This window comes from Nelumbo nucifera, chromosome 7, assembly GCF_055504915.1.
Source record: "Nelumbo nucifera cultivar China Antique chromosome 7, China Antique-T2T, whole genome shotgun sequence".
Lineage (NCBI taxonomy): Eukaryota > Viridiplantae > Streptophyta > Magnoliopsida > Proteales > Nelumbonaceae > Nelumbo > Nelumbo nucifera.
In genome coordinates, this window is record NC_142655.1 from 4,578,814 (window position 1) to 4,641,852 (window position 63,039).

The window sequence follows — 63,039 nt, forward strand, 5'->3', positions numbered from 1 at the left end:
AGATACTCCTTGGCCACAGTGAGAAACTAGCATTGGCATTTGGGTTGATTGGTATTCCTCATGGACTACCAATTCGGGTTGTGAAAAACCTCCGTATTTGTGTAGATTGCCACAATTTTGCCAAGTTCTTATCAAAAGCTTATAGGAGAGAAGTATCTCTAAGAGACAGTAATCGTTTCCATCACATTTTAGGAGGAATCTGCTCTTGTGGTGATTACTGGTGAATGATGATTCTGTTATCAATAGTAACCTTGCTGTGACTATGATATGGGATGGGGTAGGGATCTTACTACTTTTAGATCTGAAAGTGGGCTATGGAAGGTGAGACTAATGGGTCCATGTTATATTATTCTGGTTTAAGTCCACAGGTAAAGTATTGATACTGTGCAATGATGAGATTGAGTGGGATCATCTCTCAAATAGGGAAAATGAATAAAAAAGTACCCCTTTTTTCTGTTTGATATTTGTTCATTTATCTTCGGGGTGATCCAAAACAGAAATACTTGCATGCCTTGGTTACTGTGTAGAGCGGAGGTGTAATGTCACAGAAGGAAATACATGCAAAGCTGAAGTATTTAGAAGTTGAAGAGTTTATATTTCCCTTATTCGGTTGTGAAAAGGATATTTCTTGAAGATTCATAAAAAAAAGGATATTTCGTGAAGAATATGGAAATGTAATAAAACAATACACAGTAAAAGGTTTGGCTATGCTTGGAGCCTTGGAGTGACTGAAAACAGATATAATTGTAAACCTTGTTGCATGGACCCAAGGTTACTGGATTACTATGGGAAGTAGTGTGATGTCGAAAGGGAGGATACATAAATATTGGGGTACAGAATACCAGAATTTTTTGAAAGCTGAAGGCATATATGTCTTTTCAGTTTGCATGGGGATTTCCCAAAAATGCCGGAATTATATGAAGACAGAAAAATAGTTTGCTGGGTATATATTTCCTTTGAATGCTGTTTAATTGAAATTCTTGGTGACCGCTTAATTGAAAATTCAAGATTGGGTGAAATTTTCTGGAGAAAGTTCTTGATCCCAAGGAAATGTTGATTGAGCTCCAAGGGAGGCTACACTTCCATATGGATAATTTTGGCTGCATAGCCTGCATGGTTGAGCCTAAGAAATTTGGGATCTTTTAATCGGTCCATCTTTGGACCATTAAGTAACAGATTAACATGTTGAAACTGAGATTACTCTAAGCAATCGTGCAATTTGACCAACCTTGTTGCTGTGGTATGAGGATTGCTCAGGAAATGGTTGGTAATTCTACAACATGGCAACTGCTACAGTATGGCCTGTACCCATGTTGAATTAACAAATGAAATGAAAAACAAGTTCCAACAGCAAATATGACAGAATCATCAGCTTGTCTGTTTTATTTTGTAATTGAAGCCTGGTTGAGTCCATGAATTAGTAACTATATTTTAAAATACTGATTGTGTAAAGAACAGGATTGGTAATTCTGTGGCGGTGGAATCCCTTTTATCCGTAACATTAAATTACATCATTTCCTTTGAACTTTGAGCTTTTGAATGCTCCCATTAATTCAAAGGAATTGCATCAATGAAGGCATGACATCTATGATTCTCATGTTATGGTTTAGGGAGTTCAGATTGGGTATCACATGCGAACCTTACCAATTCAAAGTGAAGCCAAGAATCATGGACTTTACTTGACTCTCACTCTAAAGATGATAGGGTTTCAGTGTGTCCAGTTGTTGCATGTTTCCTACCAAACACTGCCCAATTAAGCCTTAACTGGGATAGTCCTTGATTTGGTGGGCTTCTAATCATCATTAGCCATAGACATATTTCCTGCGTGAGTGTTTTTACATGTAAAAAAGTTCAAGAATTTTCCTTTTAAGTTTGCCTTGGTTCAAGATGAAGAGAACCATGAGGCTCATGTAGTGTTTAAACAAGACAACTAGCAAGGAAAGGAACGCTAACATCTTGGTTAAGACAAGCTGTCATCAATTCACAGAAGGTAACCAGGTTGGAGGCCTCGCTAACTGTTATCAAGAAATCCAGGGATATAACTAGTTCAACGAGGAAAATATTCCAGGGATTAATCTGACTATTTCAAATTTGGATTTCTGAAACTTATCAGTGCAAGGCGCAAAAAAGGCGTAGGGGTCAATTTGCACCTGAGGCGCAAGGCGAGGTGCGTGCCTTTTTGAAGCAAGGCGCAAAAAAAAAAAGTCAGAAAATTAAAAAATATTAAACGTAATATTAATAAAAATATAAACTTAAATTTTAAAATAATGTTTTAAAAAATCTATTATCTAAAATTAAAATACATAAACATAAGATGTAAAGCATATTCAAATGAGAATTTAAAAATAAAATCAAACATATAAAACATTTTCAAACATGTAAAACCTCTATTCTCTTTTTTCACTCAATTGCATTACTTCAAGTAGCTTATGTAATGTAAAACATATTACATTCCTGATTCTACGAACTGCCTTTGTGCCACGCCCCTTGAGGCAAAGGGGTCTAGGGACAAAGCCCTCGGCTCAGCCGCTATGTTCAGAAAAAGCAAAAAAACATCAAATTTTCAAAAGGCAAACGCCTGGGCTGAGGTGCAAGGCGCATCAGGTGCATGCCTAGGAGCACCAAGTATGCGCCTTTTGAAAGGGCTGCGCCTAGGACGTAGGCGAGGCACATACCTTGAAATGCGCCTCGCCTATGCGCCTAGGCATGCCTTTTAAATCACTGAAACATACATGTATTTAATAATTATATCGGATGTGTATTTAACTCTGTCTAACCTGATTAAGATCGAAGTCTGATATATACATTGAATAGAATTTATAATTAAAAAAGTTAATATATATTATATTCAGTATAAATTTATTCTATGTGTTAGTTAAAAAGTGATTGTTTTTGTTAATATTATATCTTTAGTTTTTTCTTTATTCTAAATATAATGTGATGGACTTGTATTAAATCCAAAACCTGATAGGATCTAAATCCAATCCAGTTCTTGTTAAAAGAAATTAAATCAACTCATGGTTTTAAATTATAGTGTAAGTACCCAATTGGGTGTTTTTTTCTAGCAGTAAAATTCATCAAGGAGAAAAACCCACTGCTCATGAAAAGGCAGGCTTAAATAAACAGCAGTAAAATGTCAAAACTTCATCGGCAGCTTTAGACTTTCAAGCTTTTTATTTCACTTGAAATTTTGTACATGTTATTAGAATAATAAAAATCAATACTATAAATACAAAACACTATAAAATACTACAAATATTAATAAAATAACAAACTTTCAAAATGAATCTGCTTTTAAAACCTTGCATAGACATTCCTGCTTATGCATTTTTATACCAATAGATTGAAGCCTGAAAAAGCATGTACTAAGCTTTTAGGGTCTTGTCTTTAAAGAAAAACACCATTTTGTAAGTATCCTAGTCTACCGTGGTTTATTGAGCTGTTAAACAAAAGATTTTAGGCATAGAAAGACATGATCTTCATTTGAAGCTTCTTGATTTTCAGTCATTTTCGGGCTTCCATGAATTTTCTACAATGTCAGTCTTTTCTGACTTCTTGTTTTTCATTGCCAAAAGGAAAAAAAAATATCGTTTTTTGGTCTAGTGGTCTTTGAAAAGCCTAAAAGATCTTCCAAAAAAGATTTGCCAAACAGGTCCCATATCCTATGTTTCTTTGAAAGCATGGAAAATAATGATTTTTCCTCATGAGGCACACAAAGGGAGTGGCTCATAACCCCCCCCCCCCCCCCCAAACCCTAGTATAGGTGGGATTTAACATGGGTCGGTTTGGTTCAATTCAAAGGTAGAACCTTGAAATGACCCCTATGAAGTTGGAACTTTGAACCTACCTTGTCAATATCAATTATAGCCTTGGTAGTTCCAAGGTCGGTTCAGTTCTAAGGTATACTCGTATACTCGTGGAACCTGTTCTCCCCCCCCCCCCCCCCCCCCAAAACAAAAAAAGCAATGGAACAGCCCCCACCATTCAAATACGTGGCTTTTTCAAATTTAGACACATGGCATTTTTTTTTTGAGAAGTTAAAACCCACTACCACCATTCAGACACATGGCCTTCTCGTTTTTCTAGAAAATTAGACACGTGGCATTTTCTGGAAAGTTGCTGCTAAAACTCACAACCCACTACCACCATAATCCATTCCTAAAAAATGCAGAAAATGCAAAAGTGGTTATCCACAACCACTTCTGTCTACATTCTATCTGTCTCAGTTAATCATTAACCCTCTATGTATCATAACAAAAGAAAATTGTTCATATTCTAGTAATTATTGAAAAGCTATTTGTTAAAATAAATCTTTCTTGAATTTTTAATAATTATTTAAAATATTAATAAATATAAATTTAACATTATTGATTCCATAATGTAAATTTAACATTACTGATTCCCCGTACTTGGTATGGGGTCATTCACCAGTTCAAATATAAAATTGAAGAAAAAATGATCAAATCACTTTAAGTGACTCAATAGTCAAGTGAGACCATAGTCTTTGTAATCATGAGTTATTGGGTCCATGTCTTCACACCCTTAAAGTGTTTTGGGATTTATTACAAGGCAAGTCTAGTTCCAAGGTTGGTTCCACCAAGACCAACCAAGGTTGGTTGTTCGAGTTGGTTTGGATAGGGTAAACCATTAGACCTTGGAATTGGCTTGGGATCAAGAATTTGGAATTAAGCCCTACCTTGTAATAGAACTCCAAAGTCTTCACTACAATTAGCCAAAGACCTTACCAAATAAGCAATTGGTACTTTCAATCACATGGTTAAAATTCATCTGGTCATGATGATTTTGGTGCAGGCCCTCTCTTAGGTTGGGCCCAATCAGCAAATTATGATGCTCATTCATATTCTAAAGTTTATTGAAATGAATGACTCAGGGTCAGTTTGTTTCATAGTTGGAATTGGAAAAGAAATTGAAATTGAAATCAAAATGGACTATTCCTCCCACCTATTTGGTTCAAATGGGAATCAAAATTGGAATTGGAATTGGAACCACCTGGAACTGATTCTCATTCCCAAGGAAGGGGTAGGGAATGGTCATTCCCTCAAATGGGGAATGCCATTCCACAAAGAATGGGAATGGAATTCCTGTCTTGCCTAACCAAATAGTTGGAAGACCATTCCAATTATGATTCTAGGCCCTTGTTCTCACGAACCAAACAAAACCTTATTGTTTTTGTCTTTTAATGAATAAAATAATTAAATAATAAAATATTGGGTCATTTACTAAAATAGCCCCATTGTTTAATGGATTTACTAAAACCTACCCATAGTTTATGTTTTACTAAAAGGCTCCAATAGTTTGCAACCAATATACTTAAAATATATAAATGGATATGTTATTCTTGCCCCTAGTTAAAACATGGGCAATAATTATTGTTGATCCACTGTTCTATTTTCCTCTTCAGTTTCCTGAAACCAAACACTTTGCGGTAGATCTGAAAATCAAACATTGGTTGATTTTAAAAACTTGATATCAAATGCTAAGAGTACTTTTGAAACAAAATACCATAGGCCCATGCTCTTGAACATTTTCCACGGAGTATAGTTAGTCAAATTACCATTTTTAGACAATAATATACAAGTTAGAAGATTATTGATAAAAGGTCAATTAAGTAAATTAGTTGTAAAGTACTGGGACAATTTTAGTAAAACATAAATATAGGGTAGGTTTCAATAAATGCATGAAACTATAGGGCTAGTTTAGTAAAATTGTCCACTTCACTTCAGCTTAAGCCATTAAAAAAAGGAACCCACGACTTCCTTAAAAACCTATTCACCAAAAGAAAAAGCAATAAGCTTTTTAGTTCAGCCATTTCAGCTGAAATCAAAAGACCCCTAAATCTGAATATTTGCGGCTATCAGCCTGTTACCAAACACCATCTGGGGTAAATATGGAATTTGGAAAAAACACCCTGCAATGGCCAAAACAACTTTCATCTCCTAACTGAACACAGCGAAAGCAGCTTTCTCCCCCTTTTCGATCTCTCGTTTGTTCGTGTGGTCTGGGTGCAAGTGGAACATGTCTTCGTCTAGGGGCTTCATGGCTGCTTCAGGTATGCTAAGAAGCCGTCTCAAACCGTCGCTCCGTACAAGAGGCGGAGGAGAAGGGCCGAGCCGGTGGACAAGCCCCGGGCACCAAGAACGACCAAACGGTTACCTCTTCAACCAAACCCCGCCACCACCCGGTCAGTCTAGAAAATGGGAGGACTGGGAGCTACCTTACTACATCACCGGCTTCCTCACCGTCGTCATCCTCGGCGTCGGTCTCAATGCTAAGCCCGATTTCACCATCGAGACTTGGGCGCACAAGAAAGCCCTCGAACGCCTCGAGCAACAGAAGATCGCGCTCTCCGCAGAAGAATCCGAGTAATTCGTGTTTTGGGTATGGCTAATTGGCTCTACCCTTCTCTTGTTAGTATGGTTCTTTTAATGGGTCCTAAGCTGTTGGGTCGATCTTGGTCTGGGAAGGGAAGAATTCGTGTTGATAAATGAAGCTCATGTAGTTCAATAAGGTCTTAACTTTTGGAATCGATCACTTGGGAACCTTTTATTTTGTTTTATTTGTAGTGGGTGATAAAGATAATGAACATGATAATGTTTTTGAGAGTTTTATACATAATTTTTTTACTGAATTGAAGTTTAAACTGCTTCTATCCTTCAATGCTTGCTGTTATGTGGGCGATGTTTGAATTCTCAAATTGGTGGCAACTTTAATTTTGTGACCATTGATGTGCTTCGTTCGAGGAGAAGCAAAGAAATATAGAGCTTAGTAAGGTATAGTTGCCTGTGTACTACAGTTCATCATTTTTCACCTTCACCGATCATTTGTCTTTTAAGCCAAACCTATTCATATCATATTACTTTCCAGTGAAGTGGTAAACTGTTTGCTTTATGCGCATATATGGTAGATATGGATTAAAATGGAGCAAAATTATGATTCACAACGGATGATTTGAAAAGAATAGAACTGATCTTATGAATTATTTATAATTACATTTTGATTTATTTCAACCTTCTTTTTGTTTATGATTTTCAGAACATTCACTGACTCACTGTGTAGAAAAAAAATTCTTCATCATGTCTCTACCAGTAAAAATGAAAAAAAAAAAAGAGGTCTTGATCATGCCTCACCTACCATTAAACAGTTTTCTTATGAGTAGCACGTTCGATATGCAAGGTATGACAGATGCTTCTGGTTAAACTCTGCTAAAGATCATTTGCTTGGGTTACAATTGGAAGTATGCTAATGTCTCACATTTTCTCTGGGTAGAAAGGATATGATATCCTTGCAATCTTGGGTTGGAATTCACCCTAATTGATCTTTGTAGGGTGTTAAGTTTTTCATTCACCTACAAAGAACCCTCTATAACTGGAAACCAAATACCACAAAAATGTTGATTCAGTGGTCAAGTTCAGTTTTGTTAATGCTCAAATGCATTACAAGCAAAATATAGAAAAAGAGTTGATATCTAGGACTCCTAGAAAGTAGTTCAAAACAACTTAGGTGTGTCACCATCTACAAACCAATGCCAAAGAGAAACTTCCCTTTAAAGGCCATTGACATGAAGCCTTAGGAGTCTAGGACATGAAAACGGATCTTAATGCCAGAAGTCGGGGGTAAGGGCTGGATTAATTTAGTTAAATTTCTCAATGGTTCACATTCAATGTAGATAGTCATAGGTAAGGGGTTCACACTTAAGAGTTGAGGGTTGAAGCAACTAGGTAACATACTATCAGTTTACTATGGAATAATTGTAACAAAAATGGAAGCAATCTTTTTTTATTAGTAAAATTGAAGAAGATATTATTAATCTAAACAAGGATTTCTTTCAGTTTGAGGTCAGGATGTTTTCCACTTTGACATGGGGAAAAGCATTACTTCAAAGTTATTTGTTCAATACATCCTTAAGCCTCAAAATTATTGCAGAGTGATTTTTGTCAGAGAAACTCTGGAGATGAGATGATGGGTGTTGGCAATGTTTCGGGAGACTAATGTTTTAAAAAGTACAGGCATGAGATTTAAGCCACAGGAGATTATTGTCTTTTAGGCACATGAGCTAAGATGAGATACAAAAAAGAAATAGTTTTTATAAGAAGAATGCATTGATGAATTAATGATCATATAAACAAGATGTATAAAGTATAATGAGCTCAAAAAACTGCATTTTTACAAATCCTTCAAGACTATAACAGGGCTCCTAATGTAAAACAAAACCTTAAATTAGTATTATAAATCATAAATGTTTAAATGGATTGCATACTAATATACACAAAAAACTTGGAATCAGCCTTTAACTTGATAATTTGATGAGAATCCTACTACAATTAATATATGATAGACTTGTTCTTGATAAGTTGATATATAGATTTTTAATACTAAGAAGAAAGATATATGGTATTTTTTTTGATAAATGAATAATAATTTAATTAATAATAAGAAAGGAAGTGTACATTCACCCTAAGAGGAGGCACGAGATGTTACCTCCCCTTAGAGGTGAGAGCATAAACAAACTCTTAAACAGAATACAATCATAGAGTACCACAAAATAATTCAACCCTTGAGACCCCTTCTTTTGCCAATGAATCAGCCATGGCATTTGCTGATTTGTTGGCCCACCGTTAGGTGACTGACATATTCCTTGTAAGCCAATTAACTTTCTTAAGAAGATCCCTATAGCCCCATAGGACTGCTTCTTAACTCGACAGCCAACCCACTACCACCATAGAATCTCCCTCAACTATCAGATTTTCCACTCTTAGTTGGCTTGCAACCTATATTCCTTGCACCGCAGCCCGTATCTCAGCCCTTGTAGAATCGCCAACTCCCACTGTCCTGAAAATAGGGATAGGATATTGCTATCCTTATCTCTTAGGATCCCTCCTATACCTGAAGGCCCTAGATTGCCTAGACTGCTGCCATCTAAGTTCAGCTTTACCACACCCTCTGTAGGAGGTCTCCACTCTATCTGTAGTCTATTCTTTTTGGGGGCTGTGGAGGCCACCTCTGTCCAACTTTTCTAGAGATCATCAAAGGAATAACCTCTAAATAGATTTGAAGTTTTCAACCAATGAATTGTTCTTGTCAAAATACACTTTTTTACTTCATCGATGCTTCTTTCCTTTTCTTGGAGTATTCTAACATTCCTCTCCTCCCAAATAGTTCACAAAATGGCTGCTCTACTGCACTTCCACATTAGTTTCCCTCTCTTAGTTGGATGCCCAAAAGTAGACGGATCAAAAAACAAGTTTACTTCAGAGGGCAAGATCCACCTGCACCCAAACAACACAAAGACCCAATTCCAAATATTAGCAGCAAAAACACAAGAAAACAGCAAGTGGTGGCAGTTCTCATTATGCACTTTACACAAAATACACCAGTTTGGGGATATACAAAGAAAATGTCTCTTCTTTTGTAGGTTATCCATAGTATTGATCTTACCATAAAAGGCTTCCCAACAGAAAACAACTACTTTAGGGGGAATTGGCCTTGGTCAGATTTCTTTGATAGGGAACTCCAAAGAGAGAGGGGCGGAACAGAGGAACTTGAGATAAGAATCACAAGTAAAGGAACCATTAGGAATTAAAGTTCAAATTCTTCTATCAGGTTTAGAGAGGTCCAAACAAACAAAGTCCAAAAGAAGCAAGAGCTTAGAGACACAAGCAGATTCATCATCCCTTAATCCTCTACGAAACCCAAAATTCCAATTCAAAGACAAGGGGAGAACTGGGGGAGAAAGAAATCTTGAAATATGCTCCTTTTTAAAGAGGGAGATAGAGAATAGGGAGGGGAAGCAATCTTTTAGAAGTTGAGAGCACCCAAATATCTTCCCAAAAAAGAACAGAATTACTACATACCTAAGGAAATTAGGGAGGGTACCGGAAATGGCCTTCCAAGGTGTTGTGAGCGAAGCCCGTCGAGAAAGAAATCTTAATGCATGAATATGTTCCTACTTATTAAAAAAAATGTTCCTTACACCTTGAGGCTTGAATCAAGGTTGAGCTTCAGGGCATTTTCTTAAGCCTTGCATCAAGGCAAACCTTGTTATCTCTTTTCAGAAAACTGTTCTCGAGTTGAGCTCTTGACCTTTCAAGGGCTTGGATTTTTGTACCCTTTGTGTTCTGAAAGGGTTGTGGTTAAGGTGATACTTAAGATCATTATTGGACGGATGAACGATGACTCTTGTGGGTCTTAGTTTTAGAGATTAAGTCAAGTTATCATACTAGAGTCTCAAACCTTGGCCTTCTTTATTGGTAAAATCCTTGGCATGGACATGTTTCTTGATGTTTTAACTTGATGGTTGGTGGGCTTGTCAGTGGAGGGATTTTTACTTTATTGGTGGATTTTACCAAGGGTGATCTTATGCTGTAGTGTCAAAAATCAAAAGATGAAAATAAATACCAATCACAGATAACACAGCTTTATGTTGTATGGCATTGCCTACCATCCACGGAAACAATCCACCAAGGCAGTTTTCAGCAATGTTGAGTTCATTTTCACAATTCCTGAAGATGGATTTGAGCACAAAAGGGGGAGAAACTCATGTTAAATTCTCTGTTTTTGGTTTTTGAAGTGAAAACGTCCTGATTGGATATTGAGAGCGTTTCTTGTTTTCAGAAGTAACTTTTAGATCCTTTTTTTTTTTGGAGAAGTGAAGTAACTTTTAGATCTTTTTGAACTCAAGCTGTCTGTTTTCGTTCTCTATGGATCCAGTTTCACTCTCATTGGTTGACCTTTTATCTGGATTTATGTGTGGAACATGGTTGAAAAAAATGAAAAATAGTTCATGTTACAGACTGTATTGACGACTTTTAAGGGCCAATGCCCAGTATTGGTCCTGGATCTTAGATAAGGTGTGCTGTATATGGACTTGACCTTATTTTTGGCATGAAGTGGTCGCTCTTGAACCCACATTTTGATAAATGACAGCCTGAGATTTTATAATGCACCAAAGCATGGATGGCCTTTTGCAATTTCTCAAAAAGTATTGATAAAAAAAAGCTTTTCAAAAATATTTTCATGCCCTAGCAAATGTGAGAAGGAGAAAAAATTTTGTTTCCAAGTTAGAGGTGGAGGGTGTCACTTTAGTTCATCAAAATGAAATAGCAAAGGCTTTTGCAAATCATTTCAGGTCGATCTTTAGGAAGCCTCTAAATCCGAGAGTGTGGATTGAAGGTGTGGAATGGCCTACATTGAATTCTAAGCTGAGAGACTGGTTAGAAAGAAAATTTGAAGTGGAAGAAATCCAAGAGGCAGTGTTCTCTATGGATCGTTCAAAAGTTCCAGGTCCAGATGGGTTCACTCTAGCTTTCTACCAAGATTGTTGGGATATAATAAAGGAGGACATTGTGGGAGTATTTGAGGAATTCTATAGAAGGGGAGTAATTAATATTGGCTTGAACTCCACATTTGTGGCCTTAATTCCCAAGAAGAATGAAGCCATTCAGCTAAGAGATTTTAGGCTAATCAGTTTGGTGAATAGTCATGGTTCAAAGTATCGATACGATACGCCCGGGGCGTATCGATACGATACGCCCGGGGCGTATCGTATCGTATCTTTTGAAAAAGATACGGTCCAAAACGCCTCCCCAATTTTTTTTAATAATAAAAAACATGCTAAAAGATTCCCAAAAAACCAAAATGTGAAAAAAAAACTAAAAAAAATACAGTTTCGGTCGTTTCTAAGTACCAATACGATACGACCGAAACTCGTATCGTATCGATACTTTGAACCTTGTGAATAGTCTTTATAAGATCATAACAAAGGTGATGGCCTGCAGGATCGGGAAAGTCCTCCCAAATATCATTGAACCTAACCAAGGAGCCTTTGTCGAGGGGAGACAGATTATTGATCAAATTCTAGTAGCAAATGAAAGTGTGTCGGACTTTAAAAGATCCGGGAAGAAAGGTGTGGTATGTAAACTGGATCTGGAAAAGGCATATGATTTAGTGGATTGTTCATTTTTGCTTCAGGTAATGCTAAACTATGGGTTCAGAGAGAGGTGGTGTAAATGGGTTTTGGGGTGTGTTAGGACTTGCCATTATTCCATTTTGGTGAATGGGTCAGTGGTGGATTTTTCCCAGCTTTAAGAGGATTAAGGCAAGGAGATCCCCCTATCTCCATTTTTTGTTTACTTTGGTAGCAAATGTTTTGGGAAGATTGGTTTCTAGAGCAGACTCGAGGAATCTAATAAAAGGTTGGAGAGTCGGGAAGGATGGGGTTCCCCTAATTCACTTGCAATTTGCGGATGATACAATTCTTTTTTGTGAAGCAGGTGATTGCAGTTGGTTTAGGACTTTGAAACTTAGCATACAACTATTTGAGCAAATGTCTAATTTAAAAGTGAATCTTGACAAAAGTTGCATAGTAGGGATATATCTTGAGGAGAGAGAGTTGGAAGAGTGCTGATCCGTTAGGGTGTGCGGTGTCCATGTGGCCAATGAAGTACTTGGGGCTACCTCTTGGGGATAACCCAATGAGACAATTTTTGGGATTCAGTGGTAGAGAGGTTTGAGAAGCGCCTCCTGGAAGAGGAATTACTTATCCCTGGGAGGGAGAGCTACTCTAATTAAATCTACCCTTGCCAACTTTCCAATATATTTCTTGTCAGTTTTTAAAATGCCTGGGAGGATGTCCAAAAGGTTGGAAAAGTTAATGAGGGATTTTCTATGAGACCCGGGGGAGGAGAAGAAGGATCATAGGGTTAGGTGGGATCTAGTGAGCAGAAGCAAAGAATGTGGAGGTCTAGGGTTAGGAAATATTCAAAAGAGGAACGTGGCCTTGTTGGGTAAATGGCTTTGGAGGTTTCCCCTAGAGAAAGAGAGGTGGGTGAAGATAGTTGAGAGTATTCATGGGCTCGCAAGCAATGGATGGGATGCTGGAATCTCGGCTAGGTCTACAAGAGCTTCTCCTTGGAAAGCCATTCAAGCTGCCTTGCCTCTTTTCATTCCATGGACAAGGTACAATTTGCACTCTGGTAACCTCATAAAATTTTGGGAAGATGTCTGGATTGGGGATTCTCCTTTGAAGGATCAGTTCCCTTCTCTGTTTGCCTTGTCTAATCTGAAAAATATGCCTATTTCCAATTTCTTGGTGCCCTCACAAGCTTCCTCAGGTTTCGGGTGGAACTTGGGTCTTAGAAGAGCAGTTAGGGAGTCAGAACTGAATAGCACATTGTCTCTTCTCAATACTTTAGAAGGTGTCTTCCTAGATCCCTCAAAATCAGATAGAAGGGTCTGGTCTTTAACAACCTCTAGAACTTTTTCTTGTACATCTTATTTCAAAGCCTTAGTTCATCCAATGGGTCCGTTAGGGCAGCCTTTTCTGGTTAAGGAAGTCTAGTGCAAACCGATTCCTCCGAAGGTTGGGAGCTTTTGTTGGGAAGCAATCCTGGATAGAGTTAACACTTGCGGTCTCCTTCAGAAAAAGAGGCCTTCGAGTTGTTTATCTCCCCACTGGTGTGTTCCATGCAAGGCTGAAGGTGAGACTAGTTGCCATTTACTGATATCTTGCTCTTTACGAATAATATTTGGGAATGGTGTTCATTTTTGTTTGGTCGCAATTGGTCTCCTCCACCAGATGTACAAAGTCTCTTTGCTCCTTGTTTAGTTGGTCGAAAAAAAGAGAAAAAGTTAGGTGGAGATGTCTCAGGGCTGCTGTTTGCTGGACCATATGGGAAGAGAGAAACAGGAGAATTTTCTCAGATAGGGAAAGAAGACTGTCAGAAATTCTGGAGCTGATTCAGATCAGAATGGTTCACTGGCTGAAGTCTCTGCATCTCTTTAAAGATTTTTCAGTGGAAGATCTGCTCAGGAAATTACAAATTCAGATCTGGTCAAAGACACTTCCTTCCCCGCTTGGACTCCTCCTCCTAGAGGGGTTTTTAAACTTAATTTTGATGGAAGCAGCATGGGTAATCCGGGTCCTTAAGGTATTGGGGGTGTTTTAAGGAATGAGGAGGGAGTTATAATTGCTCTGTTTTCGGGACCAACCGGTTTGGGTGATTCTCTGAAAGCTGATATTTCAGCCATTATTGAAGGTACTAAAAGGGCAATCGACCTGAATATCACTCATTTAGTCATAGAGGACGATTCTAAATTGGTAGTGGACTGGCTAAGAAATGAGTCCACTAACTTTTGGAACCACAACAATGAGAAGAGGAAATTCAAATGGTTAACAAAAAACATTGAGGTGAAGGTAAATTGGGTTAAGAGAAGTGCTAACTCCTTTGCCTGATGGGTTAGCTAAACAAGGGGTTTATAGGGACTCTTTGTTTTGGACTATTTTGTAACTGTCTTTTTGTTTTGTTTTGTTGTTCTGTATGGTAAGATAAGAGTGTTTATCTCCCTACTCATGTACCCGAGTTTTTTTTATCTATTTTAATAAAATCTGCAAGTTATTGATTAAAAAAAAAAAGCTTCTCAAAAATTCTAAAACTGAATCCACTCCTTGGGGCCATTTTCCTGGTAACATGCCTTCAGGAAAAATTGCCCTATTGCTGAGCACATCCTAAATAAACCTATCCAGAACTTAGAAAAATACCCAAATTCAAATCTAGGACATACCAGAAAAGACAGTTACAAAATAGTCCAAAACAAGATGACAATGGTATATAATTGGAGGATCCTATTTTTGGTATATAATTTGAGACACAAGATGACAATGATTCTCCTAGGTTTATTTGTGTATTACATTTTTAGAATTTTACGTAGTCACATTTTTGTGAATCCCCAAGACCACAGATAAATGAAACCACAATTGACTAACTTTTGGCCTTGTGTTGGACGTGTGGTTGCTCATATTTCCTTTTCTGTGTAAAATTTTGAGTAAGAATGTCTTGTGCATCCTTAACAAATAGTTCCCATTGTAGACCTTGAAGGCATACTTTTTCATTGCAAAGTAACTCTCCCCTTTTTTCCATTATGTACAAGAGATGCCCGGTGGGGGCTTCAGGATGTATTTGGCATGGCTCATCCATGACTTGCTCTATATGGATAAGGAGGTTTTGCATCTTATGTATCTTGGTCATTTAAAGTTTTAAAAAGCTAGGCCATGTGTTTTATAATAATTTGAGTGAAATGCTTATACAAAGTTATTTTGTTTTGTGTTTGAAGAGTAGTATGGGCATTTTCTGAATTTGGTTTTAGTTTGAATTAGTACACATGTGCTTTTGAGACTCCAATCCACAAAAAGGAGCTTTTGATGAGACAAGGAAAAGGATCTTTAGATTTTTTTTTTTTTTTTTTAACTTACCTAGTGAAAATAACTTTTACCTATTGAGTAAGAACTTTACCAAGTAACTAGAAATTCCTCTTGATGAGCCCTGGGATAGGAGCTACTGTTTTCATTCCTTCCGGTTGCAACTTTGCATTGGGAATATCTCCCACATAAGTACGGAAATATTCTCAATGCAAGGCCGTAAAGGTCACAGGGAAATATTCCCCATGTGCTAAATACCGAGTGTCCTTAGGTGTCAAGCACATACCATGGCACAGGCCACAGGGACATGAAGATATGACCATATTTTACTAGCTAGGAGTGTCAGTGCTGGGATTACTTCTACTACCTAGAAGCATTCTCAATGTCATTTGCACTGCGTGCTAATGGAAATCAGATTTGTTCCTCACAGAGTGCACCTCACAGCCCATCACAGCTGTGCATTGGGAACATCTTCCGTTTTTGTATGTTGTCATTCATTGGAAGATGTTTCCATTGCACAGATGAAAGCCCTGTGAGGTTGGTGTGAGGCACATTCCATAAGGAGCAAATCCGGATTTGTGTAGAAACTGAATTTGCTCCTCAACAAGTGCACTTCACACCAATCTCAGAGTCACAGCCCATTGCAGCCTTGCATTGGGAATGTCTTCTATTCTTGCATTTTGTCATTCATGGGAAGATGTTTCTAATGCACAGCTGAAAACCCCGTGAGGATGGTATCAGACACACTTTGGGGAGCAAATCCGGATTCATGCAGAAATCGGATTTCCTCCTCATAGAGCGTGCCTCACACCAATAATGCCTAGTATCTATGGCAACATCCCGACTCCTATACATGTTGGACAATGTACCAGAATAGGAATGGCAACGGGGTGGGGCGGGGATGGGGGGCCTCTCCCTATCTGTCCCCGCAAAAATCTCCATCCCCGCGGGATCCCCACTCCCCGTGATTTTTTATAATGTCAATCATTTTGTTTTTATTTTTTATTTTATTTAAAAAATAAAAATAAAATAATTAAAAATTACAACCATATTAGAAAAGGTTCGATCATATTATTTTTAAAAATATTAATATATAGATGCATGTATAGATATATACATATATAAATGTATGTGTATATATATATATACATATATTAGTAGGGATCCCATAGGGCGGGGATTGGGGTCCCCACGGGGTGGGAAGTGCTCTTCCCGTCCCCATCCCATCCTTGCAAATGGGAATGAAAATTTTCCCATCCCCATCTTTGCAGGGGAAAATCATCCCCATCCTTGCCCCCGAATCCCCACGAGGATCGGGGAAATGGGGAAAATTGTGATCCCTATACCAAAAGAAAAGGTTTGATAGGAAATTCTGCTATAGCACAATTTGGTGATGGTTATCTTTGTTATAAGATTGATGGATTAGCATCCGGATATGCTCCCTTAGTTGTCGCAAAGCGCTCCTCACGCCAACTTCATAACTCATCCCAGTTTCACATAGCAAATATCTCCGGTACTTGTATGTTTGAGATGTTTTCAATATGCAGTTAGGGCTGCAAATGAGTTGGATCAGATTCAATTCTAGAGGTGGATTCGGATATTCTAATCCTAATAAATTGGATTGGATCTAAAAATGTTGATATGTTAATAATAATTGATGGAGGGTGATTTGGCTCGACCTCATAATAAAGGAACACGTGGACATGATTCGACATAGGTGCCAACTCGGCATGGCCAGCTCGCTACAAAGTGATGCTCCACTACCCCGAACTAAAATTCTTCGAGCTAAGATCACCCCGAGCTAAGGGCACCTCGGTACCAAGTCGCGACACCAGCACCTAGTTCAGTTCGAGGTGTACGAACCTTAGCTCAAGAACATCAGTTCGAGGGGAAACCAGCTCGGGCATGCCGACCTGCCCTCGATACAATCCCGAAAGTCATTCCAACGGTCCCCGAATTCTGAGGGATCACGCCTTGTAACAGCTAAGCATTATCTCCCCGTCCGATCCGGGCGGAAGTGATTAGCCTTATCAATTGATAATGTTATCTCCAGATAACGCGGAAACAAATTCTATCATGGCAAAGATCTCGGAACTACTCCATAAAGCCCGCAAGGACTCCATTATATAAAGGCCTCCTTCCCGGGGCCCAAGGTACACACAATTACTGCTTACTAGCTCTCTTTCTCTCTAATTACTCTTAGCTCGCATATACTGACTTAAGCATCGGAACGACCTCGCCGGGTAAACATCCCCGGGTTTTCTGTTTTTCTGTGCATATTCTCCATATCCATCGTCTACGGGAAACTAAACCACCGCCAGCTAGGAGCAGCCAAATTACGTAACATCAATAATAATAATAATAATAAATTTTTTATTACATTTCTAGAATCGGATGTTTGATAATATATTCGAATCATGCTCTTAAAAATCCGGCAGATTTTTATTGGATTTAGAGGAGTGCCCAAAATCCTTATCCTTCACATGTTTCAATGTCGGAGGGAATCCTTATTCCTTATTTCATTTGTGATTGTTTTAAAACAGAAACCTATGACTATTATATAAGCCAAGTTACCATCGGGAACTTTTTTTTTTTTTAACAAAGAGATATTTTTGTAATTGGACAATTCTATAACTGTGTTTTGACATTGATGCGTTCTGTTTTTCCAACATCAGAAAGACAAAAACGGAAATGCTATTTATATTTAATTGATTTGGCAAACCGTTTTATAGAAAAGCATTGCTTCCACAATTATGTGCTTTAGGCTTCATTGGAAATGGAGGGGTCTCTTGAATCATCAAAATATCACCACTGTGAGTGATGTGGCACATTAAATTTTTGAAAAGCTTAAAGCATTTCTGTCATAAATTTGTTATAATGAAAATATTTTAATAATAAGGCTGAATTAATTCAGACGCCCAATCAGCATACATCTCTACCAAATGGATATCTATTTATCTATCTATCTATCTATCTCTATATATCTATATATCTATATATCTATATATATATGAGGAATCTATAGACTGTTTCTAACAATAGAATATATACAAATATGAGGAATCTACAGATATGTCATTATGAAGGGAAAAAACAAGAAAATCAGCACCAAGGTTCAAAGTATCGGAAACACTAAGTGTATCGGAAAGGCAATTTTAAGAAACATATCGGGACATGCCTTAAATACGTATGCGTATCAGAGAAAAACTAAGGTATACATAAATACACTTAGAAACACTATAAATACTTTAATAAATCATAAAAATACATTAATAACACTAAATATAAGGCCTTAATGAAGTGTATATACATTAAATTAATACATTTTAATGGTTTTATGAAGAAATATATTGTAGTTAATTACAATTTCATTAAAAATCATATGCTTAACTATAATTCGTAAGTTTTAAAGTTTTATGGGACGGGAAAAAATCCAACTCTCCTATCCAACCATAAAACATGCACTGACACAACTTCTAAGTGAAAATAGAATTAATAATTATTTATTATTTATTTCCTAAAATTATAAAAAATAAATAAACATTATATAATATATTCAAAAAATAATTATTAAAGAAAATTTTCAATTGCTTTGTGGATATAATAGATCATCCATAGAATTATAATATATTCAGTCATTATGATCAAATGATAAAATATAATTAATTAATTAATTATTTTTTAATTCTAAAAATAAAAAAATAATAATTATTAAATAAGAAATTTCAATTGGTCTGTGGATATGATAGATCATCCATAGAATTATAATATATTCAATTGTTGTGATCAAATGATAAAATATAATTAATTATTATTTATTTTTTATTCTAAGAATATAAAAAAATCAAAAAAAATACTAAAGAAGAAATTCCAATTGCTCTATGGATATGATAGATAAATCCATAGATCTAAAACATATTTAGTCTTTATAGGTAGAGAAAAATTATATTTTCAAATTTTTTACTAATTTATATTATTTCCAAATATCTTCATGAAATTTTCATAAATTTATTAATAACATAAAAAATTATGATTTTGAATGTAAGAAATGTAGATCAACATAAATTTAAACATTCAAGAAAAAAAGAAATCACAATATATTGTAAAAAATTTGAAAAAACTTACCTATTTTTGTCATATTTTTTCAAAAATTGAAAATTTAAAAAAAAATTAACAATTCACACTTATTTCTTGCAAATTTTTGTAAATGTAGCACTCTAGGAATGAGGTTTGAAATTTTAGAGTCACTTGGGGGTGACAGAAGGCTTATTTCAGGGAAAAGAACCTTACTTTTTCCCTTTTTTTTCAGTTTTTGGTTGTATCTTTTTCATCGATATGCTACCGATACACCCCCGATATGCCCCAATATGCCCCCGATATGGTTCAATACGGGTCCGATACGCATGAAAAAAAGACGAGATGCCTGATTTCCATGTGTATCCCGTATCTGTTTTCCAAAGATACGATACGATACGCCCCATATCGGGTGTATCGTTTCGAAATTTTAAACCTTGATCAGCACATGACAAGGTTAACAGAGATTTATATTATATATATGTTGTGAAGGGAACAAGAAAAAGAGCAAAATAGCATAGTGACTGGTCCATAAATTTGCCTGAAGTTTCAAGTTTCACATGATGAAGAAGAAAACAGGGAAAACTTTCCTTTCGCCATCTTTTGGATACTTTGGCAAAGCAATCTCTCATTTCACCGTTTTCTCTCAACAAAGGAAATATCTTGGAAAACACAAGGTGAGCTTGCATTTATTACTACCATTTTGGTTTTTGGATATATCTTTTCTTCTATAATGTTGCAGCGACAAGTCTTCTGTAGAAATTCTTCTTCTTCTTTTTTGATTCATCTGAGAGATGAGTGATAAAGGTTGTTCTTGAACAACATTAAGGTTATGAGAAATCTCATTCCAAATATTTGTTCTAAACTCACAACTTCTGAACAGGTGATCTAAGGTCTCAATGTTGTGAGAACAGTAGTCACAGTTTGTAGGAATCTAAGCCCTCTATTGTCCAACTTAGCTCTCACTAGGAGTTTCCCAAGGAAAAATAACCACATGAAGAACTTCACTCTAGGTTGGCAAGGAATAGTCCAAATGAACTTGAAAAAGTTAGAGGGAGCGTTCATGTTTGATTTATCTAAGAATTTAAGAATTTGTAGATAGACTTGGATGACCTCTTACCATTCTATATATGTGTCAGGCCACACCCAAAAATCCTCCTAAGCTATAGCCATAATTAATCCATCCTGAACTTTGAAACCTTTAATCAAAACTTTCCAAATCCAAGAGTCACCAGTCTTATTCCTGTCGTATTAAATTATTAAATGATTTGAGTGTAAATTCTGACTTATTTTTGTGTCAAACTTTAACTTTAGCTTATCTTATTTGGTTGCAGTACAAATGAAGTAAATTAAGACACGAAGCAGAATAAAGTAAAACCCAAATAATGCTCACCCCTACACACTCACAAGGCCAACTTTTATACTATCTAGCACCCACAGCCAACAAGTTGACGACTCTTTTGATCCAATCTCAGATCAGGAAGGAAGAGCATTCATCCTCAAACTCACCACAGCAGAAACCATTACTGACTGAAGGCAAACCTTGCTGGGCAGTTTTCTGTTTTCCAGCTACGATGCAGAAACGAAAGCTTTATTAGCAGGTCTTGAAGAATATTACAGTCTACAGTGCCTCCGGTAATCTAATATTTTAATGCATTTTGTGTGCGAAGTGGAAAGCCTCTCAACTGGATTATTTCCTACAATCAATCAAGGCAAGGAGCTTTCTAGACAAGGTGGTTGCAGAGGTAAGATCTGTTTCGTACTCTAATTATGTTGATGACTATTTATGGAATTGCAATTGAGACTGGGAATTAGGTTTCCAAACAATTTGTGCATGTTCAATGAAGGATTTTCTCATAGGCATTATACCCTTGCACTGCACTAGGTTGGGCTTGAATTCACCTTAACCCAATCCAATCGAGCCTGAGTTGCGTCTTAGCCTCAGGCTCGTGACTTTTCTTATTGTGAATTGACTCTTGATTTAGAAACATTTTTCCAAACCGTAATACCATTCAGGATTCAGCTTGTAATTAGATAGACTACTAGTTGATGTCGGAATGCGCTGGACTTGTAGCTTCCAGTAGTTCTAAATCAATCAAACCTGGTTGTCTCCCAACTAAATTCCAGAAATTTAAAGAACTGAGACTACCAATTCTGCGGTCAAATCCCAAACACATGCTGCAGGATAAAGTTTTTTGTTTGGATTTCGGGTTGTAGCAAATTTTCTCAATTTATTATGTACTTGGCTTTGCTCGTTTAAAGGTGCATATTGTGTGGATTAAAGATTATATTATGGAGGTGGCGGTGGCGATAAGCGCAACTACTATCGCAAAGAAGGTTGTGAGGGAGATCATCAGGGTCAGGGGAACATCGAGGAGAGGCGAGCAGATCTACCGAAGATCTGCTAGTTGATCCGCTTGGCAACCCTTGTAATGGTTGCATCTTCCAAGTTCTAGAGGCAATGCGCAAAGTAGATAAACACGCTTATAAGCCTCAGTTAATCTCAATTGACCCCTTTCACCTTCAGAGAAAAAGACCGCAAAGAATGATAGGATACAAAGAGCAGTATCTACAAAGTTTTCTGCAAAGGACAATCAATAAGGAAGAGCTTGATAATCCGGAGGCTATCAATGCAGCTTATTCTTCAATGATCAAAAAGATGGAAGAATTAGAACCTGAGGCTCGGCGTTTCTATGAAATCCTCTCTCCTCTTAATAAAGATGAATTTGTGAAGCTGATGCTTCTAGGTGGTTCTTTTATCATTGAGTTCTTCATCCGTCTTGGACAAGATGAAATTTCAATACACGATCAAGATCCTATTCCCAGATGGCGTGATTATATTCTACTCGACTTGATATTGGTTGAAAACCAACTTCCCTTTTCTGTTCTTGAAATGCTGTACGATGAAATCAAAGAGCCCAGAGATCTAACCCTTATTAAGAGTGCTCAGATGGCACTGCAACCATTCTTGCCAAAAGGTATCCATCATTTTGGCATAACTAACATAAAACATTTGCTTGACTACATACACAAAAGCCATGTCTCCAACATTGCTAGGAAAAATTGTTGTAACCGCTCGCGTTCTGAGACTGAGATCCCTTCACTTGAATTCCCTCATGCTACAAAGCTCCATAAGGCGGGAATTAAGCTGAAGGGTGTTGATGCAGAGTGCTGATTCAACATAGAATTTGAGAATGGAGTGCTGAAGATCTCAAGAATAGAAATTCATGACTGGACTAATTATCTCCTCCGGAATCTCATTGCCTATGAGCAGCGTATGTACGATGGTACTCAGCAATACTTCACACAGTATGCTTACTTTATGGATTGGCTTATTGACACCTCCGAGGATGTGAGCTTACTCCAGGAATATGGAATTATCCAGAACGTTGCAGGGGATTACGAAGTACCGGCACTTCTTTTTAACACACTCTGCAAAAATATGTTCCGCGAGTTCAGTAAGTTCCGCTATGTCAATGAGTGCCGTGATATCAATGAATATTATAACAGAAGTTGGCCGAGATGGTGGGCAGAATTGTTGCGTGGTCAGTGCAAGAATCCATGGACGATTATCTCTGTAGTAGCTGCAACTATACTGCTCGTATTGACATTGCTGCAAACCATTTATACAGTCAAATCTTATTACCACTGAACAGGATGGTATATGCATGGTCCACAGGTAACATTTCAACAGTGGAGAAAACCCAGCCAGATAAGATTGCTATCTCAATTCTCAAGGACAGATGTACTATTAACGGTGAATTATATTGGATGAGACATTGGGAGATTAATTGCATCTCATCGTGGAATACTGGAATCATTTTAGTACAAAACTGTTTCCATGTATGAACTTTGAACTACGAAGTTTGTGCTTGCGAATAAACAACTAGCTAGATGTTATGAGTGTGTGTGCTTTCTGTTTCTTCATTTCTTTCTTTTCTCATTGCTTGTCTGTCTTTTAAGATTTATGACATGTTATCTGTTTCCTTTGAGTATTCCTAGTTTGTTTTCATCCTAAGGGTCCGCAGTCGGAATTGGAACCGGAATGCTCCATTCCTATAGTCTATTTGATTCAGACAGGAATGACAATGGGAATTGGAATCAGCAGAAATAGGATTTCATTCCCAAGGGAGAGGCAGGGAATGGACATTCCCTCAAATGGGGGAATGTCATTCCAGCAGGAATGGAAATGGGATTTTGATTCCACCCAACCAAACAGTTGGGCCCATTCTGATTCTGATTCCAGACCCCTATTCCCACGAACCAAACAGAGCCTAATTTCATTCATGTTAATGCAAAAACATGGGAATGCAGATAAGTTGAATTGCAAATTCGGATTTATCTTTTTGCAAGAAAATAATAAGTCTACAGCCTGCATGGCCTAGCTACTGAGTGCTGACCTTTCTTCTCATTACCATGCTAATTTGAACCATATTGTCTCTTCAACCAACTATTCTTACCTGGTAATGTATACGGTTCCTCATTGCCATGCTTGTATTCATATATATAGTTGGAGATTTAATCATTTAAATACATAAATAGGTAATATTATATTTCTAATTTCCTGCTCTCTACTACCTCAAAGATATCCCAATTAGCCATTGAAGCAGTGAACTATTCCCAGAAGGTTGAATTGAAAATATTGGCATGAATTTTAGGGCATTAGGTTTTTTTTCCTGGTGTGTGTGCCGTTAGGGTTGATCATGTCTCCTTGTAAATATTCTGCTGCTTTATCCAAGTTCACATCTGTGCCCCACAGGCGCGTCCAATGCAGGCATCTCCTAGTGACAAGTACAGAAGATGTTCCCAATGCATGCTGAGAAGTGAGATGTGCATGTGGGGTGCAGATGTAAACTCACTTTATCCTTGGTATCTAGTGGCTGTCAGTTGCTCATGGTTATCCCTGTCCATGAACTGGTGAAAAGCACAAGAATATACAAACGAAATAAGAATTAATGTACCTTATATTTTTTTTCCTAAGCTCAGTTTGGGAAGATTGCAAATACAAATATGTACAGTACAATTACAAGATTTTGCACTGTACATATTTGTATTTGCACTCTTCCCAAACTGAACCTTAGCTTATTACGTCTTCTGTAATGAAAGATAGAGCTAAAATATAAAATATGAGCAGAGAAGTTAAAACGTTAACCATAAATTCCACAGCATAGAAGTTAACTTTAATAGCAAGCAAGCATCAGCAAACAGAAGGGATATAGAGAATTTGGAAGGGATAAAATGAAGGTCAAACCATTTATACAGTAACGAGCTAGCAAACAGGAAATGCCAATCAACAAATTATTCCATTTAGATCATATAAAACTTCCCAGAATACCTGTAGGCTTGACAACAATAGATTCTTTTTCAAACAATTTAAGACCTGAACACTCTGAAATTTTTCCAAGACCATTTTGGAGATAAATATATGATTTAAGAAAAGATTGGCAAGTGGGGCAAAGAAACAGGAATGCTTAGTAAAACACAAGGTCTGAGAATGAAAGAAATATTGGGTTAATGTAGCAGGTGCAAACTACAGCAGACCAACCAATGAAGCTACAAAATACCACAATTGCTTAACAAGAATGAAGTTTTGCTTTAAGTAAATAGATTTATAGGAACACAACATTAAAGAAAATTGACAGAATTACAGATAATCCAAGTGATAAGGACTGGAGCTATTCTAATGAGAATAGAAACCACAAAGTTTAAAATTAGACACTAATTAAGAATATTGCAACGCAAGATGAAATTAGAGTGTCCAAAATCCATTCATACACTTACATGGGCCTTGTGAAGGTCCAATACTTAGGCAGAGTTCAGCCCACAGAAAGAGGAATAGACTAGAGAGCTGAGCCCCAACTAATATTAGCCCATGTTAGCCCAGCCCGATTTACATTTCAGCCTAGGATCACCCATTTATGTGGTAAAATTCTATCCACTAGTCTCAAAGTTATTACTTCAATAGCAAGTGTTTCATGGAAGAGTTCAATACACCAATCCGGATTGGACCCCAGCTGTACAGATCTTGGCTTGTTCATCTTTGATTGGTTATGTAGCCTATTGTACATGACTTTGCAGCAGATCACAACCCTCGATACACAGTGGGGTATAGGGTTGATGTGGATTTATTTAAAGAATATGTCGTATGTACCCAATTTGAGGGGTCAACCATTAATTGATCCATATGAATCGCGTGCTTTCTCAGCAAAGAGAATGAACCATGAGTAAATGATTTGTGAACTATCTAACTTAAAAATGCATAAATCTTTTTTAATTTTCTTACCATGTAGGAGACAATAGATCAAATGAGACTTTTTCATACTCAAATGAAATATGCATTTTCAAACTGCAATTTAGTTAGAGAAATGACAATATGGATCATGGACCTCATGGCTGGTGTAGGATCAGGATTCAGGAAACAACAGCTAATGGGTCTAATGGGTCTTGATCCCCACTGCTTTGAGCCTTTGAGTATGACTGCAAATAAACTGGATATGTTTCGAATCCGATCATATTCATTGAGTCCAAATTTAATCCGGTAATCCCGATTTTGGATACCTCCCTTGAACCTAATAAATCGAATCAAATCAGAAAAGTCAATTTAGATGGTGTTTGGAAGTGTGGATGCTTTTTGGGATCGATTTTCAAAAAAAAACGTCCATGTTTCCAAGACCTATTTTTCATAAAAAAACGCTTCTGTCACGTAGGCAGTGAACAACACTATGCTGTTTGGTAAGGTGATTTTCATCACCATTTTTCATGTATGTGCTGACAGGTAAGCACCACATAGGATACACATCAGTCAACCATTGGGGGAAACGGTTCATCGATGCATAATTTGATGTTTCATACATCGGTGGGGTCCCGATTTATGAGACATGCCCGATTTTTCAATAAATGCCTAAATCAAACATTCATATATATTGGCATTTGTTGAAATGCTTTTGTGATTCGACATGACACCATTTTTTTTAAACGGCCGCGGTTGCAAATATCCCCTTATTTAACTAACGGATTGAATTTAAATATACCTTGATCCAATCTGCCACGATCCGATTTAATTCATTAGCTATGAAATATTATATATAAATATTATTATATAAAAAATATAAGATATTATTTATATTATATCATCAAGCCTTTTTACTACAATCCAAATTGAATCCAATCATAATATTGGAAATCCGATGGATTCTTGTCGAATTCAAATCGATCAGATTCTTGTCAAATTGGATTAAAATATCCTTTACGGACTCTGATCCAATGCAATTACAGACCTAGCTATGAGATATTGAGTAGTAAGATCAAAATAATGTCCCTATTAAATGGAGCCACCGACAGGAGACAGGCATTTAATTGAGAAGCTTTTGGTATTTGAGACCATTAATGATGTTGGGTATTGACAACTTAGCGATGTCAATTACTTTTTATATTCAAAGCATTTAATGAGGAAAGAAAACTTGTGTTGAAAAGTAAACAAAGATAAATGCACTTATGGAAATTAATTGTGTATGTATAATTACTAGACCACATGGACATGGCTGCCATTTCATCCTTACAAGCGGCCTAGGGACAGTATTAAGATGTTTTGAAACAGGGTGCCACCCAAAATGAAGTCTGGATCTGTCCGTCACATTGTCTCCCTCATATCAATATCACAACGCATTCCAGTCACATATCGAGCACATTTATGAGAAGATGTTTTAAATACATAGTAAAATATGCTATGAATTTGGTATGAGGTGCATTTTTTGAGAAGCAAATCCTGATTCTCTAAAATGGCGTTAAGTTATTGATGATAAACATATGGCTTCTAGCTCTCTAACTAATTATCACTTATTATTATTATTATTATTATAGAGCTACATTTATCTTAATGGATTTTAGAACCACCTTACCCCAAAGTCAAAGGACGTGGTCCATTTATGTGCGTGATTTGTGTCAAAAGAAGCTTCAACGAGTAAGGCTATATTTGGATAAGCTTATGCTTTTAAGCTTTTTAGTCAGAGAAAACAAATTTGAGTAAAAAAATGTTCGGAAAACATTATAATCCAAAGTCGGAATACTTTTAAGCCCTAAAGCACACAACCTAAAATCCCGCTTTATACTCTTGGGCTTTAAAAATATAAATATTGAAGCTTATCCAAATACAATCTAAATTAACCTTCTGACGATAGTGTTATGCAAACATGAGGCCCACGAGCATATTAGGGTTTCATACACACCGAGGGGTAGTCCAGTTGTTGGTGCTCGTGTGCAGCGTAAGTATCGCTATAATCATCTACATAAAAAAAAAAAAAGAATTGTTGATGTAATGTTGTATGAATGTATATTCACTTAAAAGAATAAAGACCCCAAAAAAAAGAGTTTCACACATGATGCATGGGTAAAGAACATTGGTGTGTTAATGGTTCAGTGTACACATCTTTGTTTTCTAGCTCATCCGGACTCCAAATTCTTTGAAAACCACAGAAACTGTGTGAACACCCATGCCCACCTCTCAACCGGTCAACCCTCGTTGTTATTATTATTTTTTTTTTATATATTTTAAAGCCCAGTTTCAATCAGACTGTGCAAAACTTTGATGGGCCCATTCCCGTTCCCAAATCCAGGGATGATGCCCAAGGGGAAGACGTGAACTTCACTGTCGATGTTTCCAAGGGGGAGGGCTGCGATCGATGTTCTGGAGTTCATATGCTCTGCATGCCCGAACTGCTTGGGGATTCAGAAAGTTTTTACCGATGAACAGGTGATCTGATTTTAAGGACCTGTTTTCTTATCTTATGTTAACAGATGATGAACAAAGAAAGGGCCGAGTTCATTCGGTGGATGGGAACTGTCAAATCTCTTATTGAGAATGGATTTTCTGCTTAATAAGGTGGTCTCCTCTTTTTATCGGAGACCTAAAGATTCTAGGTTCATTGGTTTCTTAGGAAGATTTTGGAGCTTTGAATCAGGAACTTGAATTTGTATTTCATGTTTCTGCTGATGTTTAAAGATATCAGACTGATTGTTGCATCATAAGTCACTCTTCTTCATTTAGTTTGCAGGGAAGGAGGAGCAGCAGCAGTTTACCGTCGATATATCACTGATTGATCCTTTCCTGTCGGACGTCAGTTGGTGTTGGTTGCTAGGGGTGTTCATGAAAAATCAAAAAATCGAACCAAATCAAATTAAAACGCAAAATGCGGTTAATCAAACCAATCGGTTCAATTTTGATTTGAAATTTTTGAAAAATCGAAGCACTGATTCAATTTTCGATTAATCTACAAAAAAACCAATAGTTAACTGAACCGACCGGTATATATATTTTTTTAATATATGTCACAATTTTTCTATATATTATATATATACTTATATTATATTTATAATAATCTATTTATAAATACATTATATATCATTTATTATTTATAATATAATATTATATATATTTATATAATATATATTATAAATATAAAAAAACTGAAAAATCGAAGAACCGAACCAATCAAAAATCAAAATACTGGTTCGGTTTCAATTTGGAGAAATGTAAAAATCAGTACTACCGATTCGATTTGCAAAACTTGCCCATGATTCAGTTAACCGAACCATAAACATCCTAATTGATTGCCAATGATCTGGCAACATGGCTAGGTTTGAATGAAAGAGGGGGTGCGAGTGGAGTTCTAATATGAGAGGGAAGGCCAAATCCTGTTCTATCACCGGTTCAACCAATCGAACAACTGGTAACGGAGAAAGTCCCTCTTAATTCCCGGTTAAGACATGAAACACGTTTACCTCTCGTTCAAAGGTTCATGTTTCCCATGAACCCACGGGTTCACAGGATAAGAGCTCCCGACAGAGACCACGATCCAATCATAAGACAAATGTACCTTCCAAAAATATGTTCATAGTTTCACGCGGGAGATAGGGCTAATGTAACAGGAAAATATTATCCGAGACCATTGTTGTAGAACAATTCAGAGACCACCTGGTGAAATATAAACATGCCACCATTGGTCTGTCACTTGACTAAGCTGGGTATGCCCAACCTAATTTTAAGTCCAGCTCAAGTTGTACTAGGTTAAGCTTATGTTGGTCTTAGGTTGATAAACTTGGACTTAACCTTAGTGAGGCTGGGCTACGCCCAAGCTTGAGGTTAGAACCTTTAAGATTGGACCTGGGTTGGTCGTCCACCCAACTCAACCCGCCCAAGTAGCACCCCATGTAGGAAGACAGATGATCCCGCTCCATGTGTGCCTATTTGGGAGGAATTTCACACAGCAGCTTATGGCATTGCATGAGCTGAGAGCCTGAGAAACCTGGAACATCATAAAACCATGTTTGGTAAAACTCTTGAAAGCCAAAAAATGCCCGTTTGAGAGGGCTTATGGATGTGATTTTTGGCCTTTTAAACTGGGTACTGGGCCCTATACGAAAATGCCAGAAGCTGTGTTTGATGAAAATACGGAACACAAATGCTCAAACGCAACTCGTTTGTAGGTGTTCATTGTCCATTTGTCTGGATTAATTAAACGTCTGTATATATCAACCTTCACGCCGACGTGACTCTTTGACTTAAAAATCTAATGGTTGGGTGTTGATAGTCGTCTAGAAATTAAATGCCTGTCTCAAAGGGTCCCTTGTGTTTTGTTTTTCTTGTTAATAATCTAGTGTCCTTTGACGAAGGCTAATTCGTTCTTTTGAGTGCGGGACGATACAGAGTGTAGTAGCAAATTAAGAGAATTGAATAGTGGAAAATAGAATTTTAAAGAAAGTGAATTCTTACCTTAATTTCAGTTTGGGAGAATGGAAATACAAATTTCTTCAATGTAAAACCTCATATATGGTATTTATAAATCTTATATTTGTATTTGTATTTTTCCGAAATTAAGATAAGGCTCCATTTGAAATAAATACAAAAATGTTCGGTGCAAATACAAATGTTGAGTTCCAACAATAAATTTGTACCCTTACCAAATGAATAATTACTTGTGATGGATACAAACATGAACTCCAAGATTTGAATCTATCCTTTTTACATTAATCGAACTTTAGGCTGTGTTTGGTTGTAATCCAAATAAATTTGCTATGATGCAAACCTATGGCAGTGGAAATGATTTGAGTGTAAATTCTGCAAAAGAGTGAGAGAGCAATGAGATAAAACCTCTTTCTCTCTCTCTCTCGTTCTTAATCTTATTAATAGAAATGAATGCAGATTGACCCAGATGGTCGGACTGTTTGGCATGAGAACCGTCCAAGCAACCAGTTCCATTTTACCCTTAACCCTCTCCTTGGCCTAAAACACTTGATTTGGTCAATGATTTGTTGATCCACCCATTTGATCCGTTCAACAGTTTTTGTTATTTTTATTTTAATTATTTTATTTTTTAAGTTGAAATAGGACATCCATTCAAATAAGACAGTCGAATCGTCGACCCAAAAACCAGTAACCAGAATGGTTCCCATTCCAGGTCAGTTTTTAAAATCTTGATATACCCTTCTCCAATTGATAACCTCATAGTTTAATTGATAACCTCCTAGTTTAATTGATACCCTTCTGCAATTCACCTCAGAAATCTGAAATTGCAGATGAGGAAATAAGATTAGTGGTGAAAAATTAAAAAGTAAATAAGATTAGTGATGAAAAGTAGAAACAACGCCAGCAAAGGAGATGTGTTTGTGTAACGCAACTGAAAAGGATGCTGATTTACTAGCAAGGTGGTTATAATATAGGATTTGATGCAGTAGCACGATTTATAGGAGAGTCAATACAGATTGGAAAATGGAGTTCTGGATGGTGCACAACTGACTTTTATTGTATGTTATCTAAGAAATTTGGGAACAAGTTTGTGGTAGTTGCAGTGTCACTAAGAATTATATTGAATTTTGGGCATGGAATATTGAAGAAAGTGGAGTTGATACCAATTGTATTTTTATTGCAGATGATGGTCTTGAGATGTTGATGCATTTGACTGTATATTTAATATTCTTCACCTTATTATATAATAAAAATCCATTCAACGATTTTATCTAACAGCTTAAGCTTTTATATTAAGCAGTTCTTTGAGATGATATTAAATTATATAGGGCTCATTTGGTTTGCAAGAATAGAGGTCTGGAATCAAAATTGGAATGGCTAATTCCAATTACAACTATTTGGTTAAGTGAAATCGAAATCTCATTCTCATTTCTAGTGGAGTGGCATTTTTCCATCTCTCCCTCTCTAAAGAATGAAATTTCATTTTAGTTGATTCCAATTCCTATATGAACCAAATAGATCATAAAAACAAACTATTCTAATTCCAATTTCAAAAGATTTTGATTCCAATTCCACAAGGTAAGAGTGGTCTCCATGTATATTGAAATTCTTTGCTATGCAAAATTTATTAAAAAATGAAAATTTTCTGTAGGGATCCTCCACTGTTTTCAAAACCGGACTGGACCGGACGGTCAGACCGAAAAAACGGAAACCAGTCACCTGACCGGTTCCATTTTCCTTCAAAACCGCTGATTTTGGTCAACAAACCGTTGAACCGGCTGATTAACCGTTCGAACGATTTTGACTATTTTTCAATTTATTTATTTTTTTTTATTTTTTTGTTAGAATGGACCGGCTGTTCAGGTCAAACAATCGGACCATTTGAACCGGTAACCGAACCCCTGACCGATTCGGTCACCGGTTCGTTTTTTACAAACCATAGGATCCTCCCTTGAACCACAGAAATCTCTGTATTGTCTTGATCTTTTCATAATAATTTGGTTGTATTTGATTATTAATTAGTGCATCAGAAACCCTACACGATACATAAGCTTTTTGAATTAAATGTTTTATCAAAAAAAAACCTTTTGAATTAATAAATGTAAAATCTCATAGTGATTTGTACTTCTTTGATTTGACCACCGGTGTGTGTCCATGATTCATTGGAGGCAGCAGATGTGAAGTGGGATTCGCCGATTGGGATAGCAAAGTAACAAGGCCACCTAACCAATTTTTCAAAGAAATATCTATCAGTCACGTGACGAATAATGGATTTTCTACTTATTGCCTTTTTAATCACGTGATAGATGAGTGTGTGGTCATCTTCTCAATCACGTAGCCAAGTTTTGATAGAACCTCAGTCATGTGATAAATAATATTTTATATGTCATACTTCACATGACAAACGTGCTACATAACATGTTCATGGTCGGAATTTAGATGCTTCTTTCAGGAGGATTTTTGGGTAAATTGCTGAAATCTGCTATGCAGCTTGTTAATTGTAATTACTTTTTCTGAATTTTTTAATATAGTTGTAAGTAGATCTATTTAGTCAAAATCTTCTAAAAAGAGGCATAAAAAGGTATAAATTAAAATATTCATGCAATTAATTTTAATAAAAAATATTTATTTTTTAAATGATCACCTCATATGAATGGTTAGCCTAAATCCTTCTAATCTCTTTTTTGAAATAGATTTATTTTTTATATTTGCCTTCATATCAATAGTTCAAATATGTAAAGCTGCAATTTCAAATTCTTTTCTTGTCTTCATTAGACGATTCTAACAAAGAAACTCTACTTAGAGCTGTGTAAAAAAATTTAAGGGAGGCGATTGTAATTACCAAACATCAAGGAATATTGCAACAATGGTCTGACATTATAGGGGAAATTTCAGCAATTCACCTTTTTTTTATTTTGGCTTCTTGTAGGAGTGGAGCCCAACTGAGCTTGCACCTAATAGTTTGTGGAGAAAGGAAGGAAATAAACTATCGAGTCTACTACAGTAAAATCGCTGTATTGTGAAACAAGGTTCAAAATATCGATACGCCTGATATGTTGAATTGTCGATAGAGACGTATCAAACAGTATCGATAACTTTTTCTTTCTTTTTTTTTCTTTCAAATATGGTTCAGAGGGGCCGGTTTAAGGTTTGTACACCCCTGAACCAATCGAAATCCCAATACACCCTCTATAAAGGCATTTCGAGAAACTCCCGATATGTATTAATATTTTGAACCTTACTATGAACCCAACCTCATATACAGGGTTGTTAACGGCCTCCAAAAATTCGTTATCCCGTTCAACATACGAAGATTACTTGAATTTGGATGTGATTTGATCCAATAAAAATCTGAGTCCAATTATATGTAATATAATAATGTACATATATAGATATTTTTATAATATATAAATATACATATTTTTATAATGTTTTATATATCAATTAAAAATAATTATTTTTTTTTCATTATTTTAATGATGATAGAGTAGGATCAGTTTACACCCGAATCCTATACGAGTCTGATTAAGTCAAATAATCAGATATGATTCGGATGTAACTGAATCTGATCGAAATCCCAACCGATAAAGACCCCACCCATATAGCATGGAGGGAAGGTGGGCAAGGGCAACTTGATGAAGGGTGATTTGGCACGACCTAATAGGAAGGGGACACGTAGGTGCGACCTGATTAAAGGATGACAACTCAACCAGGCAAGCCCAGTTTGCAACATTCGTAGTTCGGGTATCCAGCCACCTCGGCTCCAAACCCATCTCGGCGTAGAGGCACCTCAGGTATCCAATCCAATTCGGGACTGAAGAATCGAAGTTCCAACTCGGAGCTAACGAGTCGAAGCGTCGTATAACAAACTCCGAAGGCCTCCCTGACAGATCCTGAATCTCTTTGGATCGCGATGAGCCAACAGATCCCGAATCTCCCGAGGTCACAATAAGAACTCATCCCGGTTCCGCCTTAATCGGAGGTGGACAATAAACCTCATCCACGTATCGCCCTCCTCCAAAAATGGAACCAACCTTATCTCTACAGCCCGGAGAACCTGGAGCTCTTTCGTGAAGCTCACGGCTACTCCAGTATATAAAGACTCGAAATCTCAAGGCAAAGGTACGCGTGATTACTCTACTCTCTAGCACTCAAGCTCTCAAGCATTCAGCTCGCATTTACAGCATACTTTGTGACTTAAGCATCGGAGCGACCTCGTCGGATTAGCTACCCCGGGTTCTCTGATAGACTGTTTTGTAGATCGATCCAGCTCATTGTCCATCTGGAGTCCGGATCGCCCTCCAGCTAGGAGTATTCAGATCGTGCACCATCACAACTTAACCAAAATTTGGGGTGCTTTAAGGTGCACAGCTACTCTAGAACTAGTTCGGATCTGCTGAACACAACACGTTGTTCGCCATGTTACACTTTACATTATCAATATTCTCAAGGTGTTGTCGGGTGAGTGTGGCCAGTAATATATTGTAATCAGTAGATCCAGACTCGCACTAGAGAATGATCCCATGGCCTATACAAAGTACGAGGCCTGCCCAAGTTAAACTCCTAAGATAGACCGCAAATTTTTGGGACCCGACCCTAGGTTTTTGTGTGTAGGCTTGGCCTAGACCAGGCCTGCATTAAATCCAAAAAATTCTGAGTTGGGCTTGGGCCCAGCATTTTAGGCCCAATTCGACTAACAATATAATATAATATATAGTATTAAATATATATAATACATAATATTTTTATATTATAAAATATTATATATTTTATATGTAATATATTGCAAATACATTTTATTTTATATTAAATATTTATTATTTTATATAAATTATAAAACTTTTAGAATATAAATAAATAGGGAAATTGTCTAAAACTCATCATGTCACTAACTTGGCGTTAAACATGCTAACCGGTGTTAATATATTACCATTTTAACCTTCATAGAAAAATATAAAGTATATACAAAATGAATTAATGGGTGTTAACATACTACCATTTTAATATTTAGATATGAAAAAAGGAAAAAGTTTAAAAAAATATTTCCAAATATAAAATACATAAAAACATAGAAATTACAAAAAAAATATAAAAAAAATTATAGAATATTCAAACAAAATAAAAAATTATTTTCAAATTATGGAAACTATATAAATTGAAAAAAAAAATCAGAAAATAAAAATTATAGAAAAAACACCAAAAATTATAGAAAAAACACAGAAATTGCAAATAAATAACAAAAAAAATAAAGAAAAAAATTATAGATTGTAGAAAATAGAAAATGTAAAAGCTGAAATTATAAAAAGCATTGGAAATTATAACAAAACACTAAAAATGCAAAAAAAAACAAGAAAATTGAAAACTAAAAAAGGCCATTTTTCCTCTAACTCACCATTCAAGGGCAATTTGGTCATGAAAATTGTTATTTAGTCTGACATGGGCACCTCTGTTAAGAAGCATTAACGGTGCACTAACGGAAGGTGAGTTTTGGAAAATAAAAACTTACTGATATGGTGAGTTTTAGACATTTTGAAAAGTTGTGCTGAATTTAAGAGAAATATTGAAAACTCGTTGTGAGTTTTAGACAATTTCCCAAATAAATATTCTTGAAATTTTTTACACTTATCTACAATTTTTGCATTTTCGGGATACAGGTTGACTTGACTCGTTTTTGTCAAGTGACAATTTTGAGAGAGATTATTCTCTCAAAATTTATTATTTTGCATATACGAGCCATCCCGACCCATTTTTGTATCTATAAATGAGGGTAGATGGGTTAGTATGGGTGAAGATGATTAAAGGTCAATATAGATGGGTCAGGGTGGATTACGACCCTTTAAGTATGATTGGTGATGGGTCATGGTGGGTTGGTGGATTAATATGGGTGGATTGATATTTAACCCTTACCCATCTCATCCATTTACCACCCCTAAGTCAAGGAAAGGCCTTGAATCTCATTTATAGGCAATGTGAGGGAAAAATACTTAAAATATTCATTATTGAGTGTTGTTTCAAGTTTCTAGGTCCTATATTGCTCAATAATGAGAATGAAGACCTTACCTCTATCTACATAAAGATAAATCAAGCCAAACCAAACCTCACAATGATAATTTAATATTAAATTCTAAATAATTAAACCTAGCGATGCCAAACCAAACCTACCTTTTTCATTGGTACAGTGTTGGAATCATCTACAGTTCTACCGGTAAAAATCGGCCAACTACATTATACGTCCTCTCATTGACCATTGACCAAGTATTACAATTAGACTTGTTCATGGGTCGAGTCGAGCCGGGCTCGGGTTAGGCTTTCACTCTGTATTAACAGATTTTTTTAAGGCCCGAACCCGAGCCCAAGCCCAGCCCGACCATCGGGCCTACAACTTGGGCCCGAGCCCGGCCCTCATAAAAAGCCCAAAGCCCAAGCCTGGGCCCAAGCCCGAAATTTAGCCCATATTGTTTCTACTGCTGAAGTGGCTGAAGAGAGAGAGAGTGAGAGAGAAATTATAAAGAAAAAAATAAAAAAATGTATATATTAAATTATAAATATATATATATATATATTTCAATAAATATTATATTATTTATATATTTTATATAATATATAAAATACATATTATATATTTTATAAAATATATAATACTGAATCAGGCCGGACTTTTTTGACAAATCCCAAACCCAGCCCGTAACACAATCGGACTTACTGTATTAGACCCGAGGTCAGGCCCACGGACCTAATTACATGACCAGGCCGGGCCATCGGCTACCTGGCCCATGAACAGGTCTAATTACAATACGGTTCACAAGACAGACTCTTTGCTTATCTGCCTCTGCCTGCTGTATTCTCTAGGCTGTTTCTGTGTGGAGAAGGTCAGAAGGATTCTTTATTTATCTACGTTTTCGTCTGTGAATCGGATGGGAGATGGAATCACTACTTGAGTAGACGACTGGTCGCATTCCCATTATCCGTTCGAAGTCCGGAACCGTTCTGCTTTTCCACTTCCAACCGTCCCCACAATCCAAAAGCAGCAAAGTTTACAACTGCAAGTTGTCTAATGCTTTCAGTCGTGGCGTTTCACTGCCGTCATCGATCGACCCCTTCGATGTGGATACAGCCCATTGTCCAGTAGTGTCCATCGCTCCTTTCTCACTCCTTTCTGATAGGACGGTACAGAGAATCCATTATTCCCACCCTTTTCTGAGTTTCTGCGCCATTTTAATGGCGTCATGCGCATTGCAGAAATTATGCATGTCAGAAGATTGTCTTCGCTCTTGACTTGTACAGTACGTTGCAAGAGCTGAAGGGTACCATGTGGCCCCTCCCCACTAGGCCATACGTCTCTTCTCCGTATAAAAACATCTGGTGTTGGTGACTTGGTTCTGATGTGGAAGCATAACTCTCTGCACAAAGAGTGGTTGTTCTTGCCCTTTCTCTCCGGCATTCATGGCACCACCCAAGTCAGTGAAGGTGGTGGAGCTGTGCAAAGTCGCTCCAGCAGCTGGCTCAGGCTCCGGCTCAGTCATCGAAGCATCACTCCCACTCTCTTTCTTTGACTTGTTCTGGTTGCCTGTGCCACCCACGCAACTCCTTTACTTCTACCGCTTCCCTCATTCATCTATTTACTTCAGACAGAGCCTCCTTCCCCGCATCAAACACTCACTCTCCCTCACCCTCTTCCACTTCTACCCCTTTGCCGGACATCTGTCATGGCCACCGGAATGTCCCAAGCCCATGATCCATTACGCCCAAGGCGACTCGGTTTCATTGGCCATCGCCGAGTCAGACGGCAACTTCTACCATCTCTCCGGCAACAAGGCGCAAGACGCCAAGGAATTACACCCCCTCATCCCCGAACTCCGAGTATCCAGATCAACTGTCCCGATGTTGGCATTGCAAATAACGGTGTTCCCGGATTCCGGCATCTGCCTCGGAGTCACCATGCCCCATGCAGTTGCTGACGCCCGAACAATCATGAACTTCATCAACGCATGGTCTTCAGCTTGCAGGCTGGGTGAGATATCTTTGTCAACCGAAGCTCTTCCATGCTATGAGAAAACAGTGATCAAGGACCCAAAAGGCTTAGAGGAGATGTATCTGAACCAGTTGACAGAGCACTACTGCAAGTCCGCCGGAAACCCTAGATTAGACGTTTTGGACTTTGGGCAGCCAGACAATACAGTCAGAGCCACGTTTGAACTGAGTCGGGCCAATATTGCAACACTGAAGGCAGGCGCCATGGCTTTGCACAAGGACAAACAGCTACCACCAGCTCGCCTGTCGACCTTCACGTTGCTGTGCGCCTATATCTGGGTATCCTTGGTTAAGTCCGGGGATCAAAGGGTTTCCCTTTCGTTTAACGTGGACTGTGGGGCTCGACAGAAGCCTCCGGTTCCGGCCACGTACTTTGGCAACTGCGTCGGGACTCGTGTAGTGACGGCCGAGAGGGCTGATTTGCTGAGACACGATGGAATTGTCATTGCAGCATGCTTGATCGAGGAGTCCATTAATGGGTTGGAAGATGGAGCTCTGGATGGAGCAGAGGGGTGGGTTTCACGGCTACTGTCTTCAAAGAGCGAGGGCAAGATTTGGGCTGCTGGGTCGCCTCGGTTGGGGATATATGATGCGGATTTTGGATGGGGAAGACCGAAGAAGGTGGAATTGGCATCGATCGACAAGACAGGAGCTATCTTTATACGGGAGAGCTGCAATGGTGATGGTGGAGTTGAGGTCAGTTTGGCTCTCATGAAGCACGAAATGGATGCATTTGCTTCTGTGTTCGTGAACGGTCTTGAGGCCAAAGGCAGTGTGTTCCACCGCTCTGGCCTTTGAAGCTCGCGCTGTTGCCCAGGAAAGCACACGTAATGGATATATGATTAATGATTGCCTGTTGGCTTCTGTGTTCGTTGTTGATGCTCTCGAGGCCAGAAGCTCATGTATTGGTCTTTTTTAGCTTACACCGTCGCCTTGAGGAGTTGTTTTCATTCCTTGTCTTTCTAAAAGTCCCAGTTTGTTATCTTTCTAAAAGTCCCAGTTTGTTATCATATACATACTTCAATCTGTTTCAGCTTTAGTAATCTATGAACTATGTTCATAATCCTCTCTCTCTCTCTCTCTTCTGTCCTTTTTTATACAATTTCTACCATGCTCTAAGCAAGATTTGATTCATTTGATATGGGTTTGTTGGGGTTTGCTCATCCAATTTTAACCCCCGAGGGCTCCCAAAACCACATGCACCTAGCACAATCACATTTATACTTGGTGCATGGGTTATGGATTCATCTCAAAGCACCATTTTCTTGTATAAATTTTCATTTACTGCTGTTGCATTGTGATAAATTCTCCATACAAATAATTTCTTTATCTCCAAGCTAGGTAATTGGAAAATGTTAAATTGTTCCCTATTGTTTCTTGGACTGGGCCACAAAATGGCTACACTTCCAACAGATGGAGCATCCATCTTGGACAAAAATAATGGGTAGACGAGAACTATCCTTCCTTGATCTATTAGGGATCCTTAGATCCCAACTAAAAATGAGTTTCTAACCAAAATTAACCACTATCCAACACCTTATTTTTCAGCAAGTACTCTTTAATTAGTTTCTTCCAGCAAAGGCAACACACTTTTCCTTCCAGAAACCATATATGTTCTTGGGAAAGTTTGAGTATACAAAGCTGTTAGATGGGAATATGTATCTCTTATATGATTTTTGCCTACAAATTAAGTTTAAGTCTCCATATATATATATATATAGCCTTCATACCAATTTGGCTAAGTCAAAAGCTGAATTGATTTGGTCAGAAAAACCCAATCACCCCACCAGCTATTCCTCATAATTAATTTCCCAAAACTAGGGTTATTCATAAGAAGGCCCAACCCAACCAAACCGATTAATCCGGATCGACCCAATCCGAGTCAGCTGGGTTATCTTCAGCATCGGTCGTTTCGGGTTGTAAAACATCACAAACCGATGGTTTGGGTCAGTTTCGGTTTTCTTGTGTAAAAACCGAAACCAATCCGAACCGAACCAACTAATTGTCCCTTTATGAAGTTTAAATTAAATAAGCCCCCATAACTAATTGTCCCTCTTCAAATCTATTACATTGGCTAGATTAATGATTGTAATTAACTGTCCTGAAGTCTCCCTACAGAATTCACCCAAACCCCAATTAAGACAATTAAACTTCAAAATGAATATATAATCGAAGGGATAGATTGGTGGTTTTGGAGATAAAACATTAAAACTTAATTACTTAAAAGATATATAACATATATACCTCTATAATAGGCATTATTATTATATATGGGTTTTGCTCTTCTTTTCCTCTCCAAAGTCCAAACTGTAGACTAGAGGTATATTCTGTTTATCAAAAACAAGGCTTTTCCCGCATTCACTACCTCACATACTGTGGTGCCACAGTCCCCACATATATATTGCAGTTGAGTTTCTGTCAAGCATGGTTGAACTTAGAATCGAAACCGACCCAACCCGACTCAAACCGACTAGGTCGATTTTGCTTAACATTGGGTCGGTTTCGGTGTCAAGTTCAGATAACCTAACTAGGTTGAATCGATTGAAAAAACCTCAATAAACCGACCCAACCTGACCCATAAACAGCCCTACCCAAAACACCCAAAAGGGTTTATTTTCTACCAGTTTGAGGCTCCATGACATAGGCTAGAATTGTATTTACCATTGATTTGATACTCCTTACTTGCCTATTAAGAGAGCACATGTCTTGCTAGCTCTATAAAATTTTCTTAGCTACTCTTTCTATCAGGTAATCAAAGAGATGTTTCTTGATTTGACAAAACCTAAGACCTTTTGCAAGTATTCTTTAGAATTCCTATCTTGTATTGGAGATAATTAAAGCAAGTTTCTGACTTCAATTCTATTGCCTAGGTGAGTGCCTAGTCACTTAGATGGGATACCTTTTTTATATTAGTCATGGTGTTGGGTTAGGCATCCTTACCTTGCCACTAGCTAGTTAGGTGACTAGTTTCAGTGTGTATGTACTTGATGATTTATGTATATAAGTATGTTTATGTGAGAGGGATGGGACTATGGGAGATAGGATGATGATGATGATGATGAAGGATGTTAATTTCTTGTAAAACATTACTATAGCATGATGTCCATGTTATGTTACATGTGCATAAGGGTTGGGTCAATATTCAATCCAACTATGAACTGGTTCAAATTTGAATATTCACCTTCAGACAAACAGATATCATTTGCAACCAGTTAGGGTCAAGAATCTCAGTCTGAAAGTTGGGTTAGGGTTGACCTCAACCAAAACCGACTTTGCCTAATTTGCACCCATATAAGTTACCTGTATGGCCAGCATTTTTTATTGTGGAGGTCCTACAGAAACACTAAGAATAGTTTCTTTGCTTTAGTCGTTCTTATATGAAACTGCTTTTGAATTACACTAAGAAACTGTTGTTGTAAACATAAAAGTCAAAATTTGGGGTATTTCATCTTTAAAAGCATGCATTTCCTTGTTGCATGATTAGGGGGGTGGCACCTTTTTGGGATATTCCAAAATCACTTCACTTAAAGTAAGATAGAATTTTAATTAGGATTTAATAAGTGATGAACAATGCTATTGGAACCATTCTTAAAGCTCTGGTCATCACATATTTCAAAAAATAAATAAACAAAAGAAAGGAAGAAAGAAAGATAGCAAAAACACTGTTCATAACTTGTTTGCAAGTAAAATTTGGGCTTAGGTCATAAGATGTGTAAATGGGGCCTCCATAATACACATGTCTCCTCTTTCATTTGATCACAGATTACCAAACAGATCCCATCAAGGGAATCTTTTAGAAGGGAGAAAGAACTGTCTGTACAGTAATTTTCAAGAAATGAATCGATACCTTCTTTCCATCATCCAATTTACTTTACTGGAGCAAACAGATATGATTGAGTGATATTTGGTAATCGCATCTCCAATTTACTTTAGTGTAGCTTTCACTATTCCATGAAGAACAGGGGCCCGGGGGGACAGCAAAAGGTAAGCCATTGGCATTAATGAAGTAGTGAAAGCTGATAGGAGGATATATATCAACTCTCATTTAATGGAAGATGGTCCATGCCCATCTCAATTAAGATAAAGACCTAACTGAGCTGACTTAAGGTGCATGCATCACATGAAAACTAGTCCCACTCACAGTATTACTGAATATTTGGTGGGTTTTACTGTTCAAGTCATCAGGCTTCTCTCCTAATGGAGAAACAAGGGCAATGAGGTGCCCTCTTAAGCAGCCACGTTAAACTAAAAAGATAGGGACCCATCATCTACATAGGTCTCACTCTAATTATAGTCAGACAAGAAAAGAAAAAAAATCAACACAATGAAATGATATTATATAATAAAGTTTCAGTTTCAATATAATAATGGTGAGAAAAAGCTTTCACCAATAATAGTTCAAAAGCATATATATATATATGGCGCCTGAAAATTTGTATGGCTTGTCAGATGGTTCGTTTTTTATATGAGAGCTACTCAATGGTGGGTTCGGATCCTCTATGCATTGGGCACATGGTGATTGAAAGGGAGGGGCACCTAATTGCAGTCATAAATGGGAAACTGACTTAAAACTGACCAAACAGAGTAGGAGGAGGAAGGAGTCATCCGTTCCTAACGCCGTCTTGTTACCAACGGAAAAGAAAAAGAAAAGAGGAGTTGTGAATTGTGATCGTGGTGGTCTATTGTTGTTTACCTAATGCTGACTTTCCCACTGATTAAGGAGATGAGTTTGTTGGAGTTTTTATGGAGACTCACCAACCAATGGATTGCTGTTAATTAGTTGCCAACTAGTCCAACCTCTCTTTTTTTTATCAATAATACTTTCATTAATTCATCAGTAGAAAATTTACAAGTGGAAGACAAACACACTTATCTTTCAAAAGTCACAAAGAACTTCAAAAAAGGAAAGAAGAAAATACAAAGATACAAGGACACTAACATTACAACTTAGCCCAAAACAAAGAATCCCTTTCTGCCCCTTGTTTTGCTAAAACCGTCAGCTAGGGAATTAGCTGATCTCTTAATCCAACATATCTTAATTTCCATCTCCCGCACCAGCCATTTGAATTTTCTCTTCTCATTGTTATACTTCCAAAGATCATTTTGTTCTTTGGTCAGCCACCCTATCACCACCTCTGAATCCCCTTCAATTATAAGTTTCTTGATGTTCAATTCATTAGCTTTCCGGGCTCCTTCCATAACTGCACATATCTCAGCTCTAACGGAGTCACCCACTCCAATTGGGCCTGAGAACATAGCAGAGATGACCCCATTTTCATCTTTATAAACACCCTCGATCCCTGATTGTCCCGGATTTCCCCTACTGCATCCATCAAAGTTTAATTTCAAGAATCCACTAGGTGGGGGGGTCCAAGCCACACTCATTACTGACTTGGTCTGCGTGCAACTTGCAATTTCACCCCACTTCCTCAACATGTCATCCACAATGTAATTTGTGAATATTTCCAGAGATTTCAGCCACTGTACCGCCCTAAACTGTATGATAGCCCTCAAATCTACTATCCCTCTCTGAGTTTTTGAGAATATCCTGTAGTTCCTTTCTTCCCACAGTGTCCAACATACTGCAGCCCTTAGTCCTCTCCACATTGTCCTTCCCCTTTTTAATTGCCACCTGAAGAAGGAGGGGGCGAAAAGGCCCTACATGTCTGATGGGGGATTCCAGCTGCATCCAAATAAGGAGAAAGCCCAATCCCATAATGACCTCGCGAAGTGGCACGACACCATTAGGTGAAAACCATTCTTCTCATCTGCTTTACACAGAACACACCACTGAGGTGACAAGCAAGTATTGGGTCTCTTCTTTCGGAGTAGATCACCAGTGTTGATTCTTTCCAGATAGGCTTCCCAACAAAAACTACCAACCCTAGGAGGTATAGCTTTGCACCAAACCTCACCAACAGGAAAAGGGGACAGGGTAGGACTGGTGGACTGACTTAACGGAATTCAAGTCATACCTGATATTAGGAATGAAAACTAGAAGCAGGTCATGAATGGCAGTTGCTTGTGATCCTAGTTCTGATTCCAGCGTCCCATCCGTTGTACTCCAGCCCATGAATACTTGCCACTATTCTAGCCCATAGCTTCTCCTTCTCCATAGGAAACCTCCACAGCCACTTCCCCAGCAGAGTCATATTCCTTCTCCTAATACTCCCAAGCCCCAAACCACCACACGACTTACTCCTGCACACTATTTCCCAGCTAACTCTATAATCCCTCTTCTCTTCTCTCGGCTCCCACAGGAAATCTCTCATTAATTTCTCTAATCTGTTAGCAATCTTCACTGGGATTTTAAACACCGACATGAAGAAGATGGGTAAGTTAGCAAGCGTGGCCTTAATTAATGTAATTCTCCCGACAAGAGATAGGTAATTCTTTTTCCAGGATACCAATCTTTTTTCAAACCTTTCCATCACTAGTCCAACATCTCTCTCTCTCTCTCTCTCTCTGAAATTAGAGGTGCAAATTTTGGCGGGCCCAACCCAAACTCAGACCAACACCCCAAGATTTTCTATTTTCTAGGCTGGGCCTAGGTTGGATATATCATGTTTGACCTTGAACTCGGTCCAAGCTCGAGCCTTAAGACTAATTCTTAAACCCGACCCTGGGGTTACGATGCTTAACCTGCACCCCTAATTGAAATATGAATAAATCAATATTATAAAATAGTGTTAAATGTCACTTATAGAATGGGCTGACCAATTCAATAGTTTGATCCTCTAGGACTATGTTTTGCTAATTAAGTCAATAATTTTATTATTTTTGTTTTGGCTTTTCTATGGGCTTTAAGTAAAATCAAGGTTTAAAACATAAAAAATGTAAAGGATATTAGAAAGGAAATTTTAAGAGACATATTGTGATATGCTTTGGATACAGTAGAAAAATTAAAATGCACATAGATATTCTTGAAAAACTTAAATAAATCCCAAGAAATATATCAATAATCCTAGAATATAGCTTTTAGATAATTATAAATAAGTTATATAGAGATAAAAAAACACGTACTTTAATTATTCATGTGAAATGTGAGCTATCAAGAAACAATTGATCCCTGTTGAAAAGTGATGGAAGAGCTAAAATATGCATGTGTATGAATATATCTTAATTCTTAGAAAATCAATATGATTTGTGTTGATCCTTTTTAGTATATAAATTTTAATAATAACTTTTTTTCCATTTATTGACAAACATCCTAAGAATAAAATGTCTAAAAAGTTAAGATTCAAAATTTATGAAGGCTCAGTTTGGAAAGAGTACAAATACAAATATGTACAGTGCAAATACAGGTTTAAAAATACAAAATACAAGGCTTTTGCATTGTACATATTTGTATTTGTATTTTTTCAAACTGGGTCATAATTAGAGCATGGCTGAGTTGTAGGTTTGTTGTATTTGAACCTAAAGATTAAGGTTTAAAGTAATCTTTCACTTGTAGTTTTGTGCAAAAAAATTATGGGTCCTAATAATTAGTAGATTTAGGCTGCATTTGGCATTCCTTATTTTAAGGACTTATCTCTTTTTGCATTTAAAAACTCATGTGTTCACAGGAGTATTTTAACTGTAAAACGGAGATAAGTCCTTAAAATATGGAAAGCCAAAAGCAACCTTAATTACAATGGATCGGAATTAGATTTGGGTCAGATTTATATTATTGAATGTGAATTCTTCTTTGAAACCTGACCTGCATTTGAATTAATCAGCAACTACATTACTCTCACCATTTGGACACAATTGAGAATGAATCATTATTGTTTAAGTCGGAATCTGAACTGTGCAATGTTTTAAAATTTGATCCATTTTTCCCTCTCCCCAAATTTGCGGTTCAACCATTTGGTTCAAACTTCAAACAGATTAATGTAGGGCTGAAAATTTTGACCCCAAGTCCCCGACCCATTTGACCCACCCATACCTATGACGCATTAGGATCAGGGTGGCTTGGGTCGAGGGTTATCCATTGAGAGATTACATTTACTCTCTCTCTCTCTCTCTCACACACACACACACAGTTGCTATCTGCATTGTTAATTGTGGCAGCAGCATTAGTCTACATTCTGTTTGATGCAGTACATCTTCGACAAACCAAATTCACAAGGCAAGCATGGATAGACTTCAAATCATATGGTTGAGTGCCTAAATGGAAAAAAGTACCATTCTTAGAAGTGATGCAGGCTCAGTAAAATATTATACTACCTAATGAGTTTTAGGTTACAAGGCAAGTATGTATGTTTTGGATGTATTAAGCTTCATGTTCCATTGGTTTCATGGTTTGTATGGATTTAAATAAGGTTAAAGAATTTAACAGCTATGATTTCTCCCTTCTGGTCATAGGCATACCCTGTGCTATCATATTATCACATGCTTTCTTTAAGTAGATCCATTCCTGTGTATTTGTCTTTTAATTTCCTGGACTTAACGAAGCAATGGGAGAAACTGTGTCAACTTCCATGTTATCGTGGGAATGAAGCAACAATTTATGAAGAACTAATATCCCCATGAATTTGGGTCAGTATTTGTACAGGATTACTAAATAAGCAGTCAGTGTATTTGACAATCAATTTTTTTTATTTATATAATGTCACATAATGACTGCAAAACTTAGTTTCTTAATTCTAAGGAAGTCTATAATATACAGAAGAACCCAAGTTGCATTATTGGTATGATGATTATATAAATGGAAGAGTTCAGCTTCCTATGGTAAATTCCATTTTTCAAATTGCGGTATCGACAAGAAACCTAATTCAAATGTCCGTGAAGACTAGATTATATAAAGAAAATGAAGATTTTAGACAGGCTTAACGCATAAAAGATTAACTTTACAGCACCAAAAAGATAGACAACTCAAAGGCCCCTGAGCACCAAACTTGTCAAATCTGAATTATATGGAGGTGAAATCTTATGCAGATTGTACCTGTAATGAATAACCTGTATGAATGAAGTTCTTAGAAAGTGTGGGTTTATTGCAGGAAGGTGAAACTTTGGCCTTGTTGACCAACAGGCAGAGCAATAGTTTGTGGCTGGATGTTGTTGCCTCTTGGTATGTATGGTCTTCGTTGATCAATGGGCGGAACAAGGTGGGAGCACCCCTCCTTTCTCTTAAGGTTCCTTACTTGTAAAGGCTGTGTATAAACGTCACCAGTTGCATCATTGCTACTATTCTCAACCATGTTTCTATCTGAATCAACATGTTCCCCTTCAACAAATGTATTTTCAACTGTTCCCCTTTCAAGAGTCAATCCTTTGGATGTATTAACATTAGAATTTCTAGAGTTCTCTTTACTGATGATATTTTCTACCTCTTTCATTATCTCTTGGGACTTCATTGCAACATATTTGTATGCTTCTTTTGATTCTGCTGCTCTTTCTGCTACTTTAACAAATCTATGATACACATCTTGATAGCGCCCCAACAATTCGAGATTGGGGTCCACATCATATGCTGATCCATGCACATTTTCTACAATCCCAACTTTAGCAAACTTTGTCCACCTCTTCAAGATATAACGCTGGGGCACAACCTTTAAATTTCTGTGGTTAAGCACTTTAATAGCATGGCAACATAAAACCCCATCGAATTCAAACTTTTTACAGCTACACTCCAATGTTTCATTGGCCGAATCATATGTAACCATGTGCTCGTGAGGTTTGCCTTCCATGGTAACCTTGTAAAAAGACACTGTGCCTACCTCACCACAACAGGTAATATCACAAGCCAGGAATTTTTTGTACTCTTCTTGGAACTTTTCAAAGACAGCATGTGTATAAACTTTTGATGCTTCAATTAACATCTTCACAGGTGCTATCATCCGTGGATCACTTTGACTCATTTGAAAATCAGCCTGCAATTCTTCAGAACGATGGTCTTCCACAGCCTGTTCAAAATGCTTCAGAAAATCTATTAGATCAGTATCAGAATTTAAGTGTCTTCTCAAAGCACTTCTCAAGCTCTCAGTACGCTGAGTGGTTTTCATGTCAGCACAGAAAGTATTCCTTCCATATGCCATAGCCCACTTTTCTTTAATTGAAAATTGTCGTTGCAACCAACTATTTTCTTTCAAATCATATTTTTCCAGCATATCCTTCCATGCTTGCAAGAATTCATCCTCCTCCTCGTATTCATAAATGCATTTGTTGAATTCTTTGCCAAATGATGTCCCACGTCGAAATGCATGACTGATATTTTTCAGTGCATTTTGATACATGTGCCATACACATATACGATGATCTGTAGTTGGCAAAACTGTCTTGATTGCATTTGCCATGGCGGCACCTTGATCTGTTATAATAGTTCTGGGCATTTTTCCAGACATGGCCTTAACAAAAGTATGAAGCAACCATTCGAATGATTCTGTTGTTTCATCATAAAGAAGAGCACCACCAAATACTATAGACTGCTTATGATGGTTTACTCCAACAAATAAACCGAATGGCCAACCCTCTTTATTTGTTTTATAGGTTGTATCAAAACAAACCACATCCCCAAAATGTTCATAATCTACAACCATTTGTAGATTTGCCCAAAATATATTTGTTATCTTATCTTCAACATCAAGTTGAATGGCATAGAAAAAGGAGGAGTTTTGTTGTTGCTTGTGTTGGAAATATTGTAAAACAGCTGCTGCTTCACCTGATTTTAATGCAGTCATTCTCTTTGTATGCAAGTAGTAGTTGTAATCTCTCCTAAGAAAACCAACATTCTCTTGACAACCCACTTGCCTGCCCGTGGAGTCAACTGCTGCATTAGGTGTTCTAGAATCATCTGTCAAGTCAGTTACAGCCTGGGCTTTTGTAAACTTCTTTTGTGGCCTTAAGAATGGTTGTAGGGTAACAAACTCATGATTATGTGTTTTCTCAAATTGGCTAACATAATATTTTCCATTTGTTCTTATTGCAATAGTCATGTATGCACCACAACCACATCTTGTATCTTTTCTTGTATTCCTTACACCCTTGTCACGTGGATCTGGTCTGCGAAAACCTTCTCTGGAACATACAAACCTCCTGCCTGTCACACATCCCTCTCTGTTCTTATTTTTCCAATCTTTTCGAACACTAAAACCAACCCGCATGGCATATTCATTGTAAAAGTTGTATGCATGAGTTTCACTTTCAAACTCCATATCGACAAAAGGTTCTTTGATGGAGGAATTTGGCTCATTTCCATCACCTTCTACAGGTTCTGGACTTTGATGAACACCTTCTACAGGTTCTGGACTTTGATGATCACCTTCACTGTCAAACTGTAACTGTAGTGTTACCATAGGATTGTCCTCTTTCAATGAACTAGCTTCATCACAACCATCTCCACCATCCCTTGACCTTCAATTTTCAATTATACCACAATCATGAACTAGCTTCATGATTTACCCAAATCAGTAATAAATAGGATGGACCCCACAAACAAACCAAAGATGGAAAAAAAAAACACTGTGAAGATCAACCATCAAGAACTTACATCTTAGTATGTCTTGAAATTTATGAAGTCCTTCCTTTTCTTTTTTTCCCTTGATGAAATCTGTGGGAATTTGTTAAAAAATGACTGCAATGAAAACAAAATTTGTAAAAGGGTAGGTCAACTAAATGCCTACTAACTACTACTGATTATACTCTTCCTAATCCTGTAATTTCAGTAGAACCATCAAAACCATACAATATCCAAAATGAATCCATGATCATACTTAAAACATTATGATGTTTATATTTATCACAGGTGATAGAACACTCTCAGTATCACACATTCTCGATCATAAAGTAATTTTAAGGGAAAAGTGTTTCTTTAGGTTGAGTGCATCAATTTCAGCAACCAAAAACAACCAGAAAAATGTTGGGTTTCATTTTTTATCAGTAATGCCAGGCTTTGGGGATGTAAAGTGGGTAAACTCCCTTCAAAATACCTGGGTATGCCTTTGGGTGGAAGCTGTAAATCTAAAACCATTTGGGAACCTATTATTGAGAAGGTTGATAGGAAACTGACCTCTTGGAAAAACAAGTACTTGTCAAAAAGGTGGAAAGCCACCTTAATTAAAAGTGTCTTATCTTCCCTCCCTGTCTACTATTTGTCTTTATTTCCAATTCCAGCTAAATGGGCTGCAACTATAGAAAAAAGGATGAGAGATTTCCTGTGGAGGGGTTGGAAGGATGATTCTAAGTGTCATTTGGTAAACTGGAAAAGAATCTGCTCACCCAGGGCAAAAGGAGGATTAGGGATAAGACCTGTGAAAGATGTCAACTCAGCCTTGCTAGGGAAATGACTATGGAGATTCAACAAGCACTCTGACAGACTATGGAGAAGATTAGTTGTTGCAAAGTATAGCTCTAGCAGCAGGGAGTGGGAGACAGAAGAGGCAAGATACCCTAATGGCTGTTCAGTTTGGAAGGCTCTCCAGAAACTTCGTCCTCAGTTCTTGAAGGGCATAAAATATGAAGTGGGAAATGATCACAACTGCTATTTTGGAAGGATTACTGGTGTGGTGAGGGCCCTCTATCGACCTTATTTCCTAATCTGTTTGAGATAGCTGTAAATAAGGATGCTTCTGTGGCTGACTATATAGAGAGGCAAAATGGTTTTGGAAGGATGCTTCAGTTCAGGAGGAACTTGAATGACTGGGAGGTGGAGTCTTTGGTCAACCTGCAGCAGATTTGTATGATGCCAAGATCCTGGGTTCAGGGGAGGACAAAAGGAAATGGTTGTTTGAGAAGTCGGGCTCTTTCTCAGTAAAGTCCTTTTTTAACTACCTTTCAAGGGAGGAGACCTCTCACTTTCTGAGCAACAGGATCTGGATCAGGCTTGTTCCATCAAAACTAGCTTTTCTTGCTTGGTCTGCAGTGCTGGATAAGATTTTAACCAAGGAGAATTTAGCTAGAAGAGGTTTAGAAGTGACAGATCTGGAATGCGCATCCTGTAATGGAAATGTAGAAAGTACTAGTCATTTATTACTGCATTGTGACTTCACTTACTGGGTTTGGACAAGACTGCTAGAGTTTTTTGGAGTTAATTTATGTTTCCCAAAGGATGTGAAGGGTTTCCTAGAGGCTTGGTTCCTAGGAGGCCTCAGCAAGGCTGGAAAAGTAGCTTGGAGTATCCTCCCCGCTGCTGTTTTCTGGGCAGTGTGGGGTGAAAGAAATATTAGAATTTTTTAAGGAAGGCAGAAATCAAAAGAAGAGGTGCTCAACAGGATTATGGGGATGGTGTTTTCGTGGCTGACAAACCATCCACTCTTTGAAAACAGGCAAACTTGTTCTTTTTTTTAGCCTGATTTCCTTTTTGTAAGAAGATCATAGTGTTTTTTGGGTTGTTTTTCGGAGGCTGGCTTTTCTGGGTTTTTTCTGTCTATTTCTTCTGTACAGTCTCTCATTGTACAGGGGCCTTTTGTATGCTGCCCTTTTGATATTAAGGCTGCGTTTGGAATCAGTGTAAAACGTCATCAGTGTAAAAATACACTGACGACGTTTTACACTGAACCAGAAAGTGACCGTTGATTTTTTGAAAATAGTGATGGGTGGAAGAGTGTAAAGTTTTACATCAATAAAATCGATTTAGCTTTTTACATCGATTATCGATGTAAAACTTTAGAGTTGATGAGGTTTTACATCAATTATCGACGTAAAACTACACTCCATCCAAACGCACGCAAAACTGAACCGGAGTGTAGTTTTACGTCAATAATAATTACACCCTCTTTCCAAACACATACAAAACCGAACCGATGTAAAATTTACATCGGTTCTTGATTTACATCGCATCCAAATGCAAACTAATGAATTACTTTACCTTACAGTTTTCAAAACAAAAAAAATGCCAGGCCTTACATGAAGTCAGCTGATCAAAACAAGAGTACCTTTTCAAAGATCTTAGATAAAAAGTCCACTTTAGGGAGAAAAACAATGGGATCTTATCAAGAAAAAAAACAATGTGAAAATAAATAAATAAGTAAAATCCTGAGTGAGATTTAGGTTGTCTTGGGCACCATTGCCATTTCAGGCTCAAACATATGAAGAGGCAATGGCATTTTGTGTCAAAACACCAATATAGGCGTTTTGATATGAAACTTGTCTGGTTGGTACTTATGTCAACTAGGCGTTGAACAAGTGTTTTGAGCAGTATTTTGTTTAGTATTGGCATTGCTACCTAAAATGTTTAAATGAAATGTTTATTTTTCAATTTGACACCACCCTACTATACTGGTTCTCATCCAATGGTCAAGTTTAAAAATAAATGTTTTCCTTTTTTTTGATAGTTATAAAAATAAATTTTTTCTGATATCTGGCTCATTATTACACATAGATTAACATCTAGATGCAAATATAATGGTTCTAGAAGCATAGCACCAAAAAAAGAACCTTTTTTTCTTGGAGGTAGAGTTTATGAGTATTTGATGGTATATATTCATCTTTGTTAGTATGGGATGCATCAGAATATATCTCAACACTGCCATGTAGGATGCCAACTGAGAGACAGGTCAATGTACTGTTTCTTCAAATGGGTAACTGATGGATGAAACATCAATTTGATGTATCCCCCCCAACACACCCTGGTTTATATTTCTAGCAGAAATATTTTATGACCTTTTAGGTTTTAACTCAAAATACCTAGGTGGTGCTGATGTGGCAGCATTTCAAGTAGAAACAGCAACTGTACCAGACATCACATTAATAATAATAATCAATTGAGGATCTAAGGATGGATCAATTGACTTTTACTGTTGAATGCTGTCAATTTTTAATATAAATTAAATGCATTAGGTCTACTCATTCAGTTTTAACTTTTGAACACACTTAATGATGATATTTTGTCCTCTTCTTCCTATCAATCAATGCATTAGTTTACATTTCAATGTTCTTTGATTGTTGTTTATATTTCCATGCTCAAATTTTCCATCAGGTGAAAAGAGCGTACTGAGAGATATATTATAGTGGGCAAGTGTATGTAATACACTGCAAAGTGAACACAAGAATGACAATCTAGTTAACTGAATATCAGCAGTTGACACCTAGCATTTGTAAACAAATGTTGATCACTCAAATTATACCTTTAAACTGAAAAAACAGGAGCAGCATAATGCTCATGGAAAATGAGGGAAAAAATAGAGAAGAAATAGCAATTTGTAAGAGTGACCAGCAGAATTCATAAAAGCATTTTAAATAAGAGTAGTAAAATTAATATAATAAGGTTATATAAATCTTATTATCCTTCTAAGAGGATTGATTGATACTCAAAAGAGCATCTATGTGTTCAACCGGTTGGACGTCTCGATGACAGCTCTCACCATTTGGAAAACAAGAAAGCAGTTCCCAGTTCTATGCTTTCTGTTTTAGGGCTTCCTATTATTTCACTTCAATCACCCAATACATCACATCTCCTTCTACCTGTTATGCTCTAGTTTCTAAAAATGGGAAAAAGGTCAGATTTTATGAGCAATTCTAGCAGGTGGCTTAGCCTTTAAGAGTAATGCTAACTAGACTCACCGTATAAGATTTAAGATCTGAAGTCGGATGGTTTCCTTTTCCTGCCGTTCCAATCACGTGAGTGTAAATGGCATGGCGTTCAAGGATTGATGACTCAGTTTTTATTTTCATTTACTAAAAGCACCCAATATAGTTTTGTGCAACCTTATAAACTGTGTTTTACTAAAACACCCCTATAATTTGCAATTGATTTACATATTTGACCTTTCATTAAATATTATTTGTATTTTAGTTTAGAAAATGGTCAAGTAATCACCCACCTAAATGATTTATCTGGGTAAATGCACTTATCCACGCAAGTGTTTCTTAGGGAACGCTTATTTGGATAAGAACACTTACCAATGTTCTCTTAGGCCCTGTTTGGCATAAAGATTAATGAACTAGATGACTCCGGAGAAGCAGAAGAGATAACCTCAGAAGGAGAAACTTCCTCATCATCCCAAGGAAACTGTTGCAACTGAGAAAATGGTCTTTGTACCTGTAAAGACGAGAAAAATATGAAAGAAGAATCTGAGGGCATAAACATGCTCACCCTAGTTGAAGAACAATTCCTAGATAGAAGATATCCCAGATCCAGAAGTTAAATGAAAGCATTTGCCTATGTACAAAGCAATGAAGAAAAGGATAAAAGAACAAATTTAGAAAGGAACCCTTCAAGCTAGAAGACATAATTTCATACACTCAAATAATGAAGCAAAAGGAAACAAATAACCTGGCCTCCTATACCAGTAGAACTAAAACAAGAAGATTTAGTTCCATACTTCTTCTTTTATTGTTTTCTCTTACCCAGTTTGTAGATTTTAAATTCCTTCAAGCTCTAGATATTGTAGTGGTTCAGATGATGACCGTTGTTATTTCTCTCTTGTTTTGATTTCTCTGTTCCTTTCATCCTCTGCTTTGTCGCCAGGTTCAAGTTACATTATTATATTAATTTTGAGTATCAATAAATCCTCTTAGAATGATAATGAGATTCATATAACATTATTATATTAATTTGAATACTCTTATTTAAAATGCTTTTTATGACTTCTGCTGGTAATCACTCTTACAAATTGGTATTTCTTCTCTTTTTTTCCTCATTTTCCATGAGTATTATGTTGCTCCGTTTTTTCAGTTTAAAGGTATAATTTGAATGATCGGCATTTGTTTACAAATGCAAGGTGTCAATTGCTGATATAGTGATATTCACTATAATATTCACTAGATATTCACTATAATATCTAGAGCTTGAAGGAATTCAAAATCTACGAACTGTGTAAGAGAAAAGAAGAAGAAGAAGAAGTATGAAACTATCCAAAAAATCTCAACTGGAAACAGAATAAGAGAGTTTCTACAAAAGTGTCTCAGAGAAGATGATGAAGATGTGTTTCTCAATTGGAAAGAATATTCCAAAGATAGTGAGGATGTTTGAGTGAGAGGTATGGTTATATAGAGATGAAAAATGGAAATGCAGTCTATGGAGTTTAGGGGTGGCAAATGGGTGGGTTGGGTGTGGGTTGAACACCAATGCACCCATATTGACCCATCAACCCACTATGACCCATTACAAACCCCTTTTAGTGGGTCAGAACCCACCCTCACCCACTCATATTGACCCATTTACCCACCCATAATGACCGTCACCCATATTGACCCTCACCCACCCTTGCCAAGTATAAATGATAGGTGCGGGTCGGGTTATTCCGTATACCCGAAAATCAATTATAAGAACTAGGGGTGCAAAATCGAGCGGGTTGGGCCTGGTTTTAGCTCAACCCAAGCCAGTGATTTAAAAGGCGCGCCTAGGCGCACAGGCGAGGCGCATTTTAGGGTAGGCGCCCCGCCCAGATCCTAGGCGTAGCCCATTCAAAAGGCGCACGCTTGGTGCGCCTAGGCGTGTGCCAGCCACCTGGTGCACCTTGCACCTTAGCCCAGGCGTGCACCTTTTGAAAATTTGCCGCTTTTTCCTTTTTTTTGAGTCTGGCGGCTGGGCCAGGGGCTCCGCCCCCGGACCCCTGTGCCACGCACCGGAGCTTCAAGAACCCCTATTTGGTAATGATGTCCATTGATTCATCCTAATAAAATATCTTCTTAAAAGCAATTAAAACTATAAAATCATTATTTTTTGCTTGAAAACTCAGAATTTAAGACCCTAACATGGACTTGTTTGGGCTTGCCTCGAGGAGTGTGGCACAAAGGCGGCTTGTAGAATTAGGAATGTAATATGTCACATTAGCTACTTGATGCAATTGAGAAAAAAAGATATTGTGGGTTTTATATGCTTGAAAATGTTTTATATGTTTGATTTCATTTTTAAATTCTCATTTGAATATGCTTTACATGTTTATGTATTTTAATTTTAGATAATAGGTTTTCTAAAACATTTATTTTAAAACTTAAGTTTATATTTTTATTAATATTATGTTTTATAATTTTTTATTTTTCTTTGAATTATTTTGCTTTTTCTTTTGATTTTTTTTATTTTTTTGCTTTTTCTTAAATTGTGTGCCTTGCCTCAAAAAGGCATGCGCCTTGCACCTTGCGCCTCAAGCGCAAAACAGCCCTTGCACCTTTCGCTTTTAAAACACTAACCCAAGCCCAACCTTGAAAATTGAGCCTAAAGCCCAAGTCCAGTCCGCACTAAAATTTGATGCACTTAGGTTGGGCTCGGGTTGGTCATTAGCCCACACAAAAATTTTATATATATATATATATATGCATATATGTATAGTTTATTAAAAAAACATGCATATATGCATATATGCATGTATGCATGCAGAAGTGCATCTACATATGTATAGGTATCAATGGACCAGGCTTGGGTTAGAATTAATCTAAATTAAAACAAATTTGAACAGATTGAACGGTCCAGAGATTGAATTGGACCAATCCAAAATGTTCTAAAATATTCATTGGATTGGGATTGGACCTGATCCGTTTGTAATGGACTCACAATTGAGTGGATTGAATCATATTGGACCAAATCCAGTCCAATTGACACCCCTATACATATGCACAAATACGTGTATCTAATTGGGCCAGGCCAGGCTCAAGCTTCCTAAGGGCTAGGTTCGAGCCCAGCCCAGAAATTTTAAAAACCCAAACTTTTGGGCCTAGGCCCAGCCCGAGGACCGAAAATTTAAGCCCATCCCGTGTAAAATTGCAGGTTGGACCGTTCGGGCTGAAGTTGGGCCTGCCAAGTTGCACCCCTAATAAGAACAGTTTCACTCTCACAATTGTCACATGACAGATACGAGTTGGGTCGAAAAATAAGAAAATGTAGAAAATTTGCTGAAATTACAGAAATTTTAAAACAAAATGCAGAAATTTGCAGAAAATGAAGAAAATGCAGAAAGTGTAGAAATTTTACAAAAAAAATACAGAAGATGAAGAAAAATGCAGAAAATTTGCAGATAATGAAGAAAATGTAGAAATTGTAAATAATTTTGTAGAAACTGCAGAATATTGCAGAAAATGACGAAAATATACAAAAAATATGCAGATAATGGAAGAAATGCAGAAATTTTGTGGAAATGAAGAAAAATGCTAAAATTGCAGAAATTTTGCAGGAAAATTCAAATTGCAGAAAATAACAAAAAATGCATAAATGTTTAAAAATTGCAGAAAATGAATAAAATGAAGAGAAATGCAGAAAAAATTCTGAAATTACACGAGTTGCAGAAATTTTGCTGAAGTTGCAAAAAATAGCAGAAAATATGCAAAAAATGACAAATGCAGAAAATTGCTGAAATTGCACAAGTTGAACAAATTTTACAGAAAAAGAAAATGGCAGAAAAGTTGCAGAAATTGAATAAAATTGTTAAAAAAATGCAGAAAATGCAGAAATATTTTTAAAAATTTAGAAATTTGCAAAAACCTCCCATACTTCTGAAAAGACTCTTTTCCTACTAGTTGAACTAGACTGTGAAACCTCCCATATATATATATATATATTCATAAATACATACATACATTATATATATATAGGAGTCAGCTGACAAATGAACAATAATAAACTTCAAAAGCACAACATTGGACTCTCTTCTACCCACTTCCAAGTTCCAACCTCTCCCAAAAATATTAAAAATAAACTAAAGTCTTCCAATAGCAGCAAGTGCAAGAGGAGTTTCATCTATAGTACAAATAAAATTCTTCTTATCCCCTTCTTCAAACAAACTCTGGGGTATATCTTAAACCTATTTTGCTTAACAACTCTGATCCAATAGAAATAGATTTAGGAACTGGGGAATACCTGTGACCCCAGGACAAAGAGTAAGTAGCGAATTATTTGGCCAATTGGTTTCTTTCACAACTCTAGAGATGATAAATTGGTTTAAATTTACCCAGATCTACCTGCAGTTAACGGCCTGTTTTCATGGATGAAACCATGCTTTAAACCAAAAAGGGCATTTCCAGCTTAGACAGACATTTACACAAGGTGGAAAAAGTTCTGAGTATTTTTTCTTTATTTGTTGTCTTGACCGTGGAGTTGAAGTACAGGCACAAGGATTAACGTTATTAATCATATATTCAATGGTATTATATTCCAATAAGAAAAACATAATCTATATAGCTAGTGAAATAAATTAGTTGAAACAATGATGATAAATTATTCTTTTTGAGTAATGAGTGCCATTATCTAGTGAAATAAACAAGAAGAAAAACTTCATATATGCATAGTGATTTGGACTGGTTGGGGAATTTTGTCAAACATATGCCTCTCAGTAAACACCAAAAGTCCAAAACTCGATCCCCAACCCAATCTGATCAAGAGTCTCTTTTACACAACCAAACTGTAATTTTAAAACCTGCGACCTTTTCAAAAAACATAGTCCATAAAATGAATTAATCTATATGCGTGGCATGAAACAGATTTTATAGGTGGAGTGTTTTAAAAACTAAAAAGAAATTGTGCCTCTGGGAGATTTTATACAACGTGAAACAGAATATATATGATACAGATTTTATAAGAAAAAAACTTTAGGGAGACTGATCATTTCATAAAAATAGCAGAGATAATATGAGGGAAGAGAAACAGCGACTGGTGGAACAGAGAAACGATGACTGAGGATGAAAATAAAAACGGTGAAAGAGTCTGAGATTCAATGGCGGAACAGAGAAACTTACTTAATCAAGCAATTAAATTAGCAATGGCGAAAAACGGCGGCATTCAATCCTGCTACAATGGTGGAACAGAGAAAAATAGCTAACCCTAACAACTTCAATGGCGACTGGTCAGTCAGAGAACTTACGAAACCTGTTTGAGAGAAAAAAAACTTCGACCTCCACTCGACCCATCTCACCCTGACCCTTTACGATCCAATGGGGCAATGGGTATCCTCCACCCAACCCACCCCATCCCATCCTAATGCGTCATTCGACCCACTATGGAATGGGTGGGTTTGAATGAGTTTTAAGGATGGGTTGGGTGATCAAATGGGTCAGGGTTAAAATGATTGGCTTTAATTATAGTTATTTCTTATAAAATAGAAAGCATGTTTGATTAAGGTGTGTCTTTTCACGTAAAGATGAATTAAAACAAAAAACGCAAAAATTCTATTTGGAGTTTCTCTAAAATTGCTTTGTTTTGGGTTTCTTGCATCTCTTTGATGTATCGATTTTTGGTAGCTAGATTTATCATAAACCAAACGGAAAAAGACCGAATTGTGATCTGTCAAACTTATAAATAACCAACAGACCGTGCAGAAAAACACACCAAATAAGGCCAGAGTAAAACGACTTAAACCTCCCTTTAAATTTATGCCAAATACTAAGACTTCCCTTTTATTTTCAAAATGGACTAACACCTCCCTTTCAATAATTTGTTAAGAATTGGTTGCATGTGAGTTTGCGTCGTTAAGCTTTTTTATTTTTATTTTGAAACCCAACACTATCTCTCTATAATGGACTGATGGTTTGGATTTGTAAATTGTAATGATAGCATCTTGGTTTAATCATGGGAGAAAGAATAGTGAAGAAGAAAAAAATAATGGAGAGGAAAGAAATGAATAGATATATAGAAAGAGACGTGATGGGATCGGTGTGGTTTAATTAGGAGGTTGAAGTAGATGAACAATTTATATTTTGGTAATAACAGCTGTTGTTGGTCAAAACTACAAATATATTTTTATAGTTGTTTCTCTTGCCATTATTGTTTTAGCCCAAGTAGCCTAGGTTCAATCTTTTACATAGTTTTATAGGGAAAATCTAAAAATTTAATTTTATAAAAAACTCCCCTCTATCGAAAGTTGTGATTTCCCAGTTTAAGTAGCATAGCCAATTTCACACCAAATTACCCCAAAATGTTAATGATATGATCATTCTTTTTTTCGAAATGATAAAGGTGATGGTACTCATTGAAAATTTGAACGATAATAAATGATAAAAAATGTTGTTTTTATCAATCTTGTCAAATATAACGGTCAAGGTTCAAAATATCGATACTGGCCAATACGTTGGTAGGGTGCATTGGCCAGTATTGGCTCTTTTTTTTTTTACTTCCACTAATTTTTTTTCCGATTTTAGTTCAGATGAGCCGATTTAAGTTCCAACTGTCCTTTGAACCAGGCCCTAACCCAATACAACCCCTGTAAGAACATATCAAAAGGGCCCAATACGATACATATCAGCCAATACAAGCTAATACGTAATGATTTTTTTAACTTTGATAACGGCATCTCATTCAGATATAGGAGAGCTTTTAAGTCCTATTAGAAACAGATGGGGAGGTGTATATATTTTATGACAAACCTTAAGCATTGAGAACAGGAGGAAGAAGATGGATGTTGGGAGTGAGAGGAAGAAGACGGCATTGTGAATAATTGGAATGCCCTTTCTTCCACGTGTTGTTTTCTCGCACGTATTTGTTATTCAATGACCACCATAGTGAGAATTTCCATTAAAAAATGATTGATCTTGAGAATTTAACAAACCCAAACGGGATTCTACTATGAAGAATAGCGAGAACCATCGTAAGCAATTTTATAAGGAAATACCAAACAAGGCCTTATTCCCAAATAAAAGTGTACAATGTTTGATAGGTGTGAGCAAAAAAAAAAACGAATTGATCAAAAAACCGATCGAAACCAAACCGAAATCAGTTAACTGAACTAGTGGGTACCAAAAGTTTTAGTTTGGTTTCGATTAACCATTTAAAAAAACCAGTGGTTAACCGAACCGACTGATATATATTTTTATATAATATTATATTTTATTTTTTAAAAAACCAAATAAAAACGTTCGACAGTTTAAGAGTGTTCAAACTGTCGAATTGAGAGCTGAGACAAGTTCATCAATCTAGCACCTGTTGGCTGCCAATCTGAGTCGTCTAACAGGTTGACACCCGTTGGCCACTGTGCATGCCTTCTTTTTCTTTCTCTCTCTCTCTCTCTGACTCTCACTCTCTCATACTCCCTCTCTCTCTCTCTCTCTAAACTCTATCTCTCTCGCCTCTCAGTCTCTATAAATTCTCTCTCTCTCTCACTTCTCAGTCTCTCTATGAACTCTCACTCTCGCCTCTCAATCTCTCTGAACTTTCTATCTCTTTGAACTCTCTCTCTCTATCTCTCTCTCTCTCTCGTCTCTCATATTCTCTCTCTGGTTTTGGCCTTTGGCACTTCACCCTGCGGGTTAGAGGCTAATGCATATCGGTGACAATGGCAATCCCAATTACTGTGATTTTCCCTTTTTTTTTTATTTTAAGGGCATAAAAAAATGAAAAATTGAATCGCGGTTAACTGGTGGACTGGTTAACCGGTTGTATTGGTTCGGTTTAATATAAAAATTGAACCTCTCGGTTCGGTCCATATTTTTTCTTAGAGCATCAAAAACCGAACTGCGGACCGCTTGTATCGGTTTGGTTTTCAATTAAGTTGAATGTAAAAACCAAACCTATTAGTTCGACCAAGAGAATTACCCCACACCCCTAAATTGTTTGATTTTATCTAGAAAAGGTGATAATATTTAACGGACAATATTGCCTCATCATGCATTAATGATTTTTTGCATGTATGAAAAAGACTTACTTTCCGCTGCTCGATGGACAAATTTGCACGGATTAATGTATATTTATTTCTTTTTTCATGGATCCTACTAGGCTACTAACCTATCTACCCCCACTTATAGAAACATAACCATGCCTACATAAAAAATGTTTATGGCATGAGTTAATTATTTCCGAGGCATCCTAATATCGGTATTTTTTAACATAGAACAAAAGCAGCCGAACATTTTGCTAGGAAGTAGGAACATAAATGATATATCCATTTTTTCTGTTTTTTTTTTTGTTAAAATTGTCCAATTAGATAACAAGGTCAAAACCATCATTTTATATTCATCTACAAGGTTGATTAAGTAAATCATTTAAAAAAAGGGGGTAAATCAGTTAAATTATAGGTCCATAAATTATAGTTTAGGCCTTAGGTGGCGTTTGATAGCACTTTTTACACGTTTGAAGTTTGAAATATTTGCTTTCCAGATGTAATGCTTATTCGGTGTTGCATATGAAATATGATTTGAAAAGTTTTTTCAGATCTTAAATTTAAGACTCTGGCTCGTCACTTAACACGCTCAAATGCATTTCAACGTTTCCTAAAGTAAAAAATACCCCTACTCCATTATATATATATATCTCCCCCCTTTATAGGGGTGAGCAGGAAAAAAAAAAAAAAACCCAAACCGACCAAGAAAACCGATCAAAACTGAACTGACTGATATATATATATATTTATTTATTTATATATTGTATCATATATATATATTTATTTATTTGAAAATCGAACTAAAATGTTCCAAGAAAAAAGGCTAAAAGTCTCAAACTGGCGGCTGCCAGACTGGTGATTGTTAGTGTGTCTCTTCAAAAGCCTAAACTTTCAGCCTTTTTCTCTTTTTTTCTCTCAATTCTCACTTCTTTGTTTATCACTCTCTCGGTCTCTCCTACCTAAACCAGTAAATTATTGCTTGTCATCTCCGCCACGTGGCCCGCGCCAACCATCAGCACCAAGCGGCAACGCTGGTCGCAACTCCACCATCTCTGTAGTCTCTCTCTCTCCTTTATGCGGCTCCGCTAGGCGCCACCTCTCAAGCTCTCACCGCAATAGCCTACAACAACCTCTGAAAATAACTTTGTTAGAAACATCATGGCTTGATGCATGATTTGAACTGATAGTCAGCATCAACAAGAGAATAACAGATGGTCGGCACCGACAGCAACCACCGGTCCACCGATAGTTTTAGATTTTTTTTTAAGTGCATCGAAAAAATAATAATAATTTATTATAAATTATTCTTACTAATTATTAATTATTTTAATATTACTTGTGTTATTTATTAATTATTTGTATTAACTAGTAAATTTTAATTATTTCATTATTTTTTTAAAATTATTTTAATTTATATTTATGTAAATTATTAATTATTTTAATATTTTTATAGTCATTAATTAATTTTTAAATTTAATCATTTTATTTTTTAATTAGTAAATTTTAATTATTAATTTATTATTTTTTATTTGTATTATTTC

The 63,039-nt window shown here is 36.9% G+C and overlaps 4 protein-coding genes and 1 long non-coding RNA gene across 20 annotated transcripts in view; 4 read left to right on the forward strand and 1 right to left on the reverse strand.

Moving 5' to 3' along the window:
• Positions 1 to 1,326, forward strand: part of LOC104597755 (Pentatricopeptide repeat (PPR) superfamily protein) — a 3,314-nt gene extending 1,988 nt beyond the window's left edge. Inside the window, exon 2 of the mRNA XM_019197788.2 lies at positions 1 to 1,326. This exon is cut by the window's left edge and continues 1,221 nt beyond it. Within this exon, the coding sequence (XP_019053333.1) occupies positions 1 to 224 (224 nt within the window). The 3' untranslated portion in view covers positions 225 to 1,326.
• A 4,571-nt stretch (positions 1,327 to 5,897) lies between these two features.
• LOC109114724 (uncharacterized) lies at positions 5,898 to 6,661 on the forward strand. Its single transcript, XM_019197802.2, has one exon. It carries the CDS (start codon positions 6,037 to 6,039, stop codon positions 6,385 to 6,387), a length of 351 nt encoding a protein of 116 aa, XP_019053347.1. The 5' UTR covers positions 5,898 to 6,036; the 3' UTR covers positions 6,388 to 6,661.
• A 14,026-nt stretch (positions 6,662 to 20,687) lies between these two features.
• LOC104597754 (uncharacterized) lies at positions 20,688 to 23,212 on the forward strand. The gene is made up of 2 exons (XR_016078363.1): positions 20,688 to 21,033; positions 21,551 to 23,212. It is a non-coding gene; the product is annotated as an uncharacterized LOC104597754 (long non-coding RNA).
• Positions 23,213 to 36,996: 13,784 nt separating this feature from the next.
• On the forward strand, positions 36,997 to 39,123 carry LOC104597472 (anthocyanin 5-aromatic acyltransferase-like). Its single transcript, XM_010259034.3, has one exon. The coding sequence runs from the start codon at positions 37,473 to 37,475 to the stop codon at positions 38,856 to 38,858; it is 1,386 nt and encodes a 461-aa protein (XP_010257336.1). The 5' UTR covers positions 36,997 to 37,472; the 3' UTR covers positions 38,859 to 39,123.
• A 7,620-nt stretch (positions 39,124 to 46,743) lies between these two features.
• Positions 46,744 to 58,903, reverse strand: LOC104597471 (protein FAR1-RELATED SEQUENCE 5-like). Of its 16 annotated transcripts, none has more exons than XM_010259026.3 (4): positions 58,647 to 58,903; positions 53,880 to 54,018; positions 49,531 to 49,614; positions 46,744 to 49,394 (listed from the first exon to the last, which is right to left on the reverse strand). In XM_010259026.3, coding segments are annotated over exons 3-4 (2,364 nt in total). In that variant the 5' UTR covers positions 49,533 to 49,614; positions 53,880 to 54,018; positions 58,647 to 58,903; the 3' UTR covers positions 46,744 to 47,032. The 16 variants fall into 16 exon arrangements, with proteins under 16 accessions (XP_010257328.1, XP_088747857.1, XP_088747856.1 ...); XM_088891731.1 differs by having other exon boundaries at positions 46,744 to 49,429; XM_088891730.1 differs by having other exon boundaries at positions 53,801 to 54,018.
• Between the last annotated feature and the right edge of the window lie 4,136 nt (positions 58,904 to 63,039).

Excerpts from the sequence above, each read along its gene's own strand:
- LOC104597472 (XM_010259034.3), top strand. The coding sequence starts at position 37,473 with ATGGCACCACCCAAGTCAGTGAAGGTGGTGGAGCTGTGCAAAGTCGCT.
- LOC109114724 (XM_019197802.2), top strand. The coding sequence starts at position 6,037 with ATGTCTTCGTCTAGGGGCTTCATGGCTGCTTCAGGTATGCTAAGAAGC.